At 43.0% G+C, this 67,406-nt stretch overlaps 2 protein-coding genes, 1 long non-coding RNA gene and 1 pseudogene across 8 annotated transcripts; 3 read left to right on the forward strand and 1 right to left on the reverse strand.

Annotated features, from left to right (window-relative positions):
- Nucleotides 1-6,846: 6,846 nt before the first annotated feature.
- LOC123068584 (uncharacterized) lies at nucleotides 6,847-8,774 on the forward strand. The gene is made up of 2 exons (XM_044491183.1): nucleotides 6,847-7,116; nucleotides 8,446-8,774. The coding sequence occupies exons 1-2, from the start codon at nucleotides 6,989-6,991 to the stop codon at nucleotides 8,582-8,584; spliced, it is 267 nt and encodes an 88-aa protein (XP_044347118.1). The 5' UTR covers nucleotides 6,847-6,988; the 3' UTR covers nucleotides 8,585-8,774.
- Nucleotides 8,775-8,932: 158 nt separating this feature from the next.
- On the forward strand, nucleotides 8,933-13,987 carry LOC123068583 (putative disease resistance protein RGA4). Its single transcript, XM_044491182.1, has 4 exons — nucleotides 8,933-9,395; nucleotides 9,510-9,661; nucleotides 10,262-13,363; nucleotides 13,689-13,987. The coding sequence occupies exon 3, from the start codon at nucleotides 10,339-10,341 to the stop codon at nucleotides 13,342-13,344; it is 3,006 nt and encodes a 1,001-aa protein (XP_044347117.1). The 5' UTR covers nucleotides 8,933-9,395; nucleotides 9,510-9,661; nucleotides 10,262-10,338; the 3' UTR covers nucleotides 13,345-13,363; nucleotides 13,689-13,987.
- Nucleotides 13,988-19,942: 5,955 nt separating this feature from the next.
- Nucleotides 19,943-24,402, forward strand: LOC123064772 (putative disease resistance protein RGA4; annotated as a pseudogene).
- A 4,126-nt stretch (nucleotides 24,403-28,528) lies between these two features.
- Nucleotides 28,529-41,596, reverse strand: LOC123068585 (uncharacterized). Of its 6 annotated transcripts, none has more exons than XR_006431855.1 (10): nucleotides 41,178-41,596; nucleotides 41,021-41,106; nucleotides 40,585-40,724; nucleotides 40,042-40,150; nucleotides 38,826-38,912; nucleotides 38,013-38,127; nucleotides 30,115-30,233; nucleotides 29,689-29,736; nucleotides 28,832-29,135; nucleotides 28,529-28,734 (listed from the first exon to the last, which is right to left on the reverse strand). It is a non-coding gene; the product is annotated as an uncharacterized lncRNA (long non-coding RNA). The 6 variants fall into 6 exon arrangements; XR_006431856.1 differs by having other exon boundaries at nucleotides 28,840-29,135; nucleotides 41,178-41,595; XR_006431857.1 differs by having other exon boundaries at nucleotides 28,529-29,135; nucleotides 41,031-41,106.
- Between the last annotated feature and the right edge of the window lie 25,810 nt (nucleotides 41,597-67,406).

The raw sequence follows: 67,406 nt of genomic DNA on the forward strand, positions 1-67,406 counted from the left end.
ACCCATTAGTCCCGGTTCATGAACCGGGACTAAAGGCCCTTACGAACCGAGTCTAATAGGTGTTTTTCTACTAGTGGTACTTTCCTGCAATTAACTCAGCCAACTAGGCCCTCACGATTACCTTAACTTGTTTGAGCCAGCGACATGCCCCCACGTGATTTTCATCATAGTACGTGAGTTGCGTCCATGCATAACTCCTTGCATGCACACGCGTACAACCAGTTGCTAGTTAATCAGGTTGATTATAGCATCTATATGTGTGGGCATAAATAATGCTCCACGGTCTTGATGACCCTCTTCGTTGAAAGTTAACATTTTTCTTCGATCATATAGATGCTTGTATATACATATTAATACCATATGTCTTTATATCGCGTCGAACATTTAGATCTGAGGGAGTATCTTTTTTTGTTCCTTATATGTTGTCTTTTGATTGTTAGTGTGAGATTGTACAAATAATACAAAGGTAGAGCTATATGCATATGGGTGGGGGGGGGCATTGGCCCCCAGCCTTGGATAGGCTGTGAAGAATTTTGAGAGAGCTTAGATTGGATTTATTAGCAAGCTCTCTCATTATAGACAATAATTAGTTCATATTCAAATCCTTATTGAACCCATTAGCAAAATTTCTGGCTCTGCCTCTGGTGGCAACGATGGTGTTCGTGTGCGCCTTCTCCAGCCATCGAAAATGCACTAGCTCAGCGGGCGTCATGCGTGGGCCGCGTACGTCCCGGCTCGAGTTCGAATAGTGGTATTGATCCGTCACACCTGCCCCAAATGTGGTACTTCCCTGCAATTAACTCAGCCAACTAGGCCCTCACGATTACCTTAACTTGTTTGAGTGAGCGACATGCGCCCACGTGATTTTCATCATAGTACATGAGTTGCGTCCATGCATAACTCCTTGCATGCACACGCGTACGACCAGTTGCCCAGTTAATCAGGTTGATTATACCATCTATATGTGTGGGCATAAATAATGCTCCGCGGTCTTGATGACCCTCTTCATTGAAAGTCAACATCTTTCTTCGATCATATAGATGCTTGTACATACATATTAACACCATATGTCTTTATATCGCGTCGAACATTTAGATCTGAGGGAGTATCATTTTTTTGTTCCTTATATGTTGTCTTTTGATTGTTAGTGTGAGAATGTACAAATAATACAAAGCTAGAGCTATGTGCATATGGGGGGGGGGGGGCATTGGCCCCTAGCCTTGGATAGGTTGTGAAGATTTTTGAGAGAGCTTAGATTGGATTTATTAGCAAGCTCTCTCATTGCAGACAATAATTAGTTCATATTCAAATCCTTATTGAACCCATTAGCAAAATTTCTGGCTCCGCCTCTGGTGGCAACAATGGTGTTCGTGTGCGCCTTCTCCAGCCACCACGTCGACAGTGACCCAGCTTTGTCGGCATTGGGCATAGGACTGGCGTAGGATATTTTTTAGATGAAACGGCAATTTCTTTTTCTGGTTAGTACCCGATCACTGCCTCTGGGGCTGATGTAGGAATTTGGATTAAAGTGCTCTTTTGCCCGTCAATACCTGCCATTCCAAAGAAAATTACTCGCCGTGGAACTAATGTAGGAATTTTTGGATGGAAAACCCCTCTACTCATAGATACTCGTCCACTGTAAAATTTTGTTTTGTCACGGCCTTGTTGTATAGTACTCCCTTCGTCTCAAAATAAGTGACTCGGTACCTATGAGTAGCTTGTTTGGCGCTTGTTTCAGTTACCCGTACGAAATCATAGAATGGGACAGAAGTTCATCTTCCAATCGGATCTTAGAGCATCTCCAACAGTTTTGCGTGGAAATTCATCTCCTGCGTGATCGTTGTCCGTGGAATGGAAATTCTTTCTATCTTCAAGGGCTTGTTCTAAGGCACTCTTGGGTTCAAAACCCAACCAATCCATGGTTCTATCTTCTACTCTAGCAAATTTAGCAAGACAATCTAACATTATTGTGAGAGCACCTAACATGAGTAATATACATGGAGAGAACGACGATGTTTAATCCCCTTGACTAGAGACGAGTCCAATGATCTGTCCACTTCCTTGCCTAGATCAACTGGACAACAACCAAAGAGTCATCTCAATTACAATGGGAGAATCACATCTTTAAAGAGCCAACGACATCCCTTCCATAGCTACACATATTTTGTCTCTAGAGCGTCTCGACATGAGAACAATTGTCTGCTCTCTAAGGACCATGCATGCGCCAAGGGTACCGATTATTCTTCGTACCGTTAATCTTTTTCTTTAATGCCCAAGATTTCCTCTTCAATCAAGATCCTGGTGAAATAAGACAAAAAGGGTGCGCAAATGTGGTAAAATCCCAAAACATTCTACAACTAAGGCGCAAAACTAATAAAAGTAAAAAAACAATGCAATTTTGGACTCAACAATTGTCCACCCCAACATAATCTCTGAGGAGACCGTCCTTAGGCAGGGGGTGCTACCTTTTGAGCTTGCGTTGGTTTTTCCCTTGAAGAAGAAAGAGTGATGTAGCAAAGTAGAGATAAGTATTTCTCTCAGTTAGAGAACCAGGGTATCAATCCAGTAGGAGACAACGCTCAAATCACCAATACCTGCACAAACAATCAAACAACTTGCACCCGACGCGATAAAGGGGTTGTCAATCCCTTCACGGTTAATTGCAAAAGTGAGATCTGATATAGATAGATGAAACTAAACAAAAGATAAAGTAAATATTTTTGGTTTATAGATCTGAAAATAAAAGGTTGCAAAATAGTAGATCGGAAACTTATATGATGGAAAATAGGCCCGGGGGCCATAGGTTTCACTAGAGGCTTCTCTCAAGATAGCAAATAATATGGTGGGTAAACAAATTACTGTCGAACAATTGATAGAAAAGCGCAAAATTATGATGATATCTAAGGCAATGATTATGAATATAGGCACCACGTCTGTGTCAAGTAAACCGAAATGATTCTGCATCTACTACTATTACTCCACACATCGACTGACTCCTACCTGCATCTAGAGTATTAAATTCATGAAAAACAGAGTAACGCATTAATTAAGTAAGGTGACATAATGTAGAGGAATAAACTCAAGCAATATGATGTAAACCCCATGTTTTTATCCTTGATGGCAACAATACAATACGTGCCTTGTTGCCCCTACTGTCACTGGGAAAGGACACCGCAAGATTGAACCCAAAACTAAGCACTTCTCCCATTACAAGAAAAACCAATCTAGTTGGCTAAACTAAACCGATAGTTCAAAGAGAATTACAAAGGTACCAAATCATGCATATAAGAATTCAGAGAAGATTCAAATAATATTCATAGATAAGTTGATCATAAATTCACAATTCATCGGATCTCGACAAACACACCGCAAAAGAAGATTACATCGAATAGATCTCCAAGAACATCGAGAAGAACATGGTATTGAGAATCAAAGAGAGAGACGAAGTCATCTAGCTACTAGCTATGGCCTCATAGGTCTGAGGTAAACTACTCACGCTTCATTGGAAGGGCAATAGAGTTGATGTACAAGCCCTTCGTGATCGAATCCCCCTCCGGCAGGATGCTGGAAAAGGCCCCTAGATGGGATCTCACGGGTACAGAAGGTTGCGACGGTGGAAAAGTATTTTCATGGATGCTTCTGATGGTTTGGGGATATATGTGAATATATATGACGAAGAAGTAGGTAGGTGGAGTCAAGGGGGGGGGGCACAAAGGCAGGGGTCGCGCCCTACCCCCTTGGGCACGCCCTCCCCCTTGTGGTCACCTCGTGGATCTTTCGACTTGATCTTCAAGTCTCCTGGGTGTCTTCTGGTCCAAGAAAAATGATCGCAAAGGTTTTATTCCGTTTGATATTCCTTCTCTGCGAAGCTTAAAAACAAGGAAAAAATAGAAACTGGCACTGTTAATAGGTTAGTCCAAAAAATAATATAAAATAGCATATTAATGCATATAAAACATCCAAAACAGATAATATAATAGCATGTAACATTTAAAAAATATAGATACGTTGGAGACGTATCAGGAGTTGGCGGCAAATAGGGAGCGCTTCGTCTGGTGCGAGTTTAAGGAGGCACACACAGATTTTGCGGCAAAAAGGGGGGCCCACCACCTAGCGCAAATTCGATGTGGCAATCGTGAAATTCACCGAGATGGATTGTGCCATCTTGGGCCTTCCCCCATTGGTCAAGCAGTACCTGAGCTCAACGACGGCACGTGGCCGGCATGGGATGAAGGCGAGATCGCCCAATTTCATCCTACCAGGGAACGTGGCCGTGTCTACCATGCCGCGACTGTTCCCTACATGCCCCCCTTCTTGCGTGAACCATACCCTACTGCCACACGCTATACCTAGTCATCGAGCCGACTCATCACATACGCATGTTCCCTGTGCATAACATTAATTATCAACTCAGGTCAAAATGCAGGATATATGGTTGCTAAAAGAGACAACTTTGAACATCTATAACATGCAAATGATGCTAATTGACCCCCCCCCCCCCCAATTTTTTTATAATGCAACATTATCTCAATTTAAATGATAAATCACTCCAAACTGAATGTATGACAATTGATTCGATGTGATCTAAGAGGAAAAAAACATGAAGGCTATGTTTTGACGACTCTGAGTTTACGTGTCACCTCGACAACCTTTAAATTTTTTTAAAGTGTGCTTCATACATTATGGAGACTACGAATGTGGCGAGTCTTCTATAATTGCCCTAAGGTTAGATGAAAGAGGAGAGGATTATTGAATCATACGGCTCTTCGAAGTATAGATAGAAGCGTGCATAATTAGTAAGTGCATCCACTGGCTCGATAACTATATTTTTGTAAAGCATCAGATCTACTATCTATATCATACCTACCTACTAATAAAGCAAGGTGTGTTTCTCTGATTTTTTTTCATCTGTTCATCATTGATTTTTTTTCTATTCGAGTTTTTCTTGAGGGAAATTTTTGTCCAGAATTTTGTACTTGGGCAGTGTGGCCCAGCAAAGGCAGCCCATTTATTTTCTACCCATGCAGCCTGAAAATGCTATTTTTTGCGCGCAGCGGAAAATAGTCAGAGCTTCGCACAGGACGCCAATAACTGGGCCGGCCCGTATTAGTTTTTGTGTGTGTCCTGCTTCTATTTTTCTGTTTCTTTCTATTATCCCTTCCTTTTAATTTTTACTTTTTCCATCCAACTTTATTTTTTCTTTTTTTCAAATTTGAATTTTTTAGAAAACATTCAGAATTTTTAAAAAGGTCAGAATTCCGAAAAGTTGTTCCCGATATGAAAAATGTACGGCATTTTAATTTTTTTGTTCTCGTTCCAAATTCATAAAATGCTCTTGCTTTTTCAAAAATATTTGTGTTTTCAAAAATTGTTCGAGATTTTCTAAACTAAATTGCATTTTGAAAATGTTCCAAATTCGAAAAATATTCTTGTTGTAATGAAATATTTACAAATTCAAAATTATGTTCGTGTTTACAAAAACATATTTTCTAGAATTGTTCTGAATATTCAAAACATGGTCCATTTCAAAAATTGTTAACAAATTAAAAAATGTTCATATTTTTATAAAAGGTTCATGTTTTTAGAATTTTTTTGTAAATTTCAAATAATCTTCCCGTTTCAAATTCCGTTCATCTTTTTAGAAAAATGAACGAATTTTACACAAACAAAATTGTATTTTGGTAAAATGTTTGGAATTTCAAAAAATGTGCACTTTTCCAAGAATATTTGCCATTTCTAATTATTAATATAACTTTTGCAAATTAAAAAATACATAATGTTTAGAATCTAAGCCGGCAGTTGTTTTTAAACATGCACACTGGCTATTGGTTAGCAGGAACTATTTCTTCGAGTGGCTAACAGTACGTGGTCAAGTGTTTGAGGTCATGAGTTCGGTCCTTCAACTCGTCGTTTTTTTAGAATTTTACTCACGCCTTACAAACATAGGACATTTTTTTTGCCTACCAATGTGCTGGTCGGTACGTGAATTGTTATGCGTCCCATGCACTATTTGATGATAAAAGAGAATATGCCGGTTGGCTATAATTGAAAAAAATTGTGGGCATGTGATAATAAGAGAGAACTATGTTGATTTAGCTTTAATTAAAAAGCTATGTGGACGTGAGTGCTAAAATAATCAAAGAGAATAAACCCTGATTAAGAAGGGTCTGTCTGATTATGCTAACAAAAAGGGACTTATGTGCTGCAACTAGTAATCCATTTGGTTACGTGGTGATAGGAGAGTGTAGTCAAGCAACCATGCCTCGAAGGTCGTCGCGCAGCCGTGAAACGAGGAGGCAGCCACAACCCCAACACAGTGGCGGACCCAGAGGAGAAAAGGCACGAGTTGGGTGGCCGCCGTCACGCCGACCAACCCACCATTATCAAGACATCATGGGCCGAACATGACCCGCGAGAAGACCCCCAACTCCTCGCTTTGCTGCCGCACTGCCGTGAAGATTCCTTTGATGGACACATAAATTATCTCTCCGATTGCTTCTCGCAAAATATATCTTTTTCCGTTGCAACGCATGAGTATATGTGCTAGTAAAGATCCACCGGAAGTACAAAGCGGGTCAAGCGTAATAAACATTACATCGAGGTAGTTGGTGACATGTTTCCTGCACTTCCTATAAACTGGCCAGGCATTTTTACTTCTCGGAGGATTCAAACTCTGAAGTTAAACAATTTGAAATTTGAAATGACGATGTTTCATCAGTTCCAAAAAAAAAAAGAGGCACGGACTGCGCAAAACCCAGAGCCCAGTGCCGTCCCGACCCGGCCCATCCCCCACTCGACCTCGCCTTCGCTCCTTCTCCGACCCGTCTTTCTTCTTCTTCGTCTACAAGAAAAAAGACGGAAAAGGAAAATTAATTCCTTCTCTTATTTACCACCCCATCCGAGAAAAGAGGGAAGAAAAATCCTCCGCCGCTAAACCCTAGCTAGCTCGAACCCCGGCGAGGCCAGCGAGAGGTCGGGATCCGCGGAGATGCCTTCGGCTTCGTCGGCGGTGGGGAGGCTGCAGGCCGCGGCTCAGGACGCCGCCAACTCCTCCTCCTCCGCGCGCTCCGCCACCGCCGCCTTCTCCGACCAGCTCCTCCTGCCCAGGGAGGCAGGGTACGTCCGAGCTCCCCCTCCCCGTCCCCCTCCTCATCTGATTCGAGATTCAGTCGATGCGCCCTGTTTCGGCTCGCTCGCCCGGTAGATTGCTTCGATTTGGGGGCGGATTTTGCGCTAGGCTGCCACTAGTTTGGGTGTATCAAGCATATTGTACTGTACACTCTGGTAGTAGCCGACGCGCATGTAGGAAATCCCTTGCAACACCTGCACCTCATGTTTTATCTGTGGCTCCTATCATCAAAGCTGAAAAACCTTGACTAAACGAGTAAAATTGATTTGATCCGCAATAAATATTTGGCTGGGGAAAGCTTCAGTTATGTGTATGGTAGGACAACCCAATTATTCGACTTCTGTTTACTTTTATGCCAGTATTTTGGGTGTTCCATATGGTGCTATGTAGCTTTCTGCATCTTAACGGATGCCAAACCGTAAACCTGATAACAAGAATTAGGCTGAGCAATGTACTCTGTATGTTCTACATATATTTGTGGAACTTCTAAACAGCAGATATTCGGTTGCCAGTGTACATGCTTAGCCACGTTGATTTAGGAGATTGCAACTCTGCCTCACTATGCAGTTGCTGAATTTTCCATATCCCACTTCTATAACTGTACCCTCTGACTTCCCCTGTGCCTCCTTAGGCAAATCCTCAGGCCTTTCTGCCTCATGCTCCCATGCTCATCCTCCTGCTTTGTGCCGTGCTGCCACTGTGGTGCTGCACCAACTGAGGTTGCCACCCTTGAGCAGTGGCTGCAGGGGGGTGAAGTGCACTGATCCCTATGTTAAATTAGCCCCCTAATCTGAAGAAACCTGACCCAGTCGTTTTTTTATCCTAATTGAAATTTTTAGCAGCGGCTCCAGTTTATTTATTTTTGGTCATTAGTTGATTGAAAGCTGCTTGATACTTGTAGCGGAAAGTTTGGTTTCTGTTTCATTCATTTGTACAAGTTCTAGGATTTGTCCGAAGTTCTATTAGAACCTCCAAGTTTAAAGACTGGAAAATCAATCCAGTAGATAGCATGCTTTGAAATTTTGTGACATGCAACTGAATGCTGGGGATGGAATAAAGACAATGTGGAGGGTTGGGGTCTGCATCTGCCAACCAAAGCTGCAGTCATCTACCAAATAGACTCTGTGCCTATATAGTGAAATCTGTATGGCACATGCATGGCATCTACTCTCAGTCTTTGTTTCTAGATTTAGGCTGCAGCAGTAACATTTTTGGTGATGTAAATGTGCACATGTTGTACTGTAAATCTGTAATCCCTGACTAAAGTTATGTGCCTTGCAAGTTTGCAACTGACGTGCGATCCTTTGGTATTGCAGCCGGATGGTGTCTCTGTCAGCTTGCACAAAGTTCGGCGCCGTCAGCTTTGTGGTTGGCGTCATGGTTGGCTTCACCCTGAATAAAAGGCTGCGCCGGTGGGCTGCCAAGCTGCTCAAGAGAATTAAGGACGATAACTAGCAAAGCTAGTGCATTTAATCTTGAAAGAAATTTTGTTGGGCAAGTGTGCTCTAGTTACCTCTATAGTAACCCCAAGTTGAACCTCATTGACTGCTTGGATCAACTGTGATGGATACAACATAGTCGTTTGTAAGCTGTATTGCAAAATTCTCTTTTGGGGATCTTTATTACTGGTGCAGATTCTGCAGTACATCTCTTGTTGACCTGGTGCCGTTGTGTTGAGACTGGCTTTCATTGCTGGTTGATGAAAATGATGAGCTAATGTTGTTTGGTTAAATAATATCCTGACAATTGAATTAATAATGGAAGTAGCTAGTGTTGTTTGGGTATACAATTCATTCCAACTGAGGGCTTTGCTGTTGGCTTGGCTTTCCAGTATATATATGCTGCTGCCGGCTTAGGTAAGGCATCAGGCTGAATCATCAAGAAAGAAAAAGTGAGCCACCTTGAGTGCTTTTGCTTTTGCCTTTTGCTGCAATGGTGGGTGGGAAGGATGGAATAATTAGTGGGTTAAACAAATTAAGATAAGCATCATTAGCCTTCTTCACCTCTATTCTCTTCCAGCCAGCACCAAAGCCTGCCTTTATGCGACTAATTCTTGCTTCAGACCAAAGTGATTCCCCGCTGAGTTCGCCTCCTCGAGTGTGCTTTTCACTGATTTCCCGAAGATATTGTTCGCTCTATTCTTCCTCTTCTTCACACACAGAGGAAAAGTTTGTCTTGATCCTCTCAAGTTTGTCGTTCCTTCCCCGTTGGTCCACTGGTCACCACTGATTGAAGTGATCCTGTGGACTTACCGGCCCGTGTTCAGGTATATATTTGATCTCAGTATCCTTAACTTCTTGATCTGTATTGCGGTGGGTGGCACTGCTTCTTGTTCACTAATTGATACATAATCTTGTATTATCTATATATAATACTGCAGGTGTAGAAGCAGTATGGTTTTCTGGTGGTGATTGAACGGTAATCTTCTATGAGATCGACTGATCATCATAGCAAACTGATTCTTCAAGATTTATGATCACTATTGGTTCTTACTATTGACGGGTTTTCCTTGACCAGAGAGTGGTTTGTAAGGTAAAGACTTGCAATCAACTTAACTTTCATTAGTCCAGTCGAATAAACTACTCCCTCCGTTCGGAATTACTTGTCTCGGAAATGGATGTATCTAGAACTAAAAGACGTCTAGATACATCCATTTTTGCGACAAGTAATTCCGAACGGAGGGAGTAGTTATCAAGATTTCTAGGCTAGCACTGGGGCTATTCATCAGATGAATCAGAAAAGCAAAAAAGCTGCTGGATGATTAATCTAGGTGTTGTAACAGATAGAAATATACTTCATCCGGTCCTTTTTACTCCGCATATACTTGACGCAACATTTTCTTTGGTTCCGATTGATATGTAGACTGCAGACTGCTATGCAGCTGCCATTGGATGGCGCCCTTAATTAGGCAAGACAGACTAATAAATATTTTTGTATGAAAAACTGAAACACATGTAAATTTGCGAGCACAAAAACTTGAACTTAGTCCTTGATACATGGAACTACTCAAGGTGCTGAATCTATATGTATGTTGCATACATAGCTTTCATTAGGCAAAAAAAAAAAAGTAACCAAGTAGCTTCTAGTGTATCTGTAGAGCCTTGTCTAATTTTGGAAAGCATTCATTTTCAGCTTCCAATTTCTGCTATTCTCAGAACAAGTCACCGTGGTGGTTTGGGTTGATCTCCCTTGCCGAGTTTGTCTGATTGATGGCAGCCATACTTGAATCGTTGCTTGGATCATGTGCCAGTAAGTTGCAGAATATCATTACAGATGAGGCCATACTAATCCTCGGGGTGGAAGAAGAGCTCAGAGAAGTCCTGCGACGAGTAGAACTGATAAAATGTTGCATATATGATGCTGAGAAAAGGAGGACAAAAGAGCTAGCAGTAAACAATTGGCTTGGCCAACTGAGAGATGTTATATATGATGTTGATGAAATCCTAGATGTGGCTAGATGTAAAGGAAGCAAGATACTTCCTGATGATCCTTCTTCATCATCAAGCAAATCAGCTGCATGTACAGGCTTCTCAGTTTCCTCTTGCTTTTGTAACATCTGGTCACGTCATGATGTTGCTGTTCGGATTAGAAGCCTCAACATAAAGATAGAAAACATTTCAAAGGACAAGATATTCTTAACGTTCAACAATTGTACACAACCTGCTGGAAATGGTCCAACATCCAAACTGATAAGAAGTTCCAACCTCGTTGAGCCCAACCTTGTGGGAAAGGAGATCATACGTTCTAGCAGGAGGTTGGTGGACTTAGTTCATTCACACAAGGAAAATAAGTCTTACAAGCTTGCTATTGTTGGAACCGGGGGAGTTGGTAAGACAACACTAGCTCAAAAGATATACAATGACAACAAAATAAAAGGAAGCTTTAAGATACACGCATGGATTTGTGTGTCGCAAGATTACAATCAAGTTACTCTTCTGAAAGAGGTTCTCCGTAATATTGGTGTGCATCATCAGCAAGGTGAAACCATAGCCGAGCTGCAGAGAAAGCTTGCAGAAGCAATCAAGGACAAGAGTTTCTTTCTTGTTCTAGATGATGTGTGGCAGTCAAATGTTTGGACAGATTTAATAAGAATTCCAGTAAACGAAACAGCTGCTGGAGTAATATTGGTAACTACAAGAGATGATCAAATTGCAATGACAATAGGTGTGCAGCATATCCATCGAGTTGATCTCATGTCAGTAGAGGTGGGATGGGAGCTACTTTGGAAGAGCATGAATATTGATGAAGAGAAAGAAGTGCAAAACCTAAGAAACATCGGGATTGAGATTATTCGTAAATGTGGCTGCCTCCCTCTTGTAATCAAGGTTACCGCTAGTGTTTTGGCAAGCAGAGGTCGTACGGAGAATGAGTGGAAAAGGTTTTTGGGCAGATATGCTGGATCCCAGAGCATGCTTTCTGATGAAATAGAAAGAGCTATACGTCTAAGCTACGACGAGTTACCGCATCGTCTGAAGCAGTGTTTCCTTTATTGTGCTTTGCATATTGAAGATTCTCTCATTCGGCGTGGAGAAATTGTCCGGTTATGGATTGCTGAAGGGTTCATCATGGAGCAGCAAGGCCAATCACTAGAAGACATAGCAGAAGGGTACTTCTATGAGCTAATCCATCGAAACCTCCTCCAACCAGATAACAAATATTTTGATCAGGAGAGATGTAGAATGCATGACCTCCTGAGACAGTTTGCTTTAAATATATCAAGAGAAGAATGTTTTGTTGGAGACGTTGAAACATTAAGAGGTGAAAATATGTCAAAGCTGCGACGTGTTACGGCTGTCACTAAGAAGGATATATTGGTGTTACCTAGAGTCGATAAGGTGGAAGTTAAGGTGAGGACTTTTCTAAGTGTTCATGGTGCACAGAGAATGGAGGATGCATTGTTCAAGAGATTTCTGCTTCTTCGTGTTCTGGTGCTGAATTACTCACTTGTACAAAGTGTTCCAGATTGTATAGGAAAATTGATCCATCTACGTCTACTTGATCTGAATTATACTGGCATATCTTGTCTTCCAGAATCCATTGGCTCCCTAAGAAACCTTCAAGTATTGAGCTTGGATTATTGTGGTTCTCTGCATAGTCTTCCTTCAACAATGACCCAGTTGTGCAGTTTAAGATGTCTTTCTCTTGATGGTACAAAAATAGATCAGATTCCAAAAGGGATAGCAAAACTGAAGTTCCTCAACACTTTACAAGGATTCCCTGTAGCTGACGGAAGTGATAATGTTAATGTACAAGATGGATGCAAGTTGGAAGACTTGTCTTATGTGTCGCAGATGAGGGATCTTGGCCTTGTTAAATTGGAAAGAGCAGCTCATTGTGCTACAAATGCAGTGCTGACAGACAAAATGCATCTAAAAAACCTAAGTCTAAGGTGGACTGAACGTGGAGATGGGCAATATTCAGAAGAAGACATTAGCAATGCTGAGCGGGTCTTGGAGCAGCTAGTACCTCCAATTAACTTGGAACACCTGTGGATTTTTAATTTCTTTGGCCAGCGGTATCCCACCTGGTTTGGTACCACCTGTTTGCCTTCACTGGAGCATTTGGGCCTCGGGAATGTAATATCCTGTGAGGATATTCCATTGATTGGGCAGCTACCCAACTTGAAATATCTGAGAATTGATGGAGCATATGCAGTTACCAAGGTTGGACCTGAATTTGTTGGTTGTAGGAAGGGTGATCCTTTCAATGAGTTAGTTTCTTTTCCTAGACTCGAATGTTTGATCCTCAAGGATATGCCCAACTGGGAGGAGTGGTCTTTTTTTGAGGATCCGGAAGTGGGTGCCCATTCTGCAAGGTTGCAACTGCTGCCCCGTTTAGTGCTTTTGAAACTCGATGGTTGCCCGAAGCTGAGGGCTCTCCCGCGGCAGCTTGGAGAGGTCGCTGCCAGCTTGAAGGAGCTTAGATTAATTGGAACAAACAACTTGAAGGCCCTGGAGGACTTCCCACTGCTCTCGGTTCTCCTTATACAGAATTGTACGAGCCTGGAGTTGATTTCCAACCTCCCTCGAGTGACAGACATGTGTGCACATGGCTGTCCAAACTTAAGCCATGTAGAGGGGTTGGGTAGTTTGCAGCAGCTGGGGCTGGGCGTGGATATGCAAGAGATCTCTTCCCACTGGCTGCCTCAGCTTCAAAAACAGAACCAGCGAGTTCATGGCGAAGACCTGGATGTCTACACGCTGTCTACCAGTTAGATGGCAATGAAAGCACAAGGTATGAACACCGCATATATACTGGCTGGACATTTTGTTTTGTGTCTTTAATTCTCTGGACCTTAATTTTATGCCCCATTGGATACACAAATTGCAAGCTTCATATGGCATTAATCGATGCACCAGAAATGCTTAAATTTGTTTTCCTTGTACACATTTGAAAAGAGCTTTAGTACATGTCCATGGAAGCAGATTGCAGGCATATACAAGTTATCAAGTGTTGTGTGTTCCTCTAAGTTGCTTATGTGTTCCATAGTATATGCTCATCAGAACTACTACGGTTTGTTTCTTAATTCTGTTATATATATGCTGGACTGTTGGTGCAGTTCACTTCAGTGGGCAAAGCATGGGACATGCTAAGTTGAGGAAGCCTGTCAATGCTGAAGATGCGGAAAGTATCCTATTTTTCTGTGGGCAGGTTCCCTTCAAATACTGTATTGCGTTTCATTTTGCTTATTTCTAAATTCGGCCGGAGGCCTTTGTTGTACTAAACCTCTTGTGCACTTTATTTTCCGACCAGTTCCGTTTTATTTTCCCTGAACTTGAGGCCACAGGCCTTTGATGCACTGAACCTGAGAGACACAGTTTGGTTCTTTGAATGTTATGGATGAACTTTATTTTCGCACGATTGTATGCTTTGGATGGAAGTGATGCATTTCGTTTTATTTTGTTTCTGAACTTGGGCCTGAGGCTTTGCTACAGTGAACATGTGTAACCTGTATGTATGGCTGAACTTGTGTGTGTGACCTGGTGAAGGAAGAGCAATTTGTTTCTGTAATCCTGCGTTCCGTCGTATGGCGAAACTGCATTATCAGAAGGACTGTCTGGCTGAAATCAGGACCAAAAATAATTTTGTACATATTTTTTCCCTGGTTGTTGCCATACTGACATTGCTGTAGAGTGCAGACTGAACACAACGACGAGATGTGCACAGTGCGGTGGAGGTGGATGCTGCCTGCAGATGTGCCGGAGCGCTGGACTTGGGCGAAGGGCGGAGGGCCACGATGAAACTGCATTTTGGAGCAGATATCTGAACTATGAAGCACAAGGTCAGTTTCTCTGCAAAAAGAGCTGAATAAGAACAAGGAAAACACACAAACTACCACATGCACCATCTGCCCTAGCAAGCAATGCTCTTTGGGACTATCCTTACTGAACTTATATACTGCAATTTAGGCATTTTTATTTTTTTTCTCACGACTCTCTCCTTGGGGCGTGATGGCGGAGCTCCGAAGGCGGTGGCGGAGGAGTGGCCCAAATATTCGTTCTCAGGGCTCTCATTTTTATTTTTTATCAAGTTCGTTCTTAAAAATATTTCCATTTTAAAAAAAAATTGTTTGTGTTTTCAAAGAATGTCCCGAACCTTTAGAGATTTCTTTTGTTGGACCTTGACCCAAATTTCATGTGTTTTGACAATTCTTCCTGAAATGCTAAAAAATGTTCCCGGAGCTTTAGTAAGTGTTTGCATTTCCAAAAAATGTTCCTAGATTAAACTGTTCGTTCTTAAAATATTCATAATAAAAAAATGTTCCCTTTTTTGAAAGTGTTCGTGCTTTTGTTGGGGCGAGTGGGGTTGGCCCCAGAAACTGTTGTTGTTTAGGGCATCTCCAGCCGGCCCCCCAGGAAGCCCCCCACGAGCACTTTTTGGACGCCGGCGTCTATTTTTTCTCCCAGTCGGGATCCCAAGACCTCAAAAAGCGCCGGATTTGTCTAAAATTACGGCCGGCGCGCGCAAGCGGAACGCAGCAAACCGGGAGGCAGCTGGGGGCGCCGGCGCGATACTTTCACTGCCAAAGGGCCACTGCCAACCTCTCTACCCGCTCTCCTTCTTTTCCTGGCTTGGCCCACCATGTGATGCATGCAAAAAAAGACAAGCTCTCTCCCGCATGCCCACCTCGCTCCTCTGCTCTCTTTCCTCTCTCCCCTGCTCCTCGCTCCGGCGAGCCGGCCCCGTCTCCCGTCGCCGGCCTCGCCCGCATCTCCCTGGAGGAGCCGCAAGCGGCCGACCCCGTCGCCCGTCGTTGGCCCCGCGTCGCGCCTCCCCGGAGCAGCCGCGGAGAAGAAGGTCTCGCCCGCTCGGACACTCCACCTTGTCAGCGCGGCGCCTCGGGGCCACGGAAGCGGACGACGGCGCGGGACGCACGAGGCCGTCCTCGTTGCCCTGCCACAGGTGCACCGGGCACGGCGGCTCCGGCAGCGCCATGGGGTCGAACTCCCACTTGCCGAACATGACGACCATGTCCCTGTAGTACGACTCCTGGATCTCCTGCCGCGTCGCCATCTCCCTCTTCTTCCGGAGGGTGCCGGGGGCGTGTGCGCCACGCGCAGCGCCCACTGGTCGCCGCGCTCTTGCCGGCTGTACTCCCGCGCCGCCAGCTCCACCGGGAACCCGGGCCACCAGTAGTTCACCACCGGCGCCAGCATGGCGGCCCCGGCGATCCGCTCCGGGATGTACCTGAGCGCACCCGGGTCCGCCGGCGGGCCCGTGTGGAGCAGGCGGCGGGCGGGCGGCAGCATGGCGTGGGGCTTGGGAGGGAGGGAGAGCGGCGCCGGGGCCGTGGCCGCGCGGGCGAGCGGGCTGACGCCGGCAAGCGGGCCGGACGACGGCTGACGGGCGTGAGAAGGAGCCGGCCAGGTCGCGGGCGCGACGCTGCCGGCGGTGGCGACCTTTGTGAGCAGAGCACGCACGACTTGGGCGGTGTGGTGGTGGGGGGGGGGGGCAACGAGTGGATATCATTCCACCCCCAGGCTAAAATTTTCGCCGGTAGCCCCCCAAGGGGCGAAAAAAATGCCTCCTGGGGGGCTTAACGGCTGGAGATGCCCTTACAGGGCTGGGCCTGTGGTATCTCCTCGTTTTCTTTCCCCATCGTCAGAACGGAGCCGCCGCCGCCGCCGCGGTTCCCCTGCACGGCCGTCGTCGTCATCCTCCTCCGACTGAAATCCCTCCCCTCCATACAACCTTTCAGCGATTCCTCTCGGTTGCTTCCGCTATCCTCACTAACTCCTCTGCGCCACCCTCGCCCCCAGCAATTAATGGCTTCGTCCGCGCTCGCCGCAGCCAGCTGCTTCGCGGCCGAGGGCGCCACCTGCACGCCGACGGGCATGCGAGATCTGGGCGACCACGAGGCGTCTCTCCTCCTGCTGCTGCTTCTGCCTCCGCCCAATGTCTGCCAGTCCATTAGAGTAACAGGCCGGTTAGATAGATTAGATTGCACTAATTAATCTCAATCCTCCTCTTCTTGTAGCGAGAAAATGTAAGGTCTGGACTCTGGACCAAAGAATTGATGTTTGGACCGGTGTTTATTGGCATCAGTTGCTTCATTTCTGTTTGAGGAGTGGATGTGTCGACCGGTGTCGGTGTGTCCTTAACCCAGAAGACCACCATTAGTTCTTGTTTTATCCTAGTGTTTCAAGAAAACAAGTACTCCCTCCGTTCCGAATTTGAACTAAAACCACGACGAGTAAATCGGAACGGAGGGAGTAGTAGCTAATACGTGATGTTCACAATATATGCCCCCGTCAATTATGATACAACGCATAGATACATTGATTCCATTTACAAGGGGTTGTGTCTAAACAATATATATGTGCTGTGTTGGGCATGTGAGCAGACTTAATCTATTTGCAGGTATCTGTGAAAACAAAAGCTCCTTGCAGGAGGTTTCACGTGTCCCCGTGGAATCTCGAGGTACAGGTATATCAGTTGGCACTGACGAATGCTACTAGTTAAGTGAACAGCGACAAATATAAGCAGTCAGCAAGTGGGAAGATTGTTAATTTCTTTCATAGGACTCGAGATATAGCCTGCTTAATTTTTTCTGCACTGTCTGAGCATCTTTATTTTTTGTAACCTGTTGTGCAGCCATATCATCTTGCCAGATGCTACTACTAGCTATGATATCCTTAATCTTACTGGTCACTCGTCAGCAAGTTAATCTTGGCAGACATATGCTAGTCGAAGCGAGCATATCAGGTTAAGAACTCTGTGAGTGTTTTTAGCTGAAGACTTGAACACTTTGTGTTCTGGCACACCTCTTTGAATCTTTGGCAGACATATGCTAGTCAAAGCAAGCATATCAGGTCCAGAACTCTCTGAATTTTTTTAGCTGAATACTTGAACACTCTGTCTTCTGTCACACCTTTTAAAACTGTTTGGAATTAATTAAACTTGTTACCGTGGACGAGTATCACAGTTTTGTATGGGAAGACCAGAAGTATGTATCACAACACAAGGCACGATATTTAGTCTTACCTCACCACTTGATCGGACGGAGCCAGGAATATTGTTAGAGGGGGCCAATAGAAAAGGTAAAAGGTTGGAGGAGGGCAAACATATAAATCTAGAGCATCTTGAACTAACAATATACAGGTTCTTTCAAGAAAAAATTACCATGGGGGGAGCCATGCCCCCTGCATTCCCACCCCTGGCTCCATCCCTGCACATGGTGCACTCATCGTGCCCACCCCTGGCTCCGTCCCTGCACATGATGCACTCATCGTGCCTCAACTCAAGATATGTTCTTTTTTACCTGTCAAGATATGCTTTTTATAAGCGTGAACCTTTTGATGCAGTGATTTGGCTCCTTTTTAGTGAACTTTGGACCACTCTTGCTCATTTATAAACTTTATATTTAAATATGCAGATTATATTGTATTTACTTCAAAACTACTGTAGTTTATCATCATGGAATTCAAATTTTTTAAGTTGTCCTGCCAAAGTTGGAAAAGGAGACTCTGCATGTTAGTATGGACATATCTGTCCTTTTCTTATTAATTTGAATCTAATGCCGGAGGCTATGGTGTGTGCAAATGGAATATCACCTCAATTTACGTGTTTCTTCATGACAGTTAACGTAGTTCTTACTTTTAATAGGGAAATCAAGCCAAATTTCGTCTCTGGTTTCTCGCTTTCTGCTTGTATTGAAGGCACACACTAAACTTTCTAACAGAATAGTCTATTCATTTTACAAAATCGGAACCTTAATGTTCTCTCCAGTATACAAAACCTGACACTTACTTGTATGTTAACAATTAATTGAATATTTAATGATATCAAAGTATTTTGGATGGAAAATCCTCTAGTATGATTTGGTTGTGACAATTCTGAATACTTAGATGTGTTTAGGGTTTAAACTTGTAAGAAGTTGGGCCATGCATTCTGGATGACATCGATTTATGAGTAGTGTCGATTCTACATTTCTGCATTTTCAGATAACAGTTGCCTTGTTGGTGTTTTAAAGATCGGTTGTCTCTAAATTATACTCCCTCCGTTCCTAAATATAAGTCTTTGTAGAGATTCTACTATGAACTAGATACACATGTATATAGATGCATTTCAGAGTGTAATTCACTCAGTTTGCTCCGTATGTAGTCCATAGTGGAATTTCTCTGCAAAGACTTATATTTAGGAACGGAGGGAGTAGATGTCTATAAGTATACACATGTATAGCTTTTCATAGCCTGTGTCTATGCTAGGTAATGCCACTAACTCGAACTCAACTTGAAGAAGCTATGAAACTAGCGAAGTCTGAACAAGCAGGTTCTGGCGTTCCTAGTCAGAATGCCGTCTCCCATCATAAGAACACACATCATCTGCTAGCCCTATTAACTCTCTCCTGACCGGGGAGAAAATTCAATTTTGTAAGCAGCTACTGATACATATTTGTACTGGGCTTGGTACTTCCATTCGCTTGATTAACTGCAGTTTGCCTGATAATAATAAGGATATGACTCCATTGAAGAACCTTGTCCAAATTATGCATGATTGATGATTCATTTACACATTCATACCATTTGTCGAAAAATGTTGATTTCATAATTCTTTGCTGTGTCATGTATTGTTGAATAAATATAATTATCCAGAACGTGGATTGGCTGTACCAACTATGATTGCTTGTTGAGCGCTATTTGAAATGTCATTATTTGTTATTGTCTTCTATGTAATGTACCGACTACCATTGAACAAATATTGTAATATCAACATTTTCTCAAATATTTCCTTTTTCTTTTTCAAGATGGGCAGGCGCAGTAACACAGCGCCTTTGTGGTGTAGTAGACTCATGTTAGCAGACATGACCTGTGGGTATCAATGGAAACAAAACTCTTTGCAGGTTTCACATATCCTTAGGAATCTCGAGGTAAACAATACTAATAGATTAGGCCGAGAAAGCTAGTTAATCTTTTCACCGGTATGGATATGTGCTATTTAACCAAATCAATTTGTTGGTACTGATGACCACTAGTAGTTAACTGCACATCTATGCCAATAAGCATCCAATGGGTTGCTCCCTAATTTTTATCACAAGACTCGAGACACCATTGCAGCTGGCAGTCTTTGTGGAGTGTGCTAGCTGTCTAGCCATAGACTGCATTGTTTTTTACACAAGCAGGGGAGAGGGGCTTTGGTAACTAGTGCTGTTTGCTCTTGCTACAGTCCTATACTCCTATACTCCTGCTTGCCTCCAGTATGCTGGTGGTATTGTGGATCTGGTAAGACAGCAGGAAATCAAGAAATTTAAAGGTTTTGTTCGTTCCATTCATCTTCTCCAGTTAATCAGAGTATACCTCTACTGCATGCAGGGAAAGTTTTGTCTCAGTCGATTGTGTTAGCCATTCCTATTGCTCCACAGATCACTCATAATAGAACTGATCCTGCGCCGCTCTCATCGATGTTGTATCACTCTCATCGCTGTCTTATCAGTTTAATTACTGGCATCAGGTATGTATTGGGTTCTGATGTTCTGCACTTCTGGATCTGATACGTAGTAGTACGCCTTTTTGTTCACTAGTTGATCAATAGTCTTCTATTATGTATTGCAGGTGTAGCAGCATGGTTTTCTCATGGTGATTGACCGATAATCTTCTATTATCCATTTTTATTCTAGCTTGGGCTCAATCTTACGAGATCTTATTAGAGGAGGTGGGCTGACTATCGGAGTAAAATGCATCTTCAAAATGATCACTATTGATTGTTGTTATTGATGTTTTTCTCCTTACTGGAAGACTGGTTTGTAAGGTAAGACTTGCTATTGTACTTCAGAGCTTGCAACTTTACTTTCATGACTACAGCGTAATAAATTATCATGATTTCGAGTCTAGAAACCGATTATGCGTTAAGAACTTAAGATAGGCCTGAGAAACAAAAATATGTAGCTGACTCAGTGCAACATTCGGTGTTTATTTGCAGCTGCCATCTGATGGCTATTCAACTGAGCAAAACAAAATAATTTTAACATACAAAACTAAAACACATGTTAATCTGCAAGCACAAGCAGATAAACTGCATAGCTTCAATTCTAAATTCGTTAAATATCTTCTATACCAATATATATTAGAGAGACATTTGTCATTGTGAAAGCATATTAACATACATTGTGTATTCATTTTCAGGCTTCACTTTTTGCCATTCTCTGAAACAAGTCACCCTGGTATTTTTTGGTGGACCTCCCCCTTGTTCGTGCAATTTCATTTGTTTGATGGCAGCCATTCTAGCATGTTTACTTGGATCATGTGCCAATAAGTTGAAAGATATCATTATTGATGAAGCCATATTAATCCTAGGGGTGGAAAAAGAGCTCTCAGAAGTACTGCGACGAGTAGAACTAATACGGTGTTGCATATATGATGCTGAGAAAAGGAGGACAGAGGAGCGAGCAGTAAACAATTGGCTTGATCAGCTGAGAGATGTTATGTATGATGTTGAAGAAATCTTGGACGTGGCTAGATGTAAAGGAAACAAGCTACTTCCTGACCACCCTTCATCATCATCAGGCAAATCAGTTGCATGTAAAGGCCTTTCTGTTTCCTCTTGTTTTTGCAACATTGGGCCACGCCATGATGTTGCTGTTCGGATTAGAAGCCTCAACAAGAAGATAGAGAACATTTTAAAGGACAATATATTTTTAACATTCAAAAGTAGTACAGAACCTGAAGGGGAGCCTTGGCGCAGTGGTAAAGCTGCTGCCTTGTGACCATGAGGTCATGGGTTCAAGTCCTGGAAACAGCCTCTTACAAAAATGTAGGGAAAGGCTGCGTACTATAGACCCAAAGTGGTCGGACCCTTCCCCGAAATAATAAGAAGTTCCAACCTTGTTGAGCCCAACCTTGTGGGAAAAGAGATAATACATTCTAGCAGGAAGCTGGTGGACTTAGTTCTTGCATGCAAAGAATACAAGTCATACAAGATCGGTATAGTTGGAACAGGCGGAGTAGAAAAGACAACACTAGCTCAGAAAATATACAATGACCAAAAAATAAAAGCAAGCTTCCAGATGCACGCATGGATTTGTGTTTCACAAGACTACAGTGAAGTGACTCTTCTTAAAGAGGTTCTCCGCAATATTGGTGTGCATCATGAGCAAGGTGAAAGCATAGCTGAACTGCAGAGGAAGCTTGCAGAAACAATTGAAGGGAAGAGTTTCTTTCTAGTTCTGGATGATGTGTGGCATTCAAACATATGGATGGATTTATTAAGACCTGCATTACATGAAACAACTGTCGGAGTAATATTGGTAACCACAAGAGATGATCAAATTGCAATGAGAATAGGTGTACAACATACCCATCGAGTTGATCTCATGTCAGTAGAGGCGGGATGGGAGCTACTTTGGAAGAGCATGCATATTGATGAAGAGAAAGAAGTGCAAAATCTAAGAAACATCGGGATTGAGATTATTTGTAAATGTGGCTGCCTCCCTCTTGTAATCAAGGTTACCGCTAGTGTTTTGGCAAGCAGAGGTCGTACGGAGAATGGGTGGAAAAGGTTTTTGGGCAGATATGCTGGATCCCAGAGCATGCTTTCTGATGAACACTGATGAAGAGAAAAACATGCAGAATTTAAGAAACACAGGGATTGAGATTGTTCGTAAATGCGGGCGTCTCCCTCTCGCAATCAAGGTGACCGCTGGTGCTTTGGCAAGCAGAGATCTAACGGAGAATGAGTGGAAAAAGTATTTGGGCAAATATGTTGGCTCTCAGAGCATGCTCTTGGATGAAATACAAGGAGCTTTGTATCTAAGCTATGATGAGTTAACACATCGTCTGAAGCAATGTTTCCTATATTGTGTTCTGTATGCTGAAGATTCTACCATTCAACGTAATCAAGTTACCCGGTTATGGATTGCTGAAGGCTTCATTGAGGAGCAGCAAGGCCAACTACTAGAAGACATAGCAGAAGAGTACTACTACGAGCTAATACATCGGAATCTCCTCCAACCAGACAGGATATTGTTTGACCAGGCTAAATGCAAAATGCATGACCTCTTAAGACAGCTTGCTTTAAATATATCAAGAGAAGAATGTTTTGTTGGAGATGTTGAATCATTAAGGGGCGAAAATATGTCAAAACTGCGACGTGTTACTGCTGTCGCAGCTAATGGGGATATATTAGTGTTGCCTAGCATGGATAAGGTGGAAGTTAAGGTGAGGACTCTCCTAACTGTTTGGGGTCCACGGAACATTGAGGTTACATTGTTCAAGAGATTTCTGCTTCTTCGTGTTTTGGTACTGAATTGCTCACTTGTACAAAGCATTCCAGGCTATATAGGAAAATTGATACATCTACGTCTACTTAATCTGGATTATACTGGCATATCTTGTCTTCCGGAATCCATTGGCTCCCTAAAGAACCTTCAAGTACTGAGCTTGAGATGGTGTGATGATCTGCACAGTCTTCCTTTGGCAATGACCCTGTTGTGCAGTTTAAGATGCCTTGATCTTTTTGGCACAAAAATAAACCAGGTTCCAAAAGGCTTGGGGAAATTGAAGCTCCTCACTTATTTAGGAGATTATCCTGTTGGTGATGGAAGTGATAATGCTGTTATACAAGATGGATTGAAGTTGGAAGAGTTGTCTTCTTGGTCGCAGATGAGGTACCTTTCTCTTGTTAAATTGGAAAGATCAGCTCACTGCAGTACAAATACAGTGCTTACAGACAAAAAGCATCTAAAAACTCTAATGCTAGAGTGGACTGAACGTGGAGAGGGTTCATATTCAGAAGAAGACATTAGTAATACTGAGAAGGTCTTTGAGCAGCTAATACCTCCGCACAACCTGGAAGACCTATGTATTTATGGATTCTTTGGTACCGGTATCCTACCTACTTTGCTACCGCCTATTTGTCTTCATTATTATACTTGAAACTCACAGAAGTCAAATCATGTGTGGAACTACCACCGATCTGGCAGCTACCCAACTTGAAATTTCTGAGAATTGATGGAGCACATGCAGTTACCAAGGTTGGACCTGAATTTGTTGGCTGCAAGAAGGGTGATGTTGTGTGTAATGAGTTGGTTGCTTTCCCTAAACTTGAATGGTTGATCTTCATGGATATGCCCAACTGGGAGGTGTGGTCTTTTTGTGAGGAAGAAGTTGCTGCTGCTGAACGGAGAGAGGATGTAACTGCTGATATTCGAAAAGAGGATGCCCCATCTGCAAAGCTGCGACTGATGCCTCGTTTGGTGAATTTGCAGCTCATGAAGTGCCCAAAGCTGAGGGATCTCCCGCAACAGCTTGGAAAAGACACCGCTTGTTTGAACGTGCTCTGTTTAATAGGACTGGACAACTTGAAGGCCGTGGAGGATCCCCCAGTGCTCTCTGAGGACCTTGTTATTTTTAAATGCGAAGGCCTGGAGAGGATCTGCAGCGTCCCTGAAGTGACAGAGCTGCGTGTATTTGGTTGTCCAAACTTAAGCCATGTAGAGGGTCTGGGCAGTTTGCAGCAGCTGTGGCTGGGCGAGGATATGCAAGAGGTCTCTTCCCGGTGGCCGGTGGGTGCCTGGGCTCCAAGAGCAGCACCAGCGACTTCTTGGCGAAGAACTGGATGTCTACACATGGCGTTAGATGGCACAAGGTATATATGAACACTGCATACTGGTTGGATACTTTTTATTGTATATTTGATTTTCTTAGAAGCCATGATTCATGTTCCGACAATTCAGTTTTCTCGATCAGTGGATTCATGCACAAATTGTATCTTTGTTCAGTTGTGTGCCACTATATATGTTATGCAACCTAAATGTGCTTAGACCTTTTCCATACAAATTTCAGAATCAGTACATCTCCACTGGCAGGAGACTGCAAAGCATACAAGTTGTCAAGTGTCTTATAATGTTGCTCTAAGTTGCTTCTGTGGGTTCCATCTCTAACTAACATGCATTGGTAACCATGGTGTTGCTTAGATTCTCATGATTATCCTCTTATAGTTTATAATATTGGCATCTCCATTAACAGATATGAGTAGTAATAGTCGTTGAGGCCCAGTTCTGTATGTGACGTAGTGCAAGATTACAAAAGTATAGCTATAATCATGTTAGATCATAGCATATAAAGACTGTACCAACTTGTTTGTGACTTTTCTCTTACTTTGCCCATAGAAAAAACATTAACTGAGCAGTACCTTTCATGCGTTGGATGCCTCAGTCTTATGTATGTGTAACCATATTAAGCGGTTGTAAATTGTCATAGCTACTCATTATTTCGGTCAGTTTCGTTGGCAGGGTAGGACTGGTAATGATGGCACAGTTCGCTTCGACGGGCAGCATCATACGTACTAAGTGGAGCAAGCCTGCCAATGTTGAAGATGCGCAAGTAGCATGATGGATGTGTAGCAAGCTGGTGAAGAAAGAAATTGTCCTGTTTTCCTTTGGGGGTGGTGCACTGTAAAATACTGTATCCAATTTGGTTTTGTTTATTTCTGAATTTGGGCCAAAGGCCTTTTCTGTATTGAACCTCGTGTGTGGTATGCTTTCAGTTATTTATTATTCCTGACTTTGGGGTTGGAGGCCTTTGCTGTACTGAGTCTTCGTGGCATGGTTGTTCTTTCAATTTAACCAATGGATTTCGTTTTGACATGATTTTATTCTTTGAATGAAATAGGTGGAATTCGTTTTATTTTCTTTCTGAACTTGGGCCTGAGTGTGGAAGTGACGCAGCTGCAGAGTGAACATGGCGAAGATGTGCACAATGCGAATGAAGGTCATTGTTGCCAAGTTGGGCGAAGGGCCGAATGCCACTATAGCAGACACGCTCAACTGCATTTTGAAACAGCTATCTGTGGGTGAAGTGTGAAAATATGAAGGGCAGTCTTTGTTCCCTGCTGCAACGGAGCTAAAAGAAAATGAGGAAACCGCTAGGCATCAGACTACTGCCATTTGCTACCTATCAGACTAGTCTATGGCCATCCGATTTGAAGCATGCACATCGTCCGATCCTGTAGCAGAACTCCCTGCGTGAGTCAATTTGCATGCAGGACTGGCATTAATTGTGATTAATTTCTTTCCTATTTTTTCGTAACAATTTCTCACCAAATCTAGGGATGATTAATTAAGCAATTTTATTGTTTCCATTCGTCAGCACCAATGCTTCCTAAACAAGATTGTTGCTTCTCAAAAAAAAAATTGATTTGCTTCCTAAAACTGGATAATAATTTTGGAAAGTATGATTATTTCTCGTAAATAAATCCGGCAGTTAATTATGATCTTTTTTTGATGTATTTCTTTACTGATCGCACCATGATTTTTATGCCATGGAAGCATTCTTGTTGATGCATGGAAGCATCATTTTGGGAATGATGTCAAATCCCTTTTTTTGTGGAAATAATTTGGTGAAGCACAATTATATCCAGCAATTAATTATGATATTTTTAAGATGTGTTTCTTTATAGATGGCAACAATATTTTATACCACAGAAGCATTCTTCCCCAAAAAAATTGATTTGCTTCCTAAAACTGAATAATAATTTTGGAAAGTATGATTATTTCTTGTAAATAAATCTGGCACTTAATTACAATATTTTTTGATGTATTTCTTTACTGATCTTACCATGATTTTTATGCCATGGAAGCATTCTTGTTGATGCATGGAAGCATCATTTTGGGAATGAAGTCAAATCCCATTTTTTGTGGAAATAATTTGGTAAAGCACAATTATATCCGGCAATAATTATGATATTTTTAAGATGTGTTTCTTTATAGATGGCAACAATATTTTATACCACAGAAGCATTCTTCCCAATGCACGAAAGCATCATTTCCTGGTGTTTGTAATGGGAACAAACTCTTTATAGTAGGAAAACATTTTGTCCTTTCCACGAGCATAGTTGTAAGGAAGCACCATTTTGTAGTGTGATGGAACATAGTAATAGCAAAAAAATCAGTGTGGAAGAGAAAGAAGCACAGAGAATTAAAATGGTATGGACAAAAAATTACAACTGTTTTATTTAATAAAAAATGGAACAATATTACAACGACAGTATTTCAACTTTCGCCTCAGCCGTCGTCACACTAAATGGGCTCATCAACAAAAAAACACTATGCACACCATAAGCTCCCTGTGGCCAACACAGTAGTCATTGGCGAATAGCAGTCTCCGGTTCCATTCACCACGCTCGACATAAACATAGACTCATCGGCATTGTGTAGAAACAAGAATCATGGCTGAAGTCGGGTACAGAAAAATATCTACAAGTAGACAATGTACAGAAACAAGAAAGCGCACACTTGTAGTGGTTGAAGAACTCATGGTTCTAGAGAATATGTCTGTACAATAAGAAGCATACAATGGCAGTGGTTGATGCAAAATTTCACCATAACTGATACACATGTGTAAATAAACCGCGAAGCATAGTTGCAAGCAGTGGATATGTGAACAACAATTTCAGCCTTACTGTCAAAACATTGGATTATTCATGATGAGAATTAACGGAAGCAGATACTCATAGCGGTTGTCGTTAGATTTGGAAACCATGAAAACATGTGCGAGAAATAATGAAATATTGGGCAAAATATTTGAAATAGATGAGAACACAAGGCAATATGCAAGAAATAAAACAAGCACGCATTGCTAATGGTATTACCAGCAAGATAAACACCTGAACCATATAAACATGTCAGGTAAAGGAAGAATATATATCACTGCGAGCAGCAAGACGTCTATACAACAGAAGCATACATACGAAGCAACGGAAGCACGGCCGTTGGAATAAAAAAGCGAGAAAGAACGAAGCATGTTTGGTAGTGGTTGAAGCAAATTTATTAAGCTAAACAAATATAAGATTGAATGGAACCATGATGCAACTTTAGGACACACACAATGCAAATATGTATGACTGAGTACTAGACATCGGCAGAAAGGATGGAAGCAATCTGCATAAACAAAAGAATCACTTGAACTGAATTCAGAAGCTCTCAGGAAGCATGAAATATGTATAGTACATGAATCTGACTTGTCTTTTCAAGTATATAACATTGAACATAGAAACAAACTAAGATTGCGGCAACATGGGGATGCAAGTTTGGTTCACCTACATACAAATTTCACTGAATTTTGTTTACCTATGGAAGCATACTCTCCCCCGAGAAGCATGCGTATTACAATTTAAAATCACCATGGATAAGAAGCATGAAAAGAGTATGTTCAGAACAGAATTAGTGTTAATTGGAAGCATGATTCTGGCATAGAATAGGGGCGGCGAGGGGGCTTGGGAGATCAAGAAACTGCGTCACTTGCTGGCTGCCAATGTCTGCTAAAACAAGATTATCAATAAAGTGAGGCCCTGATGCAACCAATTAGTCAAGTAACACTTTTCCAGAAGAATGAAAAACAACCTGAGGGTGACAAAATCGTTCGAAATAAGACATTGACGGATGCAAGGCGTAGTTTCCTACCATTAGTCGCGTTAGTTACCGTACCGTCACCACGGAGAACGGCTGCACGATGCAACCTGCAATTGCAATCACCAGCAGCCGCTATGTCGTTTCCTCGGTGCCTTGTGTACCTGTCACCCGCACATGTCGCCGCTGGCGAGCCTCCCCGGCCATGTGTGATTGCCACCCGGTAGTGAAGGCGCCGCGGCCTCATATGTGAGCGATGGCACGAGGAGAGAAGGAGGAGCGGGGGACCGGAGATGGCCGGAGAAGAAGGTGCGGGGCGGAGCCGGGGGAAAGGGGATCTGGCGAGGGCCGCGAGGCGAGGTCGGGGTGGAGGAAAATCTGCGTCCCGATAGGAATCTGGGCAACACGCGGAAGTTACGGGGTGATTTATTTTATTTCCTTATTTACAAAAGCAAGACTACTCCCGAGCGTCAGATCTCTACTATATTATTATTATTATTATTATTATTATTATTATTATTTATACTAATATACTAATTATACTATACTAATACTAATAAACAAGCAAACAAGAACTTCGCTAAGTACACCCGGCAACTTGTCCCACAAAACGCACGGAACAATCAACACCACACAATTATACCCGCGCATCTAAATCTAACAGCCATCATTCATTTGCTGCCTGTACGGTGTGGACTTAGGAAATACCCTTGACTGACCGTGCTCCACCTCCAGCACCCCCCATCCACCCCCTACAATCACGCTGTACTCCAGGTAAATAAGGAAACAACATTAATTCGTCATCACACCACGCTGATCTCCTGGTAAAATAAGGAAACAAAATTAATTCGACATCGCACCGTCGCACCATCGCCAATGTCATCGCCATTGTTGCCGACCAACGTGGAGACCGTCCGCGAGCAGCGTCGCTTCCTTCCCCGAGGTCGCCAGGGCAGCGACGCCACAGAACTTCTAGCAAGGTCGCCAGGGCAGCGACGCCAGGGAACACCCAGGATCCTGCCCTCGCAGCGTGGCATCCCTACGGGAGATCCCCACTGGTACAGCCCGCCCTGCCCGTCGCAGCCAGCCGGATACACGCAGCTGTAAAATTCTTCTCTCCACTTTAGTCTAAACTTCTTCCTTCGACCTGCTTCTTCCTTTGACCTGTTGCATCAATACTCCAATTTGTTATTTTCAGAATATATAGTTCTAAAATATACACGCGCGCACATCACAATACTACACATCTGTATCGATTTCCAGCCTAACTGATACATGCATCCTATGTCCTAGACCTGGTGTGAACTAAAATAGCCATTCATATTTTAGAGTTGTGGTTTCGAAGTTATTTGTAAATTTAATCCATATGAACATTATTCTTTTACTTACTTCGTTAACATATGTGCCAATATGTTCGCACCATACCCTCAGGGCCATTACCTTGACTGTCCATTCTAGATAATTAAGCTCCAAGGCACTTGATCAATTGACAACTGTAAAAAACAGGTTGCAAGTGCATGTGATGCCTACTTACTTTCTGATGAAGTCATAACCATCTGCATACTTGGTTGCCTGATTTTATTTTAAATGGAGTTGTATGCGTTGGTAAGAAATTAAGGTGTTTGTAAACTTGGTGAGACTATCTTGACGACAAAGGGAGGGGACAAACTATAGCCGCTCTTATCCCCTTAGAGGGAGAGGTTAGGAGAGAACAAACCATGTCTTTAGTCTAAACTTCTTCCTTCGACCTGCTTCTTCCTTTGACCTGTTGAATCAATACTCGGAATTGTAACTTTCAGAATATATAATTCTAAAATATAAACATGTGCACATCACAATACTACACATCTGTAGCTAATGTTTATTGACCTGTTGCAGCAATACTCAGAATTGTAATTTTCAAAATATATAGTTCTAAAATATACACATGTGCACAACACAATACTACACATCTGTAGCGATTTCCAGCCTAACTGACACATGCATCCTATGTCCTATACCTGGCGTGAACTAAAATAGCAATTCATATTTTAGATTACATCTAGCAGTGGGGATAAAAAATATAGCTTCATTGTCCCAAGTAGATACGTCAGGATAAAGAATAGAAGTTAATTTCCGCACCAATAAATCACAATTTCTGTACCTGCCAAAGCAACATTCTATGTTTGCGGCTCAACGGCAGGGCCAATATCATCTTCTGCCTTCTGTTTTTGTGTAAGTGAACAGGAGGGCCAACCACTGAGAGTGGTCCTGCAAGGAGACCTGTCATTACAACTTCCTATTAATAATGTAAATACGACTTTGATGAAGCACATTATCAACTTCCCAATTTTTTATGATAGCAATATTCATATGTAGGCCAAGGGTATGTCATCTCCCAAGAGTGCGGGAGCGCGCACCCCATTTCAGGATCTAAATAACAACCGACTATTGGGTAATTATCGTCAGCCTTTTCCTAAAAATGTCATACTGTATTTGTTGGTGCTTATATCCTAACTTGCGGTATGTACTTATATCCTAACTTGCGGTATCTACTTATGCAGACCCCAAAGAATTGAAGAAGCAGAGGAACAGAGAGTACTATGCACGCAATAAAGATGATATCCTTAAAAGACGGCGTGAGGCCCGTGAGAAGAAACAGGCTTCAACAACACTGCTTAACGTCGATCAAAATGTACCTCATACACCCCAGCCGTTGGCCCGAGGTAAAATTTCCCTTACACTGCATTCTTATGTATTGGTCCAAAAACTTATAAGATGCATGCACCAAACTAACAACAATATGTCATAGATATGGACCCTAACGAACTGCAGAGCCAACTGGTTGGGATACAGTATTCACAGAACATAGATGGTGTCTTCGAGAGACAACATCAAGCCTATAGTGATATTGAAATGACCGGTGTGGATGGCGATGTCAATGAACAAGAAAATGAAACAGTTACACCGGTGCCCATGTACATCGGTAATGCTGATCAACAAAGTATATACAACCCTATGTGTTCATACTAATTAACTTTATTACACATATATGCAGACCCTAAGGAGTTGAGGAGGCAAAGGAACAGGGAGCGGTATGCACAAAATAGGGATGAGATATTAAATCGACAACGCCTATCCCGTGAAAAGAGAAAAATTAGTACTGGCCTCAACGATGATAACACTGTGTCGCAAACACCACCTACAGGACAATCCGGTGTCACCCAGCTACATAAAATGACAGGTTCGGGTGTACCATAAAATATACCTTTTGGGTGGGAGGTCCTGCATGTACTTGCATGTTCACACCTCATCGAATATGCCAGAAAAAATGGGTACTCATGTGGTGCTGCAATTTTATGGCAGGCTTGTCAAATATACAAATTTCGTCTCATGAACAAATCCCAATCGACAAGGAAAATTATTTAACCTGCGATGATGAATCCAATTGGTTGCATAGGAATGATGCGTATCAGAGGCAACTAATAGCAGGAAGCTCAAAAGGTAAATTTAACTGGCTTTGCCTTCCGGTCCAGCCACCATTCTGATTGTAATCATCTTCTGTGCGAAAATTAATTGTACATGCAGGACCTCCCACCCAAATTTCTGGAGTTCAGGTACCACAAATGAGCATAATACGTGAGCCAGATTTCATAACTGAGCATGCTGGTTAGTTCGTCCGTGCAGTTATGATGTTGGGGCGCCCACAGTGTATATTTGATAAAAAAATCCCTGATTTTCGATTGTTTCTTCAGGTATACAACCTTTTAGCGGATCCAACCAACTTCAAAATACGCCGGAATATGATACGATCCGGCCTGCGCAACCGGATCCACTAGGTACTAATAACACTACTAATATGATATGGGATTTTGAAGATTCAGCATGCTTATGCTCTACTAATCTTATGATTTTTTATAGTGGGCAATGACCAGAAAGATGATCCATATGGGATTTTTGAACCTGTTGTTGAACTAAACAACTTACAAGGTATATTGTATATACTATCATACACACATACAGGTCATCATACATAAATTTGAGTCATTTCTGTATGACCAATATATTCCCTACTAGACTGCTTGGAGCCATTGCATAATGGAGAAGCTGCATACCATGAGCCTGATGAAGAAGCTAGAATATTTATGGATCAGGGTATGTGCACTGCGTATTTTCTAATTTACCAATCTAAAATGCACATATTATGGGTATTTACTGATAAAATACATGTGTTGTCCTGTGCTAGATGTTGCTTTTGAATCGTACCAAATTGGACAGCATCCTACCCGAGCAGTACCCGTAGCAAATACCGATGACTTCATATACCGAAACCTACCTACAAGGCACCATGTCCTAAGAAAGGTTGCGGACTGTCGCCACTGTGGGGCGTTGCGGTTTCCATTCGAGGGGCCAGCATTTTGTTGCAGAAAAGGAAAAGTCGATTTGTTTACTCCAGATGTTCCAGAAGAGTTGAAACGGTTGTTTACAAGTCAAGATGATGAGGATGCTAAGTACTTCAGAGAACATATACGGTATTTCAACTCGCACTTCTCATTCACAAGTCTAGGCGTCACCCTTGATCGTCGAGTAAGCACTGCGGCAGGAACTGGCATATATACATTCCGTGCATGTGGTGGGCTGTACCATGCTCTTGACAATCTGGTGCCGGCTAATAATGGCCCTCGACATTTGCAACTCTATATTTATGATACAGATCAAAACTTGGTACACAGGGCTAATAGGTCTCCAGATCTTAATATAGACCTCATACGAAAGATTCAGAATACTACAGCATAACCCTTATGCGCAAGTTTTGAAGAGCCTAGGGTCTATTCCGAATCTACATGAGTATAGAATCTCACTAAACACGGATATCAAGTTAGATCAGCGAAGGTACAATGGCCCTACGACTTCCCAAGTGGCAGCCATATGGGTTGAAGGGAGTGACCCACAAAATTGCTTTGACAGGAGTGTTGTTGTGCATGGAAAAACAGGAAACCGACCACTGTATATTAGAGAATACTATGGGTGCTATGACCCATTGTCATATCCACTGTTTTTCCCACGTGGAGAGACTGGCTGGAATCGTTGCATGCCATATATTCGGCCACAAGATGACACGAACCAAAATTCAATACATACTCCTGCATTGCAAGGAAACCAAGCCTCTGTCGAACATATAGGTATGATGTTCACTTTTATTTTATATACAAGCTATTTGTGAAGGATGATGACAGCTTTTATGTATCAGTTGAAGACTTGATTAAAGAAAGAGAAGAAGATGGTAATTTGGCACTGCATGAAGCCGGTAATCATGCACCACAAGGAAACCAAGCCCCTGAATTATATACAGGTATGATGTGAACTATTAATTTATATACTTTCTGTTTTCCACAATGATGCTCAAAACTTGTGTTTTCATATACATCTGTCATATCTATCAGATGGGAACTTCATTAGAGAAATAGAACAAGATGGGAATTTTACAGCGCATGACGCCCATGGCACTGATTTACCTTCGGGTATTATTCACTTATTCTTCAATTATTATGTTGTCGATCATTATGAATATTGTTGATGACTACAAGTCCACCCACCTTATTGATATTGATCTCAAACTTGTAGATGACAATGAGGATAACCCAGATGACGAATTTGGTGACAATGAGGTCAATGCAAAACAATCCAGAAAATTTGTTAGTACTAGGGAGTACTACTGCTTCAAGCTGCAAGTCAGGAGGAAGCTTTTTAACATCATCTTGTTCGGTCATCGCCTTTTCCAACAGTGGGCTGTTGACATGTATATCAAGATTGAAACTATGCGACTTGATTGGTACTCAAAGCCGGAAAATCAAAAGGTTATACGCGCTGACCTCTACCAGGTAGTGTTCTTGTGTTTATTTTAATACAGCATAATGCAATGACATTATGGACGTTCCAAGAATTTGTATAACGTTCTATGCTATTATAGGGTCTTGTTGACACCGTCGTTGTCGGCGAGTCACGCGGAGATCGAATTGGGAAAAGAATTGTGCTTCCACGTACATTTCCTGGTGGTGATCGCGACATGCAACGGAGGTTCTTGGATGCTATGGCAATAGTGCAGCGGTGGGGTAAACCGGATTATTTTATCACGATGACGTGCAACCCATATTGGGAGGAGATAACCGATAAGTTGTTGCCTGGACAGCTGCCGCAGGACCGTCCAGACCTGGTGGCAAGAGTATACAAGGCTAAACAGTGAGATATGATGGACTTACTAACTAAGGGTAAGCATTTCGGAGAAGTCGCAGCCTATGTACATGTAACTGAGTTCCAAAAGCGAGGTCTCCCGCATGAGCATATACTTCTAATCATGAAAGTAAAAAGCAAGTTATCGACACCAGATGACTATGATTGAGTGATATGTGCAGAGATACCGGACAAAGAGAAACACCCCGTTCTACATGAACTGGTCGTCAAACACATGCTGCATGGACCATGTGGCGAGTTGAAAAAAATTTGCCCTTGCATGATTGATGGTCAGTGTCGGTTTCATTACCCGCGAGATTTTTGTGATGCCACACAACAAGGGAAAGACTCATATCCCATCTATAGGCGGAGGGACGATGGGCGTCGAATTAGGATCAGAGGAGCAGATTTGGACAATAGGTGGGTGGTCCCTTACAACCCTTCACTACTTATGCGATACAACTGCCATATTAATGTGGAAGCATGCTCGAGCATCAAGGCAGTCAAGTACTTGTTCAAGTACATCTACAAAGGTCATGATCGTACATCCTTTGCATTCGAGCAGGATATCATCAATGATGGTGGAATCATTAATGAAATCCGACAATATAGGGATGCACGATACGTATCTCCTTCAGAGGCTATTTACAGGATTTTTGGTTTTAAAATGTTTGGTGTCAGTCCATCTGTGCTACAACTCCAGCTTCATTTGCCAAATATGCATACAGTTGCATTTAAAGCATGTGAGAATCTTGCAGATGTTGTAGCTCGACCATCTTCTTCAAAGTCCATGCTTACAGAATACTTTGAGATGAACCGGAAGTTTCCAACTGCACGAAAATGGTTGTACGGAGAGTTTCCAGAACATTATAGATGGATACCTGGAAATAAGAAGTGGCAGAATAGAAGAAATAAGAGATCACAGATTGGAAGACTTGTGCATGCACACCCTGCTGAAGGAGAGAGGTACTACTTGCGTGTGCTCCCAAGTCATGTCCGAGGTGCCACTTCATTCGATGATTTAAAAACAGTAAATGGCAAGCCATGCAGTTCCTTCAGGGAGGCATGTGAGCACTTAGGCCTTATTGAGCACGACAGGACTCTTGATGATTGCATGACGGAGGCAGCCACATTGCAGATGCCTTCTGCCCTAAGACGGTTATTTGCAACTATACTGGTGTTTTGCGAGGCAACAGAAATCCGGCAGCTGTGGGACAAACACCTGGCATCAATGTCTGAGGATTACCGGCGTAATCAATCCAATGAGGCAACACTTGAGCAGATGGTCCTCAGAGATATCAGGGATATGTTGCAATCCATGGGAAAAGATATTACAAGCTATGGACTTTCGAATTTGGTTGAGAACGATGGTTCTTCTGACGGTGAGTACAAAGAGGTAATAGAGGAGAGGCAAGTCAGCGTGGACAAAGAACACCTAGATTTATTTAGTAGTTTGAACAATGAACAGCTGGCTGGTTTCAATGAAATAATGGATCATGTGATGGAACACAAAAGCCAGATATTCCTTGTTGATGGTCCAGGAGGCACCGGCAAGACATACTTGTACAAGGCATTGCTTGCAAAGGTGCGTTCGATGGGCCAGGTAGCGATTGCAACTGCTACATCAGGTATAGCGGCGTCAATAATGCCCGGAGGACGGACTGCGCACTCCAGGTTCAAAATTCCAATCAAGCTCACTGACAACAGCATGTGTAGTTTCACAAAGCAGAGTGGTACAGCGGAGTTTCTTAAACAAGCCTCCTTGATAATTTGGGACGAGGTCGCTATGACAAAACGTCAAGCAGTTGAGACGCTTGATAGATCCCTGCAGGACATAATGGACTGTTCTTTGCCATTTGGGGGAAAGGTTGTCGTCTTTGGTGGGGATTTCAGGCAGGTCCTCCCCGTTGTGACACGTGGGACAAGAGCACAGATCACGGATGCTACACTTCTAAGATCCTATCTGTGGGAGAAGACCCGGAAGATACGCCTCACGCGCAATATGCGAGCACAAGATGATCCTTGGTTCTCTGAATACCTCCTACGGATCGGCAATGGAACAGAAGAGACAATTGGCGACGACTATGTGCGTCTCCCTGACGACATTGTGATCGGCTATACCGAGGATGAGAAAGCTATTAACACACTCATTGACAATGTCTTCCCATCGTTGCATGCCAATGCTAGATCGAGAGAGTATATGAGCACACGTGCTATTCTTTCCACCAAGAACGATCATGTCGATGACCTGAATGACAAGATGATCTCCAGGTTTCCAGGCTCAGAAAAGTTATACCATAGCTTCGACTCCATCGAGGATGACTTGCAGAATAATTACACGATTGATTTTCTAAACTCGATCACACCAAATGGCTTGCCCCCGCATGTGTTGAGATTAAAGGTTAACTGCCCGGTCATTCTGCTCCGGAACCTCGACCCTCATAATGGCCTATGCAATGGGACACGACTTATGATTAGAGCCTTCCAGGATAATGCAATCGACGCAGAGATTGTTGGTGGTCAGCATGCTGGAAAGAGGGTCTTCATACCTAGGATCCCTATGTCGCCCTCGGAGGACATCTCACTTCCTTTCAAACTTAAGAGGAAACAGTTCCCCATTCGCCTGAGTTTTGCGATGACAATTAACAAGGCGCAGGGTCAGACTATCCCAAACGTCGGTATTTACCTTCCCGAGCCAGTATTCTCACATGGTCAGCTATATGTTGCATTGTCAAGGGGAGTGTCCAGAGAGACGACGCGGATTTTGGCCAAGCCAAACAACGAGGTTGATAAATCTGGGAAAAGCACCAAGAACATTGTCTATAGAGATGTTTTGGGGAGATGAGGCAGGTGCGCTATTCCGGCATTTATTTGCACCTTGTTATTGTATCTGTAACTACTTGTGGATCTAACATTATTTGTTTTTATTTGCAGGTTTAGCGAAGGAGAATAAGCAGCAGAAGAGGAGGTAAGGTGGATGAACACAAGGGTATCTTCTTCGATCGAGCAAAAGGTGAGAGCTCTGCTTCTCCATCTGATCGCCCCTGATATGTATGTAATGACCAGATGGGGTACGCACGTGATATGTAATAATCAGATGGAGTAGGCATACATAATGATAGTGCCTACACCTTTTTTCAGATGATAAGAGCAAAATGTATGCTACTGTGTTCTTTTTGAGCTTCCATGCATAATATTTTTCTATGAGTATAATGTGCTAATGTGCTGATGTATTGCAATATTTCAGGTTTTCAAGTTTGTCAGGTGAGAAACACTGCATAGAAAAAAGGTTGAACAGACATTCATGGCAGGAAGAGGTAGAGGACAAATTGAGTGTCGAGGTACTCCGTGAGAAAGAGGATAAAGAAAGGAGTCAGCACATGAAGAGAGGCACCCAAAGTTAAAATGATACAGTCCTAATAACATCAACAATCTATCATAGTTATTAGCTTTTGCTATTCACTTGCTGTTTAGCCTATAGTTCAGCATCAGCTGAGATTGTGCTCCACTTTTGGGCCATCAGATTTCCATGTTCTGATAATTTACCGAATGGGTTATGTTTTAATGTAACTGATTTGGGTATGCAACTGTTTATGCATATAATTCTGAAGAACACACATCATTGCTGTTAATAATATATTGTACACGACTTGCTTCTTGATAATGTCAAGCATTATTACTACTATATTGAACATACGTCCAGGACAAAAGTTTGTTTTACCAGAAAAATTTAAGCTGGTTGAAATAACTAGCATGTATCTTCTCATTGCAAAATTTTATTTTACACGTGATCAGCAATAATATAATATAAAACTTAAGTACGAAACTCACCACAGTGGAAATCTGCTATGTCATCGTTTTATCAGGCTCACATCTCTTGGAACAACTTAAAGCAATTCCCTGGCCCCTCCTGTCCAGCACAGCCACTGAACTAAACCTTCTGTATCTGTATATAAAAAGGTAAGAGAAAACACACACAAAATCAAAGATACGTTCCGATGAGCTGAAACCAATATTTTTGTATTAAAATGTATCTACACTACTATTAAAAGAGCAAACATGAATTCTCCTACAACCACACCACAAAATGTACACAGGATAACCTGCACCCCACGATCAATTACATCTAATGAAATCTAACAGCACAGATTCATTCAGCGGTCTGCCATCCGATTGGATGGCTCAGATTCAATGTTCTGCCACCCACGTCTGCCCCGCACACGTTCTGCCCTTCAGATCGATCGGCATCACGATTTTTTCTCGCTCAACGCCGCCGCACCTCCATACGTCGCCCAACCCTAGCTCCGGTGGCTGCGCCGCCCATGACGCTGACGATTTCTACTGGGATGTCGCGGACGAGCGAGGCGGAGTTCCAGGCCATCAAGGCCGCCTACGCCGTCGAGTAGGCCAAGCCGCCTGCCCACGACACCGGCACCGGCGACGCCCAACACATGGTCCCAACAGTCGGCGGTGCTACCTCGCCGTCATGGATCCTAGCCAAGGTAGAGCTCCCCTCTTCTTGTTTCCCATATCCCCTTTCTTTCAAAATTCTGAACCCAAAGATACAGATCCACCGACGTTGCGCTTGGTCATGGAAATTGCATCCTTGCACCAGTATTAACAAGACGTCTATAATCCATCTACCTGCATGCTTAGGCTAGCCCTTGTGTACGCCGTGTTGCGGTATGCTTCCAATCGGTCAAGAATAAATCCATCTTGTACGACGCATACCTGTTGGAAAGCATAAAGCACTCTGGTGAATCACTTTGGGAGTTAATGGTTGTGCCAAAACTTGGTACCAGATCACAGGTTGTTCTTCCATGATTTTCAAAAAGCAAGCACAAGATCATGGTGTTACTGAAGTGAGAAGATAATTGATCTATAATCCAGTTGTGTGTCAAGCCTGCATCAATAGTGTTGTAGTATTGACAAAAACCATGTCAATGTTGCTACATTTTCATCACCAACAATGAGAACCCGGTTTTGGTAAATTAATTTGTGTAATAATATGTTCATTACTGATCCTGAACGAGGAGTAAACAGATTAGTTTCTAAAGCTTCTCCGTTGGGATGTGTAGGCCAGAAGGATAGCTAGAGTCGCCGCCGTCGCTTATGGAGCTCCACACCATTGCCCAGTTGTACAATAGCATGTGCAATCTTCTCCATTCAAGACTAAGTGCAACTGATGAACTCTTTGCCAAACAAGAAGATATGACTATCAGGCATATAGGCCCCATAAGGTAGCTATATAGTAATTCACTTGTAGTAGTGTGGATTATGGTCACATTTTGTCTAGGACTGCAGATATCTATGTCAATAAAAATGGATATTCTGCATATTCTTCTGAATTTTTAGTAAGGGCTCCATGTATAAGGTATGCACTATGCAGTAGTTCTGACCTGAAGCACTGATCAATTCTTCACATGCAGGAACGTGGAGAGATGGATCTGGTGGATTGTAGCCACAAGGTGAGTGGCTTGATCCTTAATTAATCCAGTTAAATTTCATGGATTATTGATTAGTTTTTTAGCAAGCAAATTTCTGTACATCTGATTGGAGGGGTACTACTGTAGTATGTGGAAGAAAGAGTATGTCTGCACCTGATGGTGATCTGCCAAAGTTTTGTACTTTCTACGGTAAATTTGTTACATGATAATGATAATGATATACTGCATCCGTAAAGAAATATAAGAGCATTTAGAACACTAACGCTGTTATATTTCTTTACAGAGGGAGTACATCCTATACTGAACAGGAGCAAGACAGAAAAGAATAAAAGATTCTCTCCAAATTAATTACGGATTGTTTCCTGTGATTTTCAATTCCAAGTAATAAAGGATATAAGGTTACAATTCATCACCTGAAAAAACAGATCTTTGTAGTCATAGCTATGTCTTCTCCAAGTGACCATACCCTTAAGCATTTGATGAAAGTGGATATATCATCAAGAGCCCTGCAAGCAAATTTATCTACAACAGGAAACACACAATGATGACATATCAGATATTCACCTTCACTATCTGAACTGTTTAATGTTTACTTCCGCTTCTAATGTTAGCTTATCTAGCAAATTTCTGTTATTCTGAACATCTAATTGACTTTCAAATAGTACAGGAGCGAGATATCCAGCTATAATTACAGTAGGGATCGATGCTAATTAAACCTCTTGACACACTCATTTGAAAGTCAAGTATATTTATGCAGCGACGCCTTATTACTCCTAAGAAGATATCATTACTTCTGCCCATAGGAAGAGATATTACACCATCAGTTGAATTTAGCTAAATCTGCAGTTTTCATTACAATGCCTGAACCTTATTTATCTTGCTTCACAAAAAAAGAGAGGATGAAGTACCCATCTTCCAGTCATCTGGCAAGCAACAGTCCAGTTCATATTGCATACCTTCTTAGCAAGCATTATCGAGTGCCATTGTATCCTGAATAACACAATTTTTTTGAGGAACCGACAGGAGCGCTGCCTTTTCATTAAGAAGGGGGAAATATGTAGAGGTATCTTGAATAGCACATCACACAGAGGCACACCTAATTGAAATTACATTTGTACATTAGTACATGGTAAACGCACAGAATGAATTAAAATTTAATTGCAAAGATAGGATAATCCAGACACGAAGTAATGTCTAAGGACTACGATCAAATCAGAATTAATCCTGATGGTTAATACAGCGATGAGAATTCATTTCATAACATTAATATATTATTGACTTGTGCAAATTGCAAAATAATCAATCAGTACACTAGCTAAGGAAAGCTGGAGCTGAGCCGTGAGAATCAATTAGAGAGATAAAATGTGAGAACATGCAATGGTCATATCTTACTGGCTCCTACACATCTTCGCGGAGGCTGGTGAACTGGCTGGGAGGTGGCCGTATCTCACTGGCTCCTGCACATCTCCACGGCTCAGCTGAAGCGATCTATTATTAGCTCATTCCACAAGCAACAGAGAGAAGGAAGCAACAATTGATTTGCTCATACCAGTGGAGGCATCGAACTGTGCCCAGATATTGTTGCGCACCCACGCCCGCTCCTTGTTGGCTTGTTGCGGGCCTCGGCGCCCGCCTCGCGCTGGGTCGCCTGTGAGTGCGCTGAGCTCGAGCGCCTCCTTGGGCACTTCGGCGAACGGATTCGAAGAAGGACGGGGAAGAGCAGGGGCGGGGAAGTCGCGCGCATCCGACGGAGCCTAACGCTAGGATGCTCGCGAGCATGCCGAGCTGGCCAGCTGGGGGACCTCCTCGGCCACTTGGGCGACTGGATTCGATGAAAACGCGGGGAAGAGAAGGGGTTGCGAACCTCTTGCTAGCGGTGGGGACGAAGGGGAGGGGTGGCCTGACGAGGTGGAGAGAGGGAGCTGGCGACCAAGGAAGAATGGGGAACGACGGGGAGAAATGTGAGGGGCGGTGGGAAGGTAGGTGACGGTGTGGCTAATTGAAGGTAGGTGGCGATGCTAGATGCATTGATATGGGTCAGGAAAATTATCAAAAGTCCAATCGATCCAGCCCAACCGTCCGGCTGATTTTTTACCGGCTAATTACCGATTGCGTTCTTGAATCGGAAACCAAGCTAGCTGCTAGGTAGGCAACGAATGAATCATATCCAAAACTAAAGTATTTTTAAAGATGTAGTTAGATTCCGGTTGACTTAGACTAAGTTGAGTGATATTCCCCACACAATTTTTTTGAGTGATATTAGCAAGCTTTTTTTTTTCTTCAAAAAATCACCTTTTTATTTAGATTTATTTTTTCTAAATTTTAATACATGAATATATTTGTCATTTTTTCAATCAAGACTCAATTCATTCTTTTTATCTCACTAAAAACAATCCAATATTTTTTATCCCTCTAAAAAATCAATTCTTATAATAAACATCTCCTTTGTACGTTAATATAAGACATTTTTGCAGTTTAGTTCACAAAGGGCGTAGTAAATAATGTTGTTTAGTTGTTGTTTTTTTAATACGTAAAAAATTATAATCTATTTATGTGATCGTGATTTTTTTTGAAAACATGTATGTGGACCATATATTACACTATGTGATCGTGAATTTTTTGTGAAAACATGTCTGTGGATCGTATATTACATGCGCGCTCTCATTGTTGGGCATGAGACATATTTCAATGGCTCAATAAGAAAACTCATTAAAAGGTTAGGATTTAAAATAGATTTTTATAAATTATGATGCGTGCGTTGTACGTGCATGCTTACTAGTTTGGAGTAAATCAACGATGTTCGGCTGGTCTGGCGATGGAATCTTATCAGACTATAGACACAAAGCGTTTCCCAAAGAAGATCGAGGAGATCGCAGAAGCTGCTCGTACAACAGCTTTGCCATAGCAATTAATGCTATTAATTTAATAGTGCAATGCAATGCTCTTCAGTACTATGTTTTCTGAACTTGATTAGTGCAATGCGATGTGCACTAATCAAAGGCAATGTGGATAGTGGTTGTCTGCACCTGCTCAGCAATGATATGCAATGTGGATTGTAGAGGTGTGCTCTGCTTGCTCTGTAGCTAGCCCCAAAGCTGTGCCTGCTTGATTGATTTTTCAAAGTTTACTGTACTGGTTTGGTTTGTGAACTACTTCATCCGTCCCAAAATAAAGTGTCGTTGATATCTGTAACATGAACGTAAAAAAAAAGTATCTGTGACATGTCTCTTTTTTTAAGGGAAAATAGAGTTTTATTCCATATTCAGAGAGTTACAGTCGAGAGTCAAAAGATTCTCAATACATGGTGGTCCAAGGTGCATCCCACTAGTAGAAAAAGGGTCAAACGTGAAGCACATTAGTGCCGGTTTGTATTAGAGCCGGCACAAATGTATACATTAGTGCCGGTTCCAACGGCTAGCCGGGCCGCTCTCATTAGTACCGGTTCGTGGCTAACCTTTAGCACCGGTTCGTGCCACGAACCGGTACTAATGAGGGTGGTGGCAAGATGTTGTCAGTCTGGGCCCCCTCCAGCACCTTTAGTACCGGTTCGTGCCACGAACCGGTACTATAGGTCCTCCTGCATATAAACCCTTCGTCCAGCTCGCTCTGTTCTTCCCCCTTTCCCCTCCCCTCTCCTCTCTATTCTTCCTCTTCTCCCCTCGAGCTCATCACACATTTTGCCCAAAATTTGTCAAGATTTGAAGGCCCCCATCCATTCAAGTGATCACAAAGGTTAGCAACTTTGTCCTTTCATGTCTCATTGCTAGATTAGCTCTTGCAATGCTTTATATAGTTATTAATTTATGAGTTTAGTAATTTGGGAGGAAATATATATATGTGCTAGTATTTGATTTATATGCAATTTGAGGTCAAAATAACACTTAGTTTGCATATGTAGGTGTGGTTTACTTAGTGCCTTCTAAATCTCCGTTGTAACCACCGTCGATCGCCCGCACCGTCCCGTCGCCGGCACCACCTTGTGGTGAGCCTCTTGTTCATGAAATTTTATATAAAAAATTGATGTTTGTGTGATTTGGATATATAGTTACTCGTATAATAATTATCTTACCCGTACGTTGTTTTTTATACATAGTGCCATGGTTTTGATATCCGTCCCCGTCGGCCCTCGTCCTTGTTATGATTCGGATGTGGTATATTCTCTTTTAAAACTATTTTTTACATTTCGTGTTTATGACAAATTATGCCCATCAAGTTGACATAGATATTTTTATCTAGGAGGTATGTGAACCAGAAATTCCAACCGACCCTATTGTCGAGAGGTTAAATTTAGTTGAAAGAGAAAACGAGTACTTGAAAGAAAAATTGAAAAGAATTGAGGGGGAGAAGATGGAATTGGAGTTGCATGTTGCTGATGTCGTCGATGATCACAAGATCAAGATGGAGAAAATGCGCTTGAAGATTAGAAAGATTAGAAAATATGCCATCGATAGTGAGGCTTGGTATCATTATGCTGTTGGATCAATTGTTACCTTAGTTGCGATCTTGATCGCATTTGTTGTTGCATTTAAATGCTTTAGCTAGAGAGTTATTTGTTTGTTGCATTTAAGTGTTGTATGAACTTTATGTATGAATTTGTATTAATTTGGTCTATTCGGTGTTGTGTAATGAAGATGAGCCGGCAATGGATGTAAGATGACCGATGCTCTCCCCAGTTCGTTGAGGGCGTGCATACTTTTCTGCTTGCGGCTGAGGCAAACAAGCGGGCGGATGGTTTTATGCCTTGTCCATGTGCTGGCTGTAAGAGTGGTTGCAATTACTCTACGTCGAGAACCATTCACGTCCACCTGTTTGAGTCCGGTTTCATGCCCCACTATAATGTTTGGACCAAGCACGGAGAAAGAGGGGTTATGATGGAAAACAATGAAGAAGAAGAGGACGACGACAACTATCCTGGCCATGGGTTCCCTGAATACGATGATACAACAATGGGGGAAGAAGCTGAGCCGGTAATGCGGGAAGAATCTGAAGAAGAGGCATCAGATGAGCCCGTTGATGATCTAGGTCAGGCCATTGCCGATGCAAAGAGAAACTGCGCAAGTGATTTGGAGAAGAAGAAGTTGCAGCGCATGTTAGAGGATCACACAAAATTGTTGTACCCGAATTGCATAGGTGACAAGAAAAAGCTGGGCACCACACTGGAATTGCTGCAATGGAAGGCAGAGAATGGTGTATCTGACAAGGGATTTGGAAAGTTGCTGGTAATGACAAAGGATATGCTTCCAAAGGACAACGAATTGCCCGAGAGTACGTACGAAGCAAAGAAGGCTGTCTGCCCTCTGGGGTTAGAGGTGTAGAAGATACATGCATGCCCTAATGATTGCATCCTCTACCACGGTGAGTACGAGGATTTGAACGCTTGCCCGGTATGTGGTGCATTGCGCTATAAGATCAGCCACGATGAGCATGGTGATGTCGAGGGCGAGCGCCCTAGGAAGAAGATTCCTGCCAAGGTGATGTGGTATTCTCCTATAATACCACGGTTGAAACGTTTGTTCCAAAACAAAGAGCATGCCAAGGCGATGCGATGGCACAGAGAAGACCGTAAGAAAGATAGAAAGTTGAGAGTACCCGCTGACGGGTCGCAGTGGAGAAAAATCAAAAGAAAGTACGGGAAGGAGTTTGCAGATGACGCAAGGAGCGTATGGTTTGGTCTAAGCACAGATGGCATTAATCCTTTTGGGGAGCAGAGCAGCAACCATAGCACCTGGCCTGTGACTCTATGTTTGTATAACCTTCCTCCTTGGTTGTGCATGAAGCGGAAGTTCATTATGATGCCAGTGCTCATCCAAGGCCCTAAGCAACCCGGCAACGACATTGATGTGTACCTAAGGCCATTAGTTGAAGAACTCTTACAACTGTGGAATGGAACAGGTGTACGTGCGTGGGATGAGCACATGGGGGAAGAATTTGACCTAAAGGCGTTGCTGTTCGTGACCATCAATGATTGGCCAGCTCTCAGTAACCTATCAGGACAGACAAACAAGGGATACCGCGGATGCACGCACTGTTTGGATGATACCGACAGTATATATTTGAATAGTTGTAAGAAGAATGTGTACCTGGGACATCGTCGATTTCTTCCGAGCAGGCATCCCGTAAGAAAGAAAGGCAAGCATTTCAAAGGTGAGGCGGATCACCGGACGAAGCCTCGCCACCGTACTGGTGCTAATGTACATGATATGGTCAAGGATTTGAAGGTGATATTTGGAAAGGGTCCTGGCGGACAACCTGTTCCGAAGGACGCGCACCCATGTGGAAGAAGAAATCTATATTTTGGGACCTGCCATATTGGAAAGACCTAGAGGTCCGCTCCGCAATCGACGTGATGCACGTGATGAAGAATCTTTGCGTGACCCTGCTTGGCTTCTTGGGCGTGTATGGGAAGACAAAAGATACACCTGAGGCACGGGAGGACCAGCAACGTATGCACGGAGAAGACGGCATACATCAGGGTCATGCAAGCTACGCTCTTACCAAAGAAGAGAAGGAAATCTTCTTTGAATGCCTGCTCAGTATTAAGGCACCGTCTGGCTTCTCGTCGAATATAAAGGGAATAATAAACATGGTAGAGAAAAAGTTCCAGGACCTAAAGTCTCATGACTGCCACGTGATTATGACGCAACTGCTTCCGGTTGCATTGAGGGGGCTTCTACCGGAAAACATTTGATTAGCCATTGTGAAGCTATGTGCATTTCTCAATGCAATCTCTCAGAAGGTAATCGATCCAGAAATCATACCAAGGTTACAGAATGATTTGGTGTAATGTCTTGTCAGTTTTGAGTTGGTGTTCCCACCATCCTTCTTCAACATCATGACGCACGTCCTAGTTCACCTATGCGAAGAGATTAACGTTTTGGGTCCTGTATTTCTACACAATATGTTCCCCTTTGAGAGGTTCATGGGAGCCTTAAAGAAATATGTTCATAATCGTGCTAGGCCAGAAGGAAGCATCTCCAAGGGCCATCAAAATGAGGAGGTCATTGAGTTTTGTATTGACTTTATTCCTGACCTTAAGCCGATTGGTCTTCCTGAATCGCGACATAAGGGCAGACTGGATGGAAAAGGCACGCTAGGAGGGGAACAAATAATATGTATGGACGGACATTCTCTCACTGAAGCACACTACACAGTTCTACAGAATTCCGCCTTGGTGGCTCCGTATATGGATGAACACAAGAATTTGCTACGCTCCAAACACCCGGAGCGGTCTGATGACTGGATTACACGTGAACAAACCAGGAGTTTCGCCAGCTGGTTGCAGACACGTACCATGCATGACACCTCTATTGAAGATGACCTGTACTTGCTGTCCCAGTTACCATCTTCGAATATAATGACTTTCAAAGGGTACGAGATAAATGGTAATACATTTTACATGATCGCCCAAGATAAGAAGAGCACCAACCAAAACAGTGATGTCCGCTTTGATGCAGAAACCAAGATGGGAAAGGAAACATATTATGGTTATATACAGGACATATGGGAACTTGACTATCGACATGGTTTAAAGGTCCCTTTGTTTCGGTGCAAATGGGTCAATATGACACGAGGCGGGGTAACGGAAGACCCGCAGTATGGAATGACAACTATGGATCTCAACAATCTTGCGTATGCAGACGAACCATTCGTCCTAGCCAATGACGTGGCACAGGTTTTCTATGTGAAGGACATGTCTACCAAGCCAAGAAAAAGAAAAGATAAGGAAGCGAATGCATCGTACGATGAGCCAAAGCGGCACATAGTTCTTTCTGGGAAGAGAAACATCGTGGGAGTGGATGACAAGACAGACAAGTCAGAAGATTATGAAAAGTTTGATGAAATTGCTCCATTCACAGTGAATATTGACCCGAGCATCCCGTTAAATGATGAAGATTTCCCATGGTTACGGCGGAAAGGGACACACGCGAAGAAAAAGTTTCACACCCAAAGATCTGGGATGTGATCGGCTTCACTATCATCACTTTCTTCTGTGTTTCACACCCAGAGGGGAATCTCTGTAATAATTAGGGTAGTTATGTGTTTTGGCATTTGAAACGCGAAGAAATTTTATGTGCAAACAAATTCTTTCATGCCTTTACTGATTTTTAAAGTTAAGTTATTCACAAACTAGTGATTCACACTAATTTCAAATAATTCAAAATTTAAACTATTTAAATTTGAAAACTACGGGCACTAACATAAAGTTTGTACCTAAAGAGGCTGTGTCAGCCTCCGGTCAGGCTATGGCCCCACCATCACCATTTAGTGCCGGTTCGTACCACGAACCGGTACTAATGAGGTTGTGTCAGGTAAGGCTGGGGCCCCACGAGCACCTTTAGTACCGGTTCATGGATGAACCAGCCGTAAGCTTTTTTTAGTCCCACATCGCGAAGTGAGAGGGACTAGGAGCAGTTTATAAGCCCTGAGTGCAGAGACGATGAAGAAGAGGCTCAATGCTCACGTTGCTTAGCTTCAAGCCTTCAGGAATACGGTAGACTGCACGGAGCTATGCGCAGTGCAGTTTACACTATTCCGAAAGGCTTGAAGCAAATTAACGAGCATTGCACCTCTTTTTTATTTTTAATAACTTATTACAACTCCGGACTTCTTCTGTTATGGCAAAAACTAATTGCACGTCGACATTTCCTTTTTTTTAAGTTATAACTCCAGACTTTGACCATCAAGTTTTGCAGAAAAAATAGCAGAAAAGAAGAAAAACTATAGCTGAAAAGAAAAAACTATATAAAAAATATTCACACTAATTTCAAATAATTCAAAATTTAAACTATTCAAATTTGAAAACTACGGGCACTAACAGAAAGTTTGTAATTTTTTGTACCTAAAGAAAAAATATTCACAAAGAAACTCTAAATACACAAAAAAACAACACAAAAATAAATAAAAGCAGAAAAAAAACCCGCCTACTAGGCCAGAGCGGCCTGCATACGACTAGAAACCCAACCTGTTTTTAGGCCAGGATGCAGGCCCGCAAAGGCCAAGTGGGCCCACAGGGCAGCAAAGAACACGTAGGCCCAGTAGGCCTGCTTTGGAGAGGAGCTCGAGAGAGCGACCGCACGGGGGTTTATAAACCAGTGCGGTCGGCCCCCGGCTAGCGAGGTGGGACTAAACTTGCCGCACCGCACCTGCGCCAGCGCACCCCCTTTAGTACTGGGTCGTGGCACAAACCGGTACTAAAGGGGGGGCCTTTAGTACCGGTTTGTGCCACCACCCGGTACTAAAGGGGGTCGCTTCCCGCCGCTTGGCCTGGCCAAAACAGGCCTTTAGTACCGGTTGGTGGCTCCAACCGGTACTAAAGGTGCCTTCTATATATACAACAGCTACGAAAATTTCAGTTTCCCTCTCTGTTTGTTCCTCTGTTTCCGTCTCCATCGCCGTCGCCGCCGCCCTCGATCGTCTCCGTCACCGCTCGTCTCCGTCGCCGCCCCCGTCCCCGTCACCGCCCTCGTCTCCGTCGCCGCCCCGGGCCCGTCCCCGTCGCGCCGTCCCCGTCCCCGCCGTCGCCGCCCCGGCCGTCGCCTCGCCGTCGCCGTCGCCCGCTGTGAGCTCTCCCCCTCTAACCCCTCTCCCTCGCCCCCGGCGGCCACCATGGGCGCCGCCCCTCCCCGAGCCCATACACACACACAAGCATGCATGAACACACACACACACACACACGTACATATGTATTTTGTATGTTTAATTAGTTTAGATTATTTAGTGTTTAATTAGTATATACATATTTTGTATGTTTAATTAGTTTAGATTATTTAGATTATTATTTTTTCACTATTATATATGTATGAATGCATGTTAGATGGATATAATTAGTGTTTAATTAGTATGGAAATTTTTTATATAATGTTGTTTTTCAGTTTTTTAATGGATGTATAGAAGTTGTGTTTTCTGTTTTTAGTGTTAGATGCTTAATTAGTATGAAATAGTATATAGATTTTTGACATATGCAATGATAGCATAATTAGTGTTATATTGAAATGTTAGAAATTTTAGTTATCAAAATCCAATCATTAAAAAATGTTACTTTTTGCGGGCATATAGCTAGTATTTGTTCTCGATGATGCCCGGCCCGCATCCTCGCCGTCGACCCGTCCACGACGACGTCCAGCCGACCCATGTCCGGGACTGGGCTCCGCCGGGCTGGCACTGGGAGGTGCTGCCTGGAGGGGCACGCCGCTTGATGAGGAACCCGGCCCCGGGTCCCGTCGTCGACCCTGATCTCGTTTGGTGGCGTTCGCGTGGGTCTGTAGTATTCGATCTTTAATTAGCTACCTAGCCAGTGGTGTACTATTCAATATTATATATTATTTGAGACGATGTATTCAAGATTATATCTATTATTCTAGACGATGTATTCGAGATTATATATATTATTCGAGACGATGTAATTTGAATACTAAATTGTTTTATATTTCTTTTGAATTAGTTAAATAAAAGCTATGGCAGACAATACCGACAGAGAGGGAGAACAGACCATGTTCGATATGATACGCGGGCCAGATGATGATCAGAATAAAGAAGATTATGACGGCTCCGAATATCTAAACAACACCGGAGAGGGTGATATGATATTCGATCACGACGACCGAATTGATGAAGTCATGAACTACGGTTATGACGATGACGAAGAACATGTTGATCCTGAAACAACAAAGACCGGCGAGGTATATATATTTATATAAGCAGGTATCTGGTGATCATCACATGTTTTAAATGACTTGCAGATATATTAACGAATTGATCTTTGTTCTTTCAGCCATCCGGATTGAGCAAATCTTCAAGCAAAAGGACAAAACGGGGCCCGAACAAAAAGTTGAAGGAGGGCGTAAAGTACAATATCAAGGCAGTCAAACCTAATGGCGAACCATTAGCGCCTAAGAAGATTGCGGACAAGTTCGTTCGTCAGTGCGGAGTTCTTGTGAAGGACCAACTCCCGATCTCCCTTCAAGAATGGAGAGAGCCAGCAAAAGACAAAAGACAAAAAGACAAGAGGACGCTGCTCCACGTCCAGATGTTACTTTTGTCTACAAGAATCAAAAAGATCTGCTTTGGGATACTCTCATGGAACATTTCACCCTACCAGATCATTTCACAGAAGCAGATGTGCAGAAAGTCAAGGACGCTGCTCTTAGGAAGATGGCGGTTGCATTCAAGAACCACAAGAATCATGAATGGGACAAGTACGTCAAGGGAGGAAGGAAGACTCCAGTATTCGAGGGAACACTAGAGAACCAACGTGCTCATTGGGACGATTTTTCGTGAAATTCAAGGATTCGGAATTAACTAAGGAACGGTCGAGAATAAACAAGAAGAATGCCGAAAAAAGGATAAGTTCCATAAGCTGGGGCCAGGTGGCTATGCGGTGGCAATGCCTAAGTGGGATAAGTCTGAGAAAGAGATGGAGGATGCAGGTGTCACTCCGGTTACTAAGAGCTGACCCCCAGGTGCAGGACTTGGTTCTATGCGCATGGGGGGGAGTTGGACCCGAAGACAGGCAATGTTTCGACGAAGGCAAGTCTGAAGGGAGCCGACGATGTGATACTTGTTGCAATAGAAGAGGCACGATCGGGGGTGTTCCAGCCCAACAGAGAGAACGACGAGCTTACGCGTGCCCTGGGAAATCCTGAACACCCGGGAAGAACACGAGGCATGGGCGCTATTCCGTGGTATGAGGGGTTTTCAGACTGGAACAACGACTACAGAAGCCGTGCGAGAAAGAAGATTGCGGAGGAGAAGAAGAGGAAGATGCAGGAGGAGCAGAGGAAGCGGGACTATGAACGCCTTCAAGGCCTAGAAGCAAGTCAAGCGGAATTGGCAGTCAAATTCCAGCGGCAGCAGGAGCAGATCGACTCACTTACCCAGCAAAGGGGGTCTCAGCAGCTGCAGCAGCTAGCGGATGATCCAGCATTGGATAGCACCGGCCCATCCATGCCAAGAAGCGGCGTGGGTTCGGCCGCCCAGGACGACGCAATGCTGGGTAGATACCCCGTGGATGACATCACGGAGAACACTAACTGTGAGCTACACGTCAAAATGAAGAACATATCCATGAAGGTGGCGGACGCCGTTGCTTTTACAAATCCCCCGAGGCAACCTTCCATTGCAACCCGATTCCAGCGGGCTATGCTCGTGTCTTGGTTGATGAGGTGGTGGACCCACCATATTCGGAGCTACAACTTGACATTCCTGGAGGTGACGGCGAGCGCTTTCTCGGAGAGGCCAAACATCGTATCATCCTATGGAAAAAGGATTGCATCATCTTTCGAAGGCCACCGACACCGCGTCAGCTGACTCCTCGTCGAAGTCCGCCACCGAGTCAGCAGTCTCCCGCTCCTGCAAGTTCACCAAGTCCGGCAAAGTTTCAGGCCACTCCTCCTCCAAGTCCGGCAAAGTGTCAGGCCACTCCTCCTCCTCCAAGTCCGCCACAGCGTCAGACGTCCACTCCTCCTCCAAGTCCGGCACAACCTCAGGCCACTCCTCCTCGTCCAACTCAGCCCCGTCAGCCGTCTCCGCCGCCTCAACAATCACAGAAGAGACACCCCGCAGCTATGGTGCGTAGCGGTACGAGTCGAGGTAGTACAGGAAGTACAGGCGGAGGCAAGCGATATAAATATGGTCCAAGCCTCACGCCTCTTCCGCAGAGGGCTTATGACAGGTCCGAGGAGGAAATCGCAGCCATATCGAAGGCCGAGGTGGAAGCCCATTTTGCACCGAAACCGCCATCGCCGCCAAGGGAGAAAGTGCCTGAGGAAACGATTGACCACTTCATTTGTATGGCTCAACCATCAGCTCCCAAGCCTGTTGACACAGACTATGAGCGCCACATCAGGAAGTTAAATCGAGCACGTCTACAAAAGGAGGCGAGCACGTCTACATCGGGATCGAGCAAACAAGAAGCAGCTGACAAAAAATGCGGGAAAACCATTCCCCAGCTGGGAGAACAGGCGGCGCAATCGATCCCCTCGCTTGTTGTGCCAACAACACGTGACAGTACGCGCGCCCAATATTATTGTGGGCAAATAGTGCACGTTTCCGAGGTGGGCAATGTGGTAATAACGGAGGAGCATATAATGCAGGCTGAAGTTCTCAACATCACTGTTGGACAACTCCTCGAGATCGAGCCCATGCCTGTGCTTAGAGAGGATGAAATAAAACGGAAATATGTCCGGGGCCAACCTTTGGTCGCGCCAGACAAGGTCAAGAACCTCCCAACGAGAATGTATGAATTGCATCAATGGTACATGAACATTACCAACATTTCAGATCGATTTTTCCTCATGGTGAATGTCAAGGAGGAGCATTACTTCCATGAGAAAGCTCTGTCCGTTGAGTATTCTGAACTGTTTCAGTTATACAATCAAGACGGACTCGACAAATCTATCGTTAGTTGCTATTGTCTGTAAGTGATTTCTTTCTGTAATTTAAGTCTCAATCTAGTTGTAGTGATCCTTTTGATCAATCATTACCTGTAATTATCCTCACTATATTCTTTTCTGTGGTATTATGCAAGATGAAGATGTATGAAATGAGAAAAGGTGGACGCTTTGGCATTGGGTTCATTGACCCAAACACCATTAATGAATACACATGGCGGATAAATGCACATCATCAAAAGGACGTAGAGGACAACATGCTACAGTTCTTGAAGCGCCTCAAATACAATGAAGATATACTACTTCCTTACAACTTCCAGTGAGTCACACTGTCTTGTACTACAAATTCTCTGTTTTTGCCTACTAGCTAGCTACATGTTTTTGCTTACATATGCCCGCTTAATTAAGACATGCAAACGTGTGTGCATGCAGATTTCACTGGGTCTTGTGTATCATTAAAGTTGACGATGGAACAGTTCAAATACTGGACTCACTACTCAAAGCAAAAACTGACTATAACATCTTGTTTGGGATAGTCAACAGGTAATTTAATTCAATCATTATTAACTATATATCTCGGCCTATTTAGTTCGTCATTTCATGATATGAACTATTTAATAACCCCTTTATTCATTTTCTTTGTCGACGGGGCAGGGCTTGGGCAAGGTTCATCAAGGTCACGGAAGGCGAATAGAAACCAAAGCTTAAATGGTTTCGATCCAAGATAAGTAATTAAGTAGTACTAGCTAGCTAGCTAGCTGCCATCTCTTTAATTATCATGCTTGATTAATTATTATCTGATCAAATTCCATTCTCGTAAAGGCCCTGAAGCAGGCGCAGGGGACTGATCTGTGTGAATTCTGCGTTTGCGAGAATATTCGCATGATGGCGTCCGAAAGGAGCAGATCTCAAAGACAGGAATGGGTACGCTTGTCAGAACACTATTCACAATTTTTACATCATTATCGATATCTAGTCACACAAACTAATATATATGCATATTGATCTCCTTCTTAACAGTTCAAAGAGGTGCGGGAGAAGCTCCTAGAAACGGAGCGCATAGAAGCACTTCAAGAGGAAATAGCGGGATTTTTGCTCGACTAGGTCATAAATCCGAAGGGAGAATACTATTACCCGCTACCGCCCCCATGAAAACATCTTCCAATTGTCATCGTGCTCCGAAGGCACCAATTAGGCTAATGCCACTGGCTCCGAAGGCAACATGCATATGTAGGAGAAATTGTATATAGCTATACATGTGTGTATGTGTGAATTAATTAATATGGTGGTTTGTGAGACATTGATGATATATATATATATATGCATGATTGGTTCTACTAGAAATTCTATATATATGCATAACGTGTACAATGTGTAGCATCGTAAAATACCACCAAATGAAAAAGAATTAAAATGGAAACACAAAATTAAATGAAAAAGAAATCATAAAACTAAAAAACCCCAAACCTTATAGTACCGGTTGGTCTTACCAACCGGTACTAAAGGGCTCCAGGCCCCCGGAGCTGGCTCGTGCCACGTGGTTGCCCTTTAGCACCGGTTCATGCTGAACCGGTACTAAAGGTGGGGATTTAGTGACCACACTTTAGTGCCGGTTATGGAACCGGCACTAAAGGGCCTTACGAACCGGTGCTATTGCCCGGTTCTGCACTAGTGTCCACACAGCTGTGGTACATTCTATACGACTATAATTTGCCAAGCGATCGGCAACTCTATTTTGATCCCTACACTAGTAGAAAAGGGGGAAATGGTCCTGGCCAGGTCAGCCCATTAGTCCCGGTTCAATCCAGAACCAGGACCAATGGTGGCATTGGACCCGGTTCATTAGCCCCGGGGGGCGGCCGGGCCACATGGGCTATTGGTCCCGGTTCGTCTGGACCAATTGGTTCCGGTTGGTGGGACGAACCGGGACCAATATGCCTCGCTCCTGGGCCACCACCATTGGTCCCGGTTGGTGGCTCGAACCGGGACCAAAGGCTTCCCTTTAGTCCCGGTTCATACCACCAACCGGGACTAAAGTGTTGGTCCTCGTTGCGGCCAGAGTTCAGTCCCACCTTGCCAATCGAAGGGGGCTCACATCGGTTTATAAGCCCCTCCCTCTCTGCCTTATTAAGCCGCTCTCAAAGTGAAAATAGATGCCCTTATACAGGAAATTTGACCTAAATTCATATTGAATTTCTCTAAAGTTAGTAGAAATTTATTATGAATTTAGGTCTAATTTTCTCTATAAGCGCATCTATACTCATTTCTGAGTAGTTTTTTATATAGTTTTTTTCTTTTTATTTCTGAGTTGTAATAAGTCATTAAAAATAAGCATATATTCTCATTTTTTAGTTATGTTTATCACAACTATTTTTTCTTCTATTTATTTCTGAATTGTAATAAGTCATTAAAAATAAGCATCTATGCTCATTTTTTAGTTAAGTTAATCACAACTATTTTTTCTTTTTTTATTTCTGAGTTGTAATAAGTCATTAAAAATAAGCATATATTCTCATTTTTTTAGTTAAGTTAATCACAACTATTTTTTCTTCTATTTATTTCTGAATTGTAATAAGTCATTAAAAATAAGCATCTATGCTCATTTTTTAGTTAAGTTAATCACAACTATTTTTTCTTCTTTTTATTTCTGAGTTGTAATAAGTCATTAAAAATAAGCATCTATTCTCCTTTTTTTAGTTAAGTTAATCACAACTATTTCTTCTTCTTTTTATTTCTGAATTGTAATAAGTCATTAAAAATAAGCATCTATGCTCATTTTTTAGTTAAGTTAATCACAGCTATTTTTTTCTTTTTATTTCTGAGTTGTAATAAGTCATTAAAAATAAGCATCTATTCTCATTTTTTTAGTTAAGTTAATCACAACTATTTTTTCTTCTTTTATTTCTGAATTGTAATAAGTCATTAAAAATAAGCATCTATGCTCATTTTTTAGTTAAGTTAATCACAACTATTTTTTCTTCTTTTTATTTCTGAATTGTAATAAGTCATTAAAAATAAGCATCTATTCTCATTTTTTAGTACAGTTAATCACAACTATTTTTCTTCTTTTTATTTCTGAGTTGTAATAAGTCATTAAAAATAAGCATCTATTCTCGTTTTTTAGTACAGTTAATCACAACTATTTTTTCTTCTTTTTATTTCTGAGTTGTTATAAGTCATTAAAAATAAGCATCTATTCTCATTTTTTAGTACAGTTAATCACAACTATTTTTTCTTCTTTTTATTTCTGAGTTGTAATAAGTCATTAAAAATAAGCATCTATTCTCATTTTTTTAGTACAGTTAATCACAACTATTTTTTCTTCTTTTTATTTCTGAGTTGTTATAAGTCATTAAAAATAAGCATCTATTCTCATTTTTTAGTACAGTTAATCACAACTATTTTTTCTTCTTTTTATTTCTGAGTTATAATTAAAAAGAGGCGCAATGCTTGTTAATTTGCTTCAAGCCTTTCGGATAGTGTCAACTGCACTGCACATAGCTCTGCAGTCTACCGTATTCCTCAAGGCTTGAAGCTAACCAACGTGCAGGAGCATTGGGCCTCTTCGTCATCGTCTCTGCACTCAGGGCTTATAAACAGCTGCGGGTGCCTCTCGCTTGGCGAGGTGGGACTAAAAAAATAGCTGCAGGAAGAATCAACAAAAAAACAGCTGCAGAAAATAAAAAATTAGTTAGATGGGTCCATTGGTACCAGTTGGTGGCTCCAACCGGGACTAATGCCACGCTTTGGTCCCGGTTGGTGGCCCTAATCGGGACCAATGCCACTCTTTAGTCCCGGTTGGTGGCTCCAACCGGGACCAAAGGTCTTCGTTTCCCGCCCTTTGGGCTGCTGAAAAGAGGCCTTTGGTCCTGGTTGGTGGCACCAACCGGGACTAAAGGTGGCATTAGTCCCGGTTGGAGCCATCAACCGGGACCAATGCTCTTGCTATATATACAGGACTTAGCAGTTTTCGCCAAAACCCATCTCTTTCCTCTCGTCGCCGCCGCCGCCGAGCCCTGCCCCGACGCCCTGCTCCTCGTCGTCGTCGCCACCCCCGCCGTTGCCCCTGCCCCGCGCCGCCCCAATCCCGCCGTCCCCCTCGCCGCCCCGAGCCCGCCATCCTCGTCGCCCCTGCCCCACGCCGCCCCGAGCCCGTCGTGTACGCCCCTGCCCCGCGCCACCCCGAGCCCGCCGTCCTCGTTGCCCCTGCCCCGCGCCGCCCCGAGCCCGCCGTCCTCGTCGCCCCTGCCCCACGCCGCCCCGAGCCCGTCGTCGCCCCTGCCCCGCGCCGCCTCGATGCCGTCGCCGCCCCACTCCGCACCTCGCCGTCGCCTTCGCCGTAGCCGTCGCCGGCCGTACGTGAGCATTTTTTTTATTTTTGTTAGATTCTTTTTGTAGTTCATAGATTTTTTGTTAGGTTAGATGTGTAGTAATTTAGATATGTAGTTCATAGATTTTTTTGTTAGATTATGTTTTTTGTTAGATTACATGTGTAGTAATTAATTTGTTCATATTATGTTAGATTTTTTTTCTGTTAATAGATTTTATTGGTGATATTATTATTGAATATGCATGTTTGGTGATATTATTGTTAATAGATTTTGTAGATTTTTTTTGTTAGGTTAGACGTGTAGTAATTTAGATATGTAGTTCATAGATTTTTTTTGTTAGATTATATTTTTTTTGTTAGATTACATGTGTAGTAATTAATTTGTTCATATTATGTTAGATTTTTTTTGTTAGTAGATTTTTTTTCTGATATTATTATTGAATATGCATGTTTGGTGATATTATTGTTAATAGATTTTTTTAGATTCTTTTTGTAGTTCATAAATTTTTTTTGTTAGGTTAGGTGTGTAGTAATTTAGATATGTAGTTCATAGATTTTTTTTGTTAGATAAATTTTTTTTGTTAGATTACATGTGTAGTAATTAATTTGTTCATATTATGTTTGGTTTTTTTCTCTTAATAGTTTTTTTGGTGATATTATTATTGAATATGCATGTTTAGTGATATTATTGTTAATAAATTTTTTTTGGTGATATTTAGTTGTGTAATTAATTTTGTTCATAGAATTTTAATGATTTTTTTGTTCATAGTATTTAGAAAAAGGAAAAAAAATAAGAAGTAGTTTATATATAGTTGAACTATCTAGTTGATATAATAAACTAATTTATTTTACTATATATAGAAGTAGTTTGTTTTTAGTAAGTACTACTTATTTATTTATAGTAAGTGCTTAGTATAGTTGAACTAGATAGTTGATTTAATTAATGAAACTACTTTTATTTAACTATATATAGAAGTAGTTCCCGCGTCGACGTCGGCGATGCCTATCCCGCATCCTCGTCGTCGTCAACTCGGCGGCGAAGGCCTGCTTGATCAGGGCCATGTGACGGTGGCGGTCGCGTGGGCCAGTGACAGTGGTGAGGCATCCGGACACCGCGGAGGTGGTACATCACCGTGTCAGCGAGGAGGACGAGCACGTCCGTCGCTACATGGTTGCATTGGGGGGAGGTTCGACAATACCTGTCAGGTTTTTCAGGGATCTCACTGGAGCTATGTTCCTGTGATGGTTCCTTATCTTTGGGTGTCCACCGCCCGCGTCGATACCCGTCGGGAGCTACGGTTCTAGTTGTATTAGTGATAATATTCGACGATGTACGGACACCAAGAGATGATGTACTTTTGCTTATAATTATTGAATGCATGCTAATTTGAATACTATATTTTATTTTATGATTTGATTTTGCTTATTGAATGCTCATATTGGATAAGTTCTCCTTCATTCCCGTGTGCTAGACAATTTGATATAATTAATAATGCATTCGGGAATGAAAGGAGGAGCTATGTACATCGATCATCGATAGTCAACCCGTGATTAATAATAATGATCTAGTTTAATATTTGAATTATGAACGTAGGCCGGAAATGTCGTACTCATCGGACGATGAAAATCGCTCGGGGGAGTGCGACTGGTGCCACGACGACCGAGGTATCTGCGACAGGTTCATTGTGCATCTTTTTGCACACTTCTAAAACTAGTACATCATATCATTGCTAACTACGAAGTTATTACTATGTTTTTCAACAGATAATCCCGAATGATTGTGTGCCTCATCTGATGTATACACGGGGTAGCCTTCATGTTTTGAACATACAACCAGGTCGTCCTACGAATCTCAACTGTCCATACCGGGTTTCTAAAAGAAGTGGAGACATGGTAATCAAAGAATGAAAAAAATGTATGGACAATCGTAAGGAGCTTCTTGGAAGCAACATTCAGCGAAGGGCAAAAATTGGAGACAGGATGATCGCCATTCTTCATAATGGAGAGTCAGGGTCTATATTGTTTTATGCTATTTTACCTTAAGGGTGTTTAGGTCCTTCCTGATACTGATGATTATGTGCTAAGAACAATTATGTAGGGTTGGGTTCGATGACTATGAGGATCATGATCGTATGACTTATTATTAATAACGAGTAGAAGTTGTATGATGATGTATGATTAGTAGGACTTGTTATTATATATATATATGATGATGTATGATGCAAGCATGCATGAGCATTTTATATCTGCGGGTGCAATGAACATAGCAGCAGCGTTGATAAACCAAGGACGAAGGTATAAGAGAGGACACTTCTCTCTATTAGCTAGCTATAATAACAACCTAAAAATAACCCCCAAAACCCTTAAATCAGCCACTTTTGTCAAAAAAAAATTTAACTTTTGGTCCCGGTTGGAGCCACCAACCGGGACCAAAGGCCCCCTGACTGTGCTCGGCGCACAGGGCCACGTGGAGGCACATTGGTCCCGGTTCGTGTTTGAAACGGGACTAATGGGTGGAGGTATTAATAACGACCCATTAGTCCCGGTTCATGAACCGGGGCTAAAGGCCCTTACGAACCGGGACTAATGGGTGGTTTTCTACTAGTGCTAGTTAATTTCTGGGGAATAAACACCCTCTTTCTCATCAACTCCTTAATTTCAGCCACAAGATGACCATAAGCAGAACGAACTAGTCCATCCCCTGATAGACAGGATAAAGCCTCAGTTGAGTCAGATTGTACTATGACTGGAAGACCGCAATGTTGTATAGCAAGTGCCATCCCTTGCATGATTGCATGTATCTCCGCCTCGAGTGCATCGTTACAATTGAAAATAAACCGATATGCTGCAAAAACAACTGACCCATCATGTCGTCGGAGAATCATTCCTTCCGCTGCCGCACCGGATTCCTGAGAAGGGGGAACCTCCTTACCATGAGTGAAATCATTCCGTAATTGCCAAAGACGCCAGAAAAGCATAAGAACTCTGTCTCGCTCAGCTTCGTTGCAATTTAGTAGCAAGTTCGGCAGCCATTCCCTTGCCGCTATTTATAAGAAGCTGGTCATGGGGGAGCGACCAAACCTGCCTCATTGCCTCCCATAAGATACGTGCATGGTTGCATGCAACCAAAGCATGATAGCTATCCTCATCTTCAGTACCGCATAGGGGGCATGTCCCACGCGACACCAGGTGCCGGTATTGCATGCAAGCTGCTGTAGCTAAGGCACCAGTCGCCACCCGCCATGCCGTATGTTTCATGCGCAGAGGTACAGAAGACCGCCATATAAGATTACAAATGGAACTATTCCCGTCCGGGTTAACGCTGGACGCTCCACCGGCGAACATCTCATCATGTTCGGCCGTCGCCAAATAGTACGCACTCTTCACTGAGAACCGACCATTCTTCTCCGGGTGTCAGGCGAAGAAATCTTGACGTTGTCTCGGTGAGGTACGGATTTTCAGAATTTCGCGTACGTCCATCGGCCAAAAATGATCGTTCAATCATTGCACCATCCAAGCACCATTATCATCAAGAAAATCAGACACCCGGTTGAAATGACAATTCCTTTTGAGTGTGACTGGTCGGAGATTATGGCCACGGGGTATCCATGGATCCCGCCATGTACGTATCAGTGCACCGTCTCCAACCCGCCAAATGATTCCTTTTTTATCCAGCTCCAGACCATGTTCAATTCCCTTCCACACAGCCGAAGAATTTCCTGTAAAGACTGTATCCAGCAGGTTTCCATGAGGGTAATACTTCGCAGATAGCAAACAAGCACACAAACTATCCGGGGTATCAAGTAGACGCCAAGCCTACTTGGCGAGCAGCGCTTGGTTGAAGGCTCTCATATCACGGAAACCCATACCACCCTTAGACTTTGGAAGTCTCATTTTATCCCAACTCAACCATGCCATTTTTCTTTTTCCTTTCTCCACTCCCCACCAATACTGCCGCATTAACCGTGTGAGATCATCCAGTACAGACACCGGTAGCCGGAACACACTCATCACATAGGTGGGAATGGCTTGCGCAACCGACTTAATTAACAGTTCCTTACTTGAAGAAGACATATACTGTTCACTCCAGTCAACGAGTCTCTTCCTACACTAGTACAAAACGGAGCTTTAAAACCGGTTCGTAAGGGCCTTTAGTGCCGGTTTTGCAACCGGCACTAAAGAGTGGAGACTAAAGACCCCCCCTTTAGTACCGGTTTGGCACGAACCGGCACTAAAGGCCCACCACGTGGCGTGAGCTCGCGCCCTGGTATGGGGGACCTTTAGTACCGGTTGGTGTTACCAACCGGTACTATAGGGGTTTTTTTTGAATTTTTTTTTGAAAATTTTGGAAAAAATTGATTTTTTTATTTTTAATTTTTCTGAATTATTTGATGATTTAGTCTCTAATCACCTTTCTTAACGGCTCAAGTGTGGATCACTCATTCCAAATCGCCTAACTTCCCGGCCGGTCACCCATCCCTCTCACTACTCCAGCCTGAGCACGCACGCTTAACTTCCGGGTTCTATTCTCCCTCGTTTCCAAGTCTGCACTTGTTGTTTTCGTGACAATAGTAAGATGTGAATCCTATTAACCCTCAGGAGTTTAGCTTGAGCATGAAGTCACACGTTTCACTATTTGAGTTTGAAACTATTATTCTTAAAAACAATAATTATGTAGTAACACTAATATTTCTTGAATAAGTAGTTTGACCATAGTTTGACCACAGTTTGACCAGATTTGACCAAAATTCAAAAAAACTGAGATACTTATTTAGTAACACTAATATTATTGCATAATTATTTAGTAACACTCTATATTTCTTGAATCAGTTGTTTGACCGGTTTGACAAGATTTAACCAAAATTCAAAAAAACATAAATTAGAGCATATCTTTTTTTCCTTTTACAATTTTGTCATTTCAAAAATTGTCCTAAACCCTAAACCCGGGACTTAAAACGTCGGAAACTCTATGCTAAACAGTAAAAACTAAGGGCTTAAACCATAAAACCTAACCCTAAACTCTGAAATCTAAACCCTAGCACTAAATGCTAAAAACGTCTAAAAACGTCCAAAAACTCTATTTTCCCTTTGGAATTTTGTGATTTTAAAAAATTGTCGAAACGGAAAACTTGTTGCATTTAAGTGTTGTATGAACTTTATGTATGAATTTGTATTAATTTGGTCTATTCGGTGTTGTGTAATGAAGATGAGCCGGCAATGGATGTAAGATGACCGATGCTCTCCCCAGTTCGTTGAGGGCGTGCATACTTTTCTGCTTGCGGCTGAGGCAAACAAGCGGGCGGATGGTTTTATGCCTTGTCCATGTGCTGGCTGTAAGAGTGGTCGCAATTACTCTACGTCGAGAACCATTCACGTCCACCTGTTTGAGTCCGGTTTCATGCCCCACTATAATGTTTGGACCAAGCACGGAGAAAGAGGGGTTATGATGGAAGACAATGAAGAAGAAGAGGACGACGACAACTATCCTGGCCATGGGTTCCCTGAATACGATGATACAACAATGGGGGAAGAAGCTGAGCCGGTAATGCGGGAAGAATCTGAAGAAGAGGCATCAGATGAGCCCGTTGATGATCTAGGTCAGGCCATTGCCGATGCAAAGAGAAACTGCGCAAGTGATTTGGAGAAGAAGAAGTTGCAGCGCATGTTAGAGGATCACAAAAAATTGTTGTACCCGAATTGCATAGGTGACAAGAAAAAGCTGGGCACCACACTGGAATTGCTGCAATGGAAGGCAGAGAATGGTGTATCTGACAAGGGATTTGGAAAGTTGCTGGTAATGATAAAGGATATGCTTCCAAAGGACAACGAATTGCCCGAGAGTACGTACGAAGCAAAGAAGGCTGTCTGCCCTCTAGGGTTAGAGGTGCAGAAGATACATGCATGCCCTAATGATTGCATCCTCTACCGCGGTGAGTACGAGGATTTGAACGCTTGCCCGGTATGTGGTGCATTGCGCTATAAGATCAGCCGCGATGAGCATGGTGATGTCGAGGGCGAGCGCCCCAGGAAGAAGATTCCTGCCAAGGTGATGTGGTATTCTCCTATAATACCACGGTTGAAACGTTTGTTCCAAAACAAAGAGCATGCCAAGGCGATGCGATGGCACAGAGAAGACCGTAAGAAAGACAGAAAGTTGAGAGTACCCGCTGACGGGTCGCAGTGGAGAAAAATCGAAAGAAAGTACGGGAAGGAGTTTGCAGATGACGCAAGGAGCGTATGGTTTGGTCTAAGCACAGATGGCATTAATCCTTTTGGGGAGCAGAGCAGCAACCATAGCACCTGGCCTGTGACTCTATGTTTGTATAACCTTCCTCCTTGGTTGTGCATGAAGCGGAAGTTCATTATGATGCCAGTGCTCATCCAAGGCCCTAAGCAACCCGGCAACGACATTGATGTGTACCTAAGGCCATTAGTTGAAGAACTCTTACAACTGTGGAATGGAACAGGTGTACGTGCGTGGGATGAGCACATGGGGGAAGAATTTGACCTAAAGGCGTTGCTGTTCGTGACCATCAATGATTGGCCAGCTCTCAGTAACCTATCAGGACAGACAAACAAGGGATACCGCGGATGCACGCACTGTTTGGATGATACCGACAGTATATATTTGAATAGTTGTAAGAAGAATGTGTACCTGGGACATCGTCGATTTCTTCCGAGCAGGCATCCCGTAAGAAAGAAAGGCAAGCATTTCAAAGGTGAGGCGGATCACCGGACGAAGCCTCGCCACCGTACTGGTGCTAATGTACATGATATGGTCAAGGATTTGAAGGTGATATTTGGAAAGGGTCCTGGCGGACAACCTGTTCCGAAGGACGCGCACCCATGTGGAAGAAGAAATCTATATTTTGGGACCTGCCATATTGGAAAGACCTAGAGGTCCGCTCCGCAATCGACGTGATGCACGTGACGAAGAATCTTTGCGTGACCCTGCTTGGCTTCTTGGGCGTGTATGGGAAGACAAAAGATACACCTGAGGCACGGGAGGACCAGCAACGTATGCACGGAGAAGACGGCATACATCAGGGTCATGCAAGCTACGCTCTTACCAAAGAAGAGAAGGAAATCTTCTTTGAATGCCTGCTCAGTATTAAGGCACCGTCTGGCTTCTCGTCGAATATAAAGGGAATAATAAACATGCAGAGAAAAAGTTCCAGGACCTAAAGTCTCATGACTGCCACGTGATTATGACGCAACTGCTTCCGGTTGCATTGAGGGGGCTTCTACCGGAAAACGTTCGATTAGCCATTGTGAAGCTATGTGCATTTCTCAATGCAATCTCTCAGAAGGTAATCGATCCAGAAATCATACCAAGGTTACAGAATGATTTGGTGTAATGTCTTGTCAGTTTTGAGTTGGTGTTCCCACCATCCTTCTTCAACATCATGACACACGTCCTAGTTCACCTATGCGAAGAGATTAACGTTTTGGGTCCTGTATTTCTACACAATATGTTCCCCTTTGAGAGGTTCATGGGAGCCTTAAAGAAATATGTTCATAATCGTGCTAGGCCAGAAGGAAGCATCTCCAAGGGCCATCAAAATGAGGAGGTCATTGAGTTTTGTATTGACTTTATTCCTGACCTTAAGCCGATTGGTCTTCCTGAATCGCGGCATAAGGGCAGATTGGATGGAAAAGGCACGCTAGGAGGGGAACAAATAATATGTATGGACGGACATTCTCTCACTGAAGCACACTACACAGTTCTACAGAATTCCGCCTTGGTGGCTTCGTATATGGATGAACACAAGAATTTGCTACGCTCCAAACACCCGGAGCGGTCTGATGACTGGATTACACGTGAACAAACCAGGAGTTTCGCCAGCTGGTTGCAGACACGTACCATGCATGACACCTCTATTGAAGATGACCTGTACTTGCTGTCCCAGTTACCATCTTCGAATATAATGACTTTCAAAGGGTACGAGATAAATGGTAATACATTTTACATGATCGCCCAAGATAAGAAGAGCACCAACCAAAACAGTGATGTCCGCTTTGATGCAGAAACCAAGACGGGAAAGGAAACATATTATGGTTATATACAGGACATATGGGAACTTGACTATCGACGTGGTTTAAAGGTCCCTTTGTTTCGGTGCAAATGGGTCAATATGACACGAGGCGGGGTAACGGAAGACCCGCAGTATGGAATGACAACTATGGATCTCAACAATCTTGCGTATGCAGACGAACCATTCGTCCTAGCCAATGACGTGGCACAGGTTTTCTATGTGAAGGACATGTCTACCAAGCCAAGAAAAAGAAAAGATAAGGAAGCGAATGCATCGTACGATGAGCCAAAGCGGCACATAGTTCTTTCTGGGAAGAGAAACATCGTGGGAGTGGATGACAAGACAGACAAGTCAGAATATTATGAAAAGTTTGATGAAATTGCTCCATTCACAGTGAATATTGACCCGAGCATCCCGTTAAATGATGAAGATTTCCCATGGTTACGGCGCAAAGGGACACACGCGAAGAAAAAGTTTCACACCCAAAGATCTGGGATGTGATCGGCTTCACTATCATCACTTTCTTCTGTGTTTCACACCCAGAGGGGAATCTCTGTAATAGTTAGGGTAGTTATGTGTTTTGGCATTTGAAACGCGAAGAAATTTTATGTGCAAACAAATTCTTTCATGCCTTTACTGATTTTTAAAGTTAAGTTATTCACAAACTAGTGATTCACACTAATTTCAAATAATTCAAAATTTAAACTATTTAAATTTGAAAACTACGGGCACTAACATAAAGTTTGTACCTAAAGAGGCTGTGTCAGCCTCCGGTCAGGCTATGGCCCCACCATCACCATTTAGTGCCGGTTCGTACCACGAACTGGTACTAATGAGGTTGTGTCAGGTAAGGCTGGGGCCCCACGAGCACCTTTAGTACCGGTTCATGGATGAACCAGCCGTAAGCTTTTTTTTAGTCCCACATCGCGAAGTGAGAGGGACTAGGAGCGGTTTATAAGCCCTGAGTGCAGAGACGATGAAGAAGAGGCTCAATGCTCACGTTGCTTAGCTTCAAGCCTTCAGGAATACAGTAGACTGCACGGAGCTATGCGCAGTGCAGTTTACACTATTCCGAAAGGCTTGAAGCAAATTAACGAGCATTGCACCTCTTTTTTATTTTTAATAACTTATTACAACTCCGGACTTCTTCTGTTATGGCAAAAACTAATTGCACGTCGACATTTCTTTTTTTTAAGTTATAACTCCAGACTTTGACCATCAAGTTTTGCAGAAAAAAATAGCAGAAAAGAAGAAAAACTATAGCTGAAAAGAAAAAACTATATAAAAAATATTCACACTAATTTCAAATAATTCAAAATTTAAACTATTCAAATTTGAAAACTACGGGCACTAACAGAAAGTTTGTAATTTTTTGTACCTAAAGCAAAAATATTCACAAAGAAACTCTAAATACACAAAAAAACAACACAAATATAAATAAAAGCAAAAAAAACCCGCCTACTAGGCCAGAGCGGCCTGCATACGACTAGAAACCCAACCTGTTTTTAGGCCAGGATGCAGGCCCGCAAAGGCCAAGTGGGCCCACAGGGCAGCAAAGAACACGTAGGCCCAGTAGGCCTGCTTTGGAGAGGAGCTCGAGAGAGCGACCGCACGGGGGTTTATAAAACAGTGCGGTCGCCCCTCGGCTAGCGAGGTGGGACTAAACTTGCTGCACCGCACCTGCGCCAGCGCACCCCCTTTAGTACCGGGTCGTGGCACAAACCGGTACTAAAGGGGGAGGGCCTTTAGTACCGGTTTGTGCCACCACCCGGTACTAAAGGAGGTCGCTTCCCGCCGCTTGGCCTGGCCAAAACAGGCCTTTAGTACCGGTTGGTGGCTCCAACCAGTACTAAAGGTGTCTTCTATATATACAACAGCTACGAAAATTTCAGTTTCCCTCTCTGTTTGTTCCTCTGTTTCCGTCTCCGTCGCCGTCGCCGCCGCCCTCGATCGTCTCCGTCACCGCTCGTCTCCGTCGCCGCCCCCGTCCCCGTCGCCGCCCTCGTCTCCGTTGCCGCCCCGGG

Source organism: Triticum aestivum, chromosome 3B (assembly GCF_018294505.1).
Source record: "Triticum aestivum cultivar Chinese Spring chromosome 3B, IWGSC CS RefSeq v2.1, whole genome shotgun sequence".
NCBI classification, from domain to species: Eukaryota; Viridiplantae; Streptophyta; class Magnoliopsida; order Poales; family Poaceae; genus Triticum; species Triticum aestivum.

Coding starts and splice junctions, on each gene's coding strand:
- LOC123068584 (XM_044491183.1), top strand. CDS start 6,989: ATGCCTTCGGCTTCGTCGGCGGTGGGGAGGCTGCAGGCCGCGGCTCAG. Junction 7,117..8,445: donor CTCCTGCCCAGGGAGGCAGG/GTACGTCCGAGC, acceptor TTGGTATTGCAG/CCGGATGGTGTCTCTGTCAG.
- LOC123068583 (XM_044491182.1), top strand. CDS start 10,339: ATGGCAGCCATACTTGAATCGTTGCTTGGATCATGTGCCAGTAAGTTG.